Here is a 72,089-nt window from a genome sequence, read left to right as displayed (position 1 = left end):
TTTGGTTTTTATGGTACGATAAATTTTTTTTGTGGAAAAAGGATTTGTGACTTTTTCTACCTAAAATATATATTTATTTCAACAGATGGTCTTAAAATCTACTTGTCTGTATTCTTATTAGTGATTTTTTGTGCTTTGCTACTTAAAATGTTGTCATCCTTGTTGTCATACAATAAAGAAATATCTAATATCATTTTTTCATATTAGGTTAATTTTTGGTAAATTATTTCCAAAATGAGTGTTTTTATCTCCCCCCCCCCCCATTTTTTTTAATGGGGTTATTCATCCTTCCTGCTGAGATTTTATAACATCCCCTTCCACCCATTAAAAATGTTTTGTGGTGGAGAGGGGGGGGGGAAAGGTTAATTTATCTTCTGTACTATTTTTTCAAAGATGCTTTCTAGCTCCCTTCCCTTCGGTCATTGCAGGGTGGGGAGAAGGGATGGGGGAGAAGAAATGGGGGGGGGAAGAAGTGGGAGATATATAAGGGAAAAAAGGATGGGGGAAGGGATGGGGAAGAAGGGATAAGGACTAGGAGGCCCATAATCAAATAATCCCACCCCTTAAAACGCCCTTATTTAAAATTAGTTTATATAATCACTTTGCTTTAGGGGGGGGCAAAATTTTACAAAATCTTCAAAATGCCCCCCCTTAGACAAAGTGCTTCGCACGCCACTGTTTGCACGTGGTGGTGGGTTTCATATTTAATCTTATTCATTCCTAAAGTTCTTCCTATTTACAATTGTTATATTAAGAGTTGGCATTTAAATCTAATCTTAAAGATTATTTAATGTATCTATTCTATTAGATGTGTGCTTATTTTTGTTTCAAAATTGTTCAATGAAATTATCATATTACACATTTATTCAATAAATATTTTGCATTCAACGCTTCTTTATTTTTAAAAGTATGCAATGTTTTGATGTTAGATTATATATTTAATAAAGATTGCAATTCCTTGAAGAAAATATCAATTCTAACAGCACTGAAAGTATATTAATTAAATATGATGATATTAAGTGTGAAAATGACTCACTAACCTATAAGTGAATTCTAGTTCACTATATGGATAATGAAAGTATTATTCATCTGAAGCAATTTGTTAGGTTCAAAGGTAGTTGTCCCTTAGTAAAAGTAGCCTGCAGAAAATACTTTGCTGTAAGACTGCCAACATTAGACACAATATCCAATATTAGATAATAATATATATATTTCCTACAAGCCGCGGCTACCTCTGGCCTGACGACATGCACCAAGCAGTGAAGGGGCTGGCTGATTGTGTACAATTAATATTTATATTTAGGGGGTAATCGCCAACAGCAAGGGAGTTACCACTTTTACAGATTAAGTAATCACATTTTTGTAAATGCAGGCATGTATAAAAAAATAAAGCATTAAAATGTTATTATTAATTAATATCAATGTGTCCTGTTGCTATCTTCTTTTTTTTGCAACTTAATTATTTTTTGGGACACCATCTATATATTGTCCAGTTACAATTCTTTTTTGTTTTATTTTTTTATTGTAACTTTATTTTTTTTGTGGACATTTATTTCGACTGAGGCACATGTCACCCCTCCTGTTGTTAATCCGCCGTCACCTCATCTCGAGGCGGTATAGGCCGCCGCCGGTGGTCTGGCGGTTTTTGACGGGACGTTAGGGAGGGGGTCAGTGGAAATATTTTACAATACAAAACATTATAAAAACGAAGGCATTCAAACTAAGGATAGGGCTGCAGCCATTCAAGGATACACACCAAAACCAAGAGACAACGCCTGCAGGATCCCGCCACGCACACACTTCACACTCCTACTGGATACTAGTTTTGTCAAAGGCTCGGCTGGTCCTGAGAGTCCCGCGGGGCTTCCCAAGAGCAGCCTAAACAAAGATTTTAAAACAAGGTTAACTCGACAAAGCAGCAACAAATCTTCCACCTATGCTTTTAAAAAAAGAAAGTTTTTATAAAATAAAATAATTAAATAAATACACCAAGCAGCTGTCAATCCTGTTTGTTTTTCAGTAAAAAGATTAAGAAAATTAAGAAAAATTTTAAAGTCTAAATATATTGTATGCAATAAGATTGCAAGGTAGAGCAGCTACACCACCGCACATCTAAAAAAAAAAAGTTTTCTAAAAAAAAGTTATTATAAAAGGATATTTATTAAAATACTACAAAAATAAAAGTTAACCGAAAATTTTTAAAAGATAATCAAGTTTAAGAGGTGATCAAACACCTTTCGTGAAAATTCATTTTCATTTTCTATACATTTTAAGTGGACAGAAAGTTGGTTGAATTTTCTGGGTAAATAGTAAAGGGGGGCGTTGAATATAAAGTTTCGATTATGAGTAATATGCTCAAAGTCATTTCGGTTTCTTCTATTATATGTATGGTTATTTGCTTGTAAAGTCCACTTATCTCTGAATATTTCTGGACATTTATTATGCTTGTACCTATACATAAAAATTAGACAATTATAATCGAGTAATTTTTGATAAGGCAATATTTTGTGTTTCTTAAATAAAGGGGCAGTATGTGCACGAAAGTCCTTGTTTTTGTCAATAATTCTAATACATAATTTTTGTAATTTAATAATAGGGTTTATAATATTTAATGGACAAGCAGTAAAAAGGATGATTCCATATTCTAGATGGGATTTTATATAAGAATGATATAATAATTTTAAATGGCAACAGTCAAGTATATTTTTCATCTGCTTTAATGTGAAAATGGAAATATTGAAAGGAAAATTTTTCATCAATAATCAAACCAAGATGGTCATTTCTAATAAATTGTTCCTCTAGGGAATATCTTTGTAGAGGTGTACTGTAAATTAAAATTTTTGTTTTGTTTGTATGAATTAATAGACGATTTGAGCTATACCAAGAGACAATTTTTGGAAAACAATTTCTAGTTATTTTAACAAGCTGCTCCAGATTGTCCGCTGCTAAAAAAGTTGAGAGTCGTCAGCAAATAGATCAACAATGGCAGGGGGGAAAAGAACAAGGTCATTGATCATTACCAAGAACAAAATTATACTAAGAATCGACCCTTGTAAAATACCAATAATTATATTTTTAATATTAGTGCTGAACTCCCCCCCAAAAAATACGCGTTGGCGTCTTTTGCTATATATAATAACTTTTCTCGTATTCATTCGAATCCGGTGGATAGGAACCAGTTCTCATCCATACGAAAAAACTATGTCTTGCATCGTATTATATCCAGCTTTCTACGAATATAGAAATGTACAATCATTAGATTAAAACCAGTTTTTTTAGCCGGCGCCTTCGGCACCTTGAGGCTAAAAAAACTAGTTTTAATCTCATAATTGTACTTTCTATATCCGCGGAAAGCCATTTATAATACGATGCGAGAAATAACTATTCTCATATTCATACGAATCCGGTGGACAGGAACCGGTTCTCATCCATACAAAAAAACTATGTCTAGCATCGTATAATATCCAGTTTTCTACGAATATAGAAATGTACAATCATAAGATTAAAACCAGTTTTTTTAGCCGGTGCCTCCGGCACCTCGGAGCTAAAAAAACTAGTTTTAATCTTATAATTGTACATTCTATATCCGCGGAAAGCCGTTTATAATACGATACGAGAAATAACTATTCTCGTATTCATTCGAATCCGGTGGATAGGAACTGGTTTTCATCCATACGAAAAAACTATGTCTAATGGTTTTGATAGAGTGGGGATTAAAGAAACTCCCCTGAAACAGTCCATTAAAGATAAAGACCCTCCCTTGTGGATAATAATTGTTTTACTTATTTTAAGCTTGTCTGGGAAAACACCACTTTCAATAGATAAATTATAAATTGAACTAAGGGGAGCACAAATACCTTCTGCGACACTGCTAATTAAAAACATTGAAAGTCCGTCGTTATCAGTGGACATTTTAGGCTTTATAGATTTAAAGTGGCTCTACAAAAATAGAATTTGGACAAGGGGTGGTAAAAATTCTCTAAATGATTGATTAGTAGTTGGAATATTTGGGGTTAGTTGTTCCCCAAGAGATGAAAAATAAGAGTTAAAACAGTTAGCTATATTTTTTTAACCCACTTATTCTCTCATTATTGACCTCAATGTACTCTACAGGATTTTGCTCTTTTTTTAGACCAATTACGCTTTTTATGCAATTCCACATTTTTTTAGAGTCAGAGCTGGCAGCTCTGATTCTAGAATGATAATCGTTTATTTTAGCTCTACGTACTGCACGATTATATTGGTTCCTATAATTTTTGTATCTTTCATGACTTTCTTGCGTTTTTTCTATATTTTTTAATCTAAATAGATAGTCTTTAAAATTTCTGCATCTAAGGAGTAAATCATTCATGTGGGGTTGTGGGGGCATATTTTTCCTATTTAATTTAATTTTTATAAGGGGACAATAAATATCATAAAGTTGCAGGAATTTGGAAATAAATAAGGAATATGCATTATTAACATCTGTTTGGCTGTGTACCTTGTCCCAGTTAGTTAGGCGCAAAGCTTCTCTAAAATTGTTTATGTTTTCTTCGCCCAATAATCTCTTTGAAAAAAAGGGGAGGGTGTTGTTTTTTTTTAATTTACTGGTGGAAAAAGAACTAACAAGGATTAGGTGGTCACTTATGTCAGAAATTAATATTTGGTTACAATTTATATTACTCAGACAGTTTTTTACTGCAATAAAATCAATTAAAGTATGGGAATATTGTGTAATTCTGGTAGCTTTATAGGTTAGGTTAAGAAACCCAGAAAATATGAATTGTTCAAAAAATGCACAAGAATTACTAGTTTTAATAATGCAGCTAAATAAATTTAAATTGTGATCTCCACACATAAATATAGGACAAGTAAAATTGTCTAATCTGTAAAGCAATTCAGAAAATCGGTCTAAAAATAGAGTTATCTCATTAGAGTTAACAAGTGAGTCATTATGTACATTGTTTATGTCCCGTGGGGGACGGTAAAAATTTATAGATATACAAGAAATTTTAAGGATTAGGCTTTCAAATATATTCTCTAAAAAAAGATCTGCAAAAATTTCTTCAGATGAAAAAATATCCTGGACGAGCGTAGCTACTCCACCCCCTCCCCTCCCTCTTCTAGAACGATAGTGCCACTTGAAGTTATTAAAAGAAAGTAGGTCAAAATTTGTGTTTTTTTGGAACCAAGACTCTTGAAAACAAACAATAGACGGCGCTACATTATTAGTTTTGTAATTGTCCAATAGATTTAGTATTTCAGATTTCTTTGATAAGTAGCTTTGACAATTCACAGACATGACAATAAAATCGTCTGCATTAATAGATTTTGTAGATTTTAGATTATTGGTAGAGGAGGATTCAGAATGATAGGTGCAAGAAATATTGTATTCTTCATCAAATTCAGAAAAGAAGTTAAAATATAAGTTAGAGCAAAGGTTTAGATTAGGATCGCTGTTCAACGTGTCTAGGCTAACCTGTTCTACCATAGCCAGATGTGTGTAAAAGTGTGTGACAGTGTGGACCCCGCATGGTTTCTCTCCGGGCTCGAGTGCTTTCTCCGTTCCCGACAGCAGGACCCACCTCAAACATTACAAAAAATGAGCAGAAGTAAAGACAAAAATGTATTTCTACTCTACTACTCCCGTCCTTAATATTTTGAAAGGTAGTAGATAAACGATTTTTTTTTTAGATAAGACACATAAGTACACGAATAGATAAAATCATTTTGTAAGAATATCATTTTTTTTATAAATTATTATATGTGTGTATACAACTAGAACAAAGACAATTATATCCAAACAAAGCAAATTTTTTATTAAATAAAATAAAATAAAAAGAGAATATGACATGTGAATATTTTTTTTAAAAAGAAGAACTCACTGATAAAATGTTCAGTGGTTATAAAAAAAAACCACAGAATAAAAAAGCTTTTAACCAATAGCTTATCTGTGTCTACGGCCGTGGCCGCGGCGGTTATTTTGAGGAGATTGTTGATGGTTGGTCTTCTTGGCACCTGGCTTTTCAGGGGGGCTCTGCACAGCTGGTCTCTTCTCCTGTCTGTTTGTCTGGGCTTCCATGATGGCTTCAGCAAGTGTGTTGGCTGCATCATTAATGTCAGCCTCCTCTGTAAGCAGCGGCATGGGTGACGACACTGCTTGGGGCAGCCGGTCGGGTGGTTTTAGCAGTGGTTGTGACAGTTTTGTTGGCTGGTAGATTTGTTTCAACACCAAAATCTTCTATGGTGACGTCATCAAATGGTTCCTCCTCATAAATCACGTAAGATCTCAGGGATGGGTGTCATGGGGAGGGTCATTGCCAGAAGGTCAGAAGCAATTGGATTTCGGATATCTATCCATTTATTTGTGTTCTTCAGCATGAATGCAACATTGAGTTTGCGTAATTTACACTTAAGAACAAGCGGGTGTCGATAAAGAGCATACATAACCTGGCCATTCAAAGTAGACAGAAGGTATGAGACTCTCATTGGTTTGTTGGGCACAAACTTGGCGGCGTCGGCAAATATTGCACTGACAGGAAGTGCCTTGGCTTGATCAGAGAGTTCTTTCAGTTTTTCATGATGATTGTACATAAATGAATACATTAATACTCTTGAATAAAATCTGAAGACATAGCTGGGTAACTCACCATTTTTAGTCACTCCTAATGGATGACTAAACTCTATGATGCTGTTCATATTGTCTGGAACATAGCTGAGGTTACCTTTTTCAAGTTCCTGTAGAAGAACTGGGCAAATCAGGAGCTCATAGATCAGAACATTATCAATTGGTCCGTTGTGAGAAGGCCGCTGGAAATTGACAACCTTGATGGAATGTAGTTTTTGTCTCTGTTCCCTCATAGAGAGCTGAAACAAATAATGATTATGCAGTTTTTTATCACATTTGCGATTGGTTTCAGCTTTAGCTACATGGACTTTATGTAATTATTCAGTAATTTTCTTTTTCAGTGAACTATTCTCAATTTAAACTATGGCCAATCTAGATTTCAAATCCGAGATTTGTGAGTAAACATCAGTTAGCGAGGCATTATTTTCATTGATCTTTTCTTCCAAATTATTGTGACGTACCTGTAAAGTGTTTTTATCAAAATCACTAATTGCTGTAGCGATGAGTTTGCTCATTTTAATCAAAGCTGAGTCTGTAAAATCACTTACAGTAGTTGTATCACTTGGTGTAGTTTTTGTACTACTTGGGTCAAGCCCAGCAGCTATGGTATCGTCAGACATTATTGATCAATGAGAGCGCTTGACGTGTATTGATAGTCAATGAGAAAATTGTCCGTATAGTTCACAACCAATGACTCTTGACGTAAATACAGTCAACCAATCGCTGAGTTCTAGCTTATACAACGTATATCAAAATGTTTTTGCCCAAGAGATATACGTATACTTCCCTTTCACGCCCAAAAGGGAAGGGGGTTGCCTAGGGGGAGGCGTGAAGAGGGGGTGTGTTCAGACTAAGGAGGAGGTAGAAATAACCAGATTTTACTCAACACATCTAGGGCAATGCTAGAGAGAAAAGGGTGTTGATCTGTCCGTAGTCCACTGAACACTGATGACTCAAAACATCAATAAAAACAAGAATGACAATGTTCATAAGTAGCAAAGCTCAAAAATTATGAATGGATATTGGGTAAAAATTTCAATAAAGCGGTTTCATACAAGAAACATTAATCTTGATAAATATGGGAATCAAGAAACCTTTAAAATCTTAAAAATCTAGGAAGCAATTAAGCACAGAAAAGGAGTCAAGAAAACCATGAAAACCTAAAAATCTAGGAATTAATCTAGCAACCCCAAGAATAGACAAATCTTAATAAAACTTATGGAAAATATGTAGAATGTAAAATTAAATATTCTCTAAAGCACTAAGCAAAATATGTGAAGTTACTGATATGCTATCTATATGACCATACTGATAATTTTGTGCTGATAATTTTGCTTCTAGCTGGTGAAATTTTCTAACAAAATTTCTTTTATTACTTTGAAAGATTTTCAACTTAAAATGTCATTTTGGAATTACAATTTTTAAGTTGGAGGCTTAATATTTAGAATGTTAAGTCTACTTATGAAATTCTTCCAGCAGTTAAAGCAATGTATTTCCTGCAGGCTTTAATTTTTGAGTTGTTTTAGGCTTTTCTCTAGCCCCTCCCCACCCTTTATGAATACATATTTCCTATATGCTATGGGCGTTTTCGCTTGTAAATTGGTTTGGATTGGAAGATTTTATCAAGAGAGAATGACAATATTTTGTGTTAAAATCACGAAACCTTTACATACAATTAAAGGGAGTGTGAACGTAAAAATTTCTCATCTGATTATCAAATCTTAACATTTTCTAAGCACATATCACTACACTGATCAACCAAAAACTTCCTATTAACAAAAATATATTTAACTTGTCATATATAGTTGAAACAATTTACTTACTGTTAACCCTTACAGATCAAGCCCCAATTCCCACCTTAATAGATTGGGGGGGGGCTCCAAGAGCCCCCCCCCCCTCTATCTCGGCTCCTGGTACAGATAAAGACGTAAAAAATTTTTCTGGTGGTTCATGTGTATTTTTAGAGAAAATTACGTTTTCTAATCATAGCAGTCAGACCGCTCCTTAGCCGCTTTTTAGCGGCCAGCCGCTAAATTTTAAAACAGCTGTAGAGCGGCCAATTTTGCAGCTAGGATGACCAAATTTTAGGACGAACTTTTATTTTTCATAACAAAAAAATTACTTTTTCTGATCATCGCCAAAAAACGGCAAATAACGGAAACCGCCATTTTCGGCGGTTATGGCGGTAAAACGGCGGTTGGCGGAGCAAAATAATATTTTTATCTGTTTATTATTGCTCAAGGATTTACCAAAAAAATATAAGTTTCTAGCTGTAATAGAAGCCACGATATTTATGATATATGTCTGTAGTAAAAGCCGGACAAAAATCGGTCATAAAGTCGGTCAGGGAGCGGTCAAACGGTCATAACACTACTTTTCTCAGAAGGTCATTGATATCTAAGTATTCACCAAAAAAAATTTAGGTCTCTACCTTATACACAAAAGTCATAATGTAGAAATTAAGATTTATTTAGAATTTTTTCTATTTTTTTTGCTACTCAACCGACTTTGACCGGACACCACGACCGACACAGACCAGATATCCTAATAAAATCAACTCTTGCCGACGTATAATTACTAAACTTAAAAAGTCATGAAGTTACAGCTCTCCATCTTACCTACAAAAAAAATGAGATTGAAAAACTAGAGGGGGGGGCTCCAGCCCCCCCCCCCCCCGATCTGTAAGGGTTAAGGATTTATTTTATGATATAAAATTGTCAATTAGTTTTTTTATAACGTAGTAATTAGGTAATAAAGACCTATTTTTTTGTATTATTGACAAAAAAATACCTCACTGTCTACAAAGGGTTGAATCTCATAGGTTATTTAAAATAATAATATCCTTTTTTATTGTGTTGGACAATAAATAACCCACTTTGGAGAATTAGTTTACACTTTTATTAGACTGTTTATAAAGAAATATTGCGTCTTTATTATTTACAAATTTGTGATAAAAGGTGGGCGAGAGATGGGCTATCTAAAGTTAATTGGATACTAATAAAAAACCTGTTTCTAGCTTTGTTCTTGTATTTGGTTTTCAATAAAAAAATATTGCTTATTTTATCAATTTCTCAATAACTATACATTGGTTTAAAGCAAGGATTATGTTAAAAGTCAGCTTAACCGTTAGGAAAAATCAAGAACTATGTGAAAAAGTTTAATTTTAGCTATAATGGGAGAAAAAAGCAATTTAATGCACATTTTATATAATACGGAAAATTTCTTCCTTTCCCTGTACCTTATAAAAATCTTCAGAAAAAGACGTTTATTAAGCAAACAAAAGCTTGTTTTGCTCTATCTGTGAGATATTATGAATGAGATAATGGTAAGATTTGATATTAAGGTGAAAAAAAATTTTGTTTACAGTCCCTTTAAAGTGATCACTAATTAATTTTTTCAAAATGCATATTCGTTTACCTTTTCTTATTTTTAAAGTAATTTTCATAGAATAATGCCTTAAAAGTTCAACTAAGTTAGAAAAAAATCAGTTTAAAAAGCCAAGATTATTTCCACTTGAAAATAAGGTTAAAATTTGAGCAACAATTAAAGGGAGTGTGAACGTAAAAATTTCTCATCTGATTATCAAATCTTAACATTTTCTAAGCACATTTCACTACACTGATCAACCAAAAACGTCCTATTAACAAAAATATTCAGGAATAAGGCCTTGATTTTATGGTATTTTGGGAGGGAAAAAGGAAAAAAACAGGGAAAATCTGAACGGTTTTGTTTCTTATAATATTTGTAGGGATATTTAACTTGTCATATATAGTTGAAACAATTTACTTACTGTTAAGGATTTATTTTATGATATAAAATTGCCAATTGGCTTTTTAATAACGTAGTAATTAGGTAATAAAGACTTATTTTAAATTCGTATTATTGACAAAAAAAATACCTCACTGTCTACAAAGGGTTGAATCTCATAGCTTATTTAAAATAATAATATCCTTTTTTATTGTGTTGGACAATAAATAACCCACTTTAGAGAATTAGTTTACACTTTTATCAGACTGTTTATAAAGAAGTATTCCATCTGCATTATTTACAAATTTGTAATTAAAGGTGGGTGAAAGATAGGCCATCTAAAGTTAATTGGATTCTAATAAAAAACCTGTTTCTAGCTTTGCTATTGTGTTTGGTTTTCAATAAAAAATATTACTTATTTTATCAATTTCACAGTAACTATACATTGGTTTAAATCAAGGATTATGTTAAACTGTTTTTAACCTATTTTTGAATGGGGGGTCAAAAATATACTAGGACACCTATAGAATCAGACTGCAGAGCCCAAATTTGAATTAAGTCCCCAATAAACTTTTTTGGGGGGATTTAAAAATTAATTTTCAGTGTTGCTGTAGTCATTTTGACCGGAGCAAAAGCTCTTTTTATACTTCAGGTAATAATGTGGCTTACAGAACATTTTTATATAATTCACTTTATATTGATACAATAAAAAAACATTACTCTGTTCATTGGAAATATTTTTTTTTCCAAAACAATTAATTTCATGGAAAAATCTAACATTTACAATAAAACAAATAATTCTCAAGTCTAACCAATAAGAAGTATTGTTTTATTTCAATTTTTTGCAATTCAAAAAAGAGTGTTTTCACAAAGTGACTTATTTCCAATGTAGTTAAATAATTTTTATTCAATTAAAATGAAAAGAATGAAAACCATACACATAAAAGATCATAAGGAAAAAGGATGAGAGCATGAATACTCACCCCTTTTTCTTTGTAACAATTGTTGGGGGAAGTATTAAAATAATTCGTCTGCTACTAAGTGAAACATCTAGCGGCTTTTTGCATTTTAATCATAACCTATACTATATATGTAAAAAAAAATAAAATATATTTATTATTATTCTATAATTTATTGGTTTTTAAAAATAAACTTATACGGAAAATAATTAAAATAAAGATTGATTTAGAATATTAAAAAACAAATAGACACTTGAGGTGCTGGTTTGGCAGGAAAGTATGCTACGCCTAGTTTAAAAATGAGAGGATAACTCTTTTAAGATTGAAAATTTATTTTTTTTCAAATTAGCCTAAATGTAATATTTAAATCTAATTAACATAATAAAACTTTTAAATGTTTACTAATAAAAAAATAATAGTTAAGCTCTAAGCCACCAGTTTCGCTAGTTCTTTACTTCAAAGACATACTTAAAATCTAAAGCTAAATATTAAATAAAAAATTTGAAAACTGAATAATCTTAATTAGTGAATAATCTGTAATGCTATCTACGTTTTTTCTAAGACAATACTCGTTTTTACAATATTTTTAACATTTTCAAGTGATCTTATTTAGCCCTCAGGGCTTGGCCCTTTAGTGACAAAAATCCAAAACAAGAAAAATACAGACAAAATAAAAATAGATGAATGCGATTGATATTCTAGTTCTATATCCAAAGCTAGATGGCACTGAAAAACTGACTATTATGATTTACAATCAAATGTTTATATTAATTTGGAAAAACGTTTATTTATTAAGAAATGAAATTTAGATAGACAGCAAAATAAATCTTATAGACTAATAATGTGTGTAATGATTAAAGTCAGTAGCAAAGTTATAAGAAATTAATAATCATAATTTTATATTTTTTTAAAAGGTTTTATCAAATGGATAATAATTCAAATTATTTCTATATCATCCTATAAAAATCAGATATATGCTTCAATAAGTTTGAATAATCTTATTTTATATCACATTTGTATATGTGACAAAAATTTATTTGTTGTATTGCATAAACATTTGTTGTCCTTTAACCCTTTACATCCATTTTTTATGTTTTTAAAATAAGTGATAGAACACAATCATGTTAATGTTAATTCATTGATATATTATAAAAAATTAACTTTTTATTGAATTTTTATAGTAAAATCATAAGGCCTAATTTTACTCTATACCAGAATACAATATTTATGAAGCAAAACACTCTAAAAGCTACGAATTTTACCCAAATAAAAAAAGACCTTTTGCTCTGGTCAAAATGACCACGGTAACAGTAAAAATTAATATTTAAATCCCCCCAAAAAAAGTTTATTTGGAACTTAATTCAAATTTAGGCTCTGCAGTCAAAAACAGTTTAAAAGTCAGCTTAACTGTTAGGAAAAATCAAGAACTATGTGAAAAATTTAATGCACATTTATATAGTCCGGAAAAATTCTTCCTTTCCCTTACCTTATAAAAATTGTCAGAAAAAGCCGTTTTTAAGCAAACAAAAGCACGTTTTGCTCTATCTGTGAGATATTATGAATGAGATAATGTTAAGATTTGAAATGTAATGAAAAAGTTTGGTTTACTTTATAAAATCATTAACCAAATACCAATGTGTTTATGCAGATATAGTGAAAAAAGAAAACTTTTTTTAAATCTCTAGAATCAATAACATTTGAGAATTCAATTGTTTAAAAACCAAAGATCTATTATACTTGCTATACACTTACAGAAAAAAATTTAGTCATTTTAATAAAATATTTTCATAAAAATGAGCAATCTTTTGCTCTCCCGATCATCGGAAACAAACCAAATTTTCCCAACAAAATTTACTATATTAAATCCCTAGATATCCAAAATATATTTTTAAAAGCGAAGCTTTTCTATAATTAGGGTCGGTCTGTCCGTCCGTACGTCATCCGTCCTTCCGAGATAGATAGCTTTTATTCATTAATTTAGGCTTGTTAGAATTGTCCTATCGATTTCAAACTTTGCATGGTGATTCCTGAAGTAGTTAGGTACGATTTAGAAAGCGTAGCAACTCTATAATCATTACCAAAATGTCCATACGTGCATTTTTAACGTGTTGATTTTTCTACTTTTTTAACAACAAATTTTTATGTGATTATCCGTTTGATCTGATTTTTGGTATATAGATTCCAGGGACAACAAAGAACAATATTTAAGCGAAGCAACTCTATAATCAAGTCCTAAAAATGTAAGTATGTCCATAAACATTATACTGTATCAAGCAGTTTTTCAACAAATTTACTTACAATTTTGCTTTGACTCTTATACTTTTATTTTCTGATTATTCAGTTCAGACACTAAACAAATGTTAATGTCCGTTTGTCCTACTGGTTCAGTGCTTCGCTTTTATGGATGTTGTCATCCTTGTTTAATTAAAATTTTTATAAAGCCTAAAATTTATAATTTTGATAAATGTTTTTCACTTGTTTTTGACAAAACATTAATTTTAAAAGAAAATTGAGATATAAAATGAAAATCAAGGGCCCTAGGTTTATTTACATTATAAACCATATGGGCGTTTGTTATTGTTTGTATTTGTACAAACTGATTACACACGCGTAAGTCTAAAAATAAAATTGCTTAAAACTGCCCCTGGGCCTGTGTTAAACTTACCTTCAAAGGAGAACTTAAAATCTTAAAATAGGTTTAATAAAAATTTATTAGCTTTCAAAAAAAAAAAGCTTTTTCTTATTTAGTAGGATTATTATAATATAAATAGATGATTGTATGCAATGTATTCTTTTACCACGGCTTCTAAGTAGATTAAATTTTCTAAATAAGAGTATTTTAGAGTGATCTTGATAAATCAACGTCTTCTTTCCAAAAATGCGCATTTAATCCTCGGGAACGGCAAAAAACGTAAAAATTTCGCTTTTGGTGGTGAATAACGGCAAAATGGTTCGGTTTTTGCATGAAAAATATATGAAAAGTTCTACATAAATGAAGAAATAGTCTATGGCCCTAAAACGACTACTTCCCCCCAAAAAGGGGCAAAAACCATCATTTTTTAAAAACATGCACAGGGTGTCCCAAAAGTGTAAAAATTTGTAAAATAGGCAAATATTATTGTTATTAGTCAAAATCTGTATCTATATGGCAGTTTTAAGTAACTTAAAAATAGAAGAAAAAAAAATTTTAAATAGGAAAATATTGATCTGGTTAGCAAACACTATGGCCAAACATACTAAGACACATATTAGAGTAATTTTTAAAAAAAATAGCCAATTTGGACCAAGTTTTAACTCCAAAATACACTTTTTTTGGACTCCCTGTAAAATAAGAGTTTTGGCCAAAATAGCATTATGTGCGCTTTTTATATGAATAAACGATCATTTTGGTGTATAAAATGTATAGGTTGGATGTAAGATTGATGAAATAATTAATTTTTAAAATTGTGAAAAAATTGTTACCTACCTCCATAGATAGCTAGATATCTAGACATCCAGGGACTCTGAAACTTTTTTTTGGCCATCCAGCATCCTTGAATCACCCAACAGACCAAAATATAGAGTATTAACAAAATCGGAGAGGTAGTGCAGAAAAGTGGTACACTTGGCAAATAATGCACCCTGTATATTATAAAGCTCTGCCAGGCGATGAAAATGAGATATTAGACACTATCTAGCTCCAAAAATGAATCTTCTAGAGCAATAGTTAGTTTTGCATTTTTGGTGACTCCATTTTGAAATTTGATTTAGAGAGAGAAAAATTAAAAAGCATACTTCTGTTTATCTCAGAGGCAAATTAATGGTACCAATGTATTCGCAAATTTCTTATCTATAGTTCAAGACACTTTTAAGTCCATTTTTTTGGCTTTGAGTAAACGTCTAATAAGATTGAATTTATATTTTCTTACCAGTTTTATTTTAATATGATATATTATATATGTAGAATTTATTTACTATTTTGTTGTAATTTCAATCGTTTTTAATACAATTGTTTTATCAAATTTTTCTTTATTATTTATGACAATTTAGAAAACATAGAAACTTAATAGTTACCAGAAAATCCGTGCATCAATTTATAACATGCTCATACTTACATAGTAGCTGCGCTAATATCCTATAAATAGTAGTATAGTTTTTAAAAGTGAAGCTTTTCTATAATTAGGGTTGGTCCGTCCGTCCGAGATAGATAGCTTTTATTCGTTAATTCAGGCATGTTAGAATTGTCCTATCGATTTCAAACTTTGCATGATAATTCCTGTAGTAGTTAGGTACGATCTAGATAGCCTAGCAACTCTATAATCATTACAAGAATGTCCGTACGTCTATTTTAAACATACTGATTTTTCTACTTTTTTAACAACAAATTTTTATGTGATCTAATTATCCGTTTGATCTGATTTTTGGTAAATAGATTCTAGGTACAACAAAGAACAATATTTAAGCGAACCAACTCTATAATCAAGCCCTAAAAATGTAAGTATGTCCATAAACATTATCCTGTATCAAGCAGTTTTTCAACAAATTTATACTTACAATTTTGCTTCAACTCTTACACATTTATATTCTGATTATTCAGTTCTGACACTATACAAGTGTTAATGTCTGTTTGTCCTACCGTTTCAGAGCTTTGCTTTTATGGATGTTGTCATCCTTGTTGTATATAGCTGAAGAATTTGGTAACTGATCTAATTGAGTCCTACATTTTAGGGAGGATTTATAAAGGTCCTGGAATGCTTTTATGTTGTTTTTTTTATCATAAAATCTTAAGATGGTTTTATGTTATTTTTCTACACTAGTTACTAAAACTAATATTTTTTTGGTAAATTAATTGCTACCAAATTCTTGATCTTGATAATCATAGGCTTTTAGTAAAGTATTGTAATGAGGATGGTGCATTTGAATTAAAATTAATCTAAAAATAAATAAATTTCAAATAAAAGTTGCACCATCAGAAATTATCAGTTTATCTGGAAATATCTGGATTTTCAACCTTAAAGTGTCACTACTATAAATTTGAATTAATTGCCTATTGTCCCCTAACTTCCTCCCTGGATATAACTTCATCGCCTACAAAAAAAAATTATAAGCTTATTTTTGGCAGAAACTTAGATTGCCAGTATCTAATGATATTTTACAATAAAAAAACACCTATTTTCATAGTTGAAATCATTCAAAAAAAAGTCAGTTTATCTTTGTGTTGTACTGAGAGTACAATAGTGTGAGATTTCCAGCTTTTAGTATTTCCAGTCAACTAAACCCTGAACCACTTCAATATGCAATCTACATTTTCCTGAATATTTTGTCTATGGTAGTCCCTAAGTGTACAGCTTTACAGTACATTGTTTCTATTTGTTAACGCAACACGTATGATAAAAGAAAAAGATTCCTTTAAAGTAAAATGCTTATATATCAATCAAAAACTATATTTTTGGGATTTTTTTTAATGGTCCACTGAATTATGTAAATCCAAAGAAAATCAATTGGAAAAAGTTATTTTGCACTTTTCTCCTTTTCAAAGATTGACTCTGATAAAATAACAATTTTTAAAGGGATTTATAAGAATTAATTTCTATGAAAAACAGTATAAGGTATAAATTAATGAATTTAAAAAAAAATATTAGAAAAAAAGATATTTGACCCTTATCACTATAGAGCTATAGAGGATAGCTGCTGACCCCCAGTCTACTGGATGTAGCTTATTACATGTTAAAAATAAAAATTACCCTCAAAAGTACACAAAAATGTGTTTAAATGTTTTTAAAAAATTCATTTTAAAATCTTGATTTTGAGGATGATGACCTTTCAGATGCTCCTCTCGGTGGTAATGGTGAGCCAAATGTTATCTAAGTTATCTAATCAAAGAAAAACAATTTACATATACCTAAAATGTCATTCCAAAATGAAACTGTAGGCCCTAAATTTGAGGTATTGGGTCTTTGTCAGTCTTTAAGCAGCTAAAGCTATTAGTATTCAAATTATAAGTACAAATAGTACTTTCATTATATTGTGTTTATTATTTTTAAAGATTAAAAGAGAAATATTATAAAATAAAACAAAAAGTTTTCTTTGAAATATAAGCCAAAATAAAATAAACATTACAAATGTATTTTTAAATACATTTTAATAAAATAAACTGTTATTAAAAAATCAAATTGTTTAGAATATTTATTTTATAAAATGTGAGATGTAAGGGCTTGATTCACAGTTGATTGTTAGTTTGGAAATAGTAATCTACTTCTTATTCAATGTAATCAAACAAGTTGTAATCTTTAGAGAAAAATTTTATTTTAGATTGCTTTTCAAAATAGTGACATTATTTCCTATATAAGTGTAGTATTATTCTCCTTTAAAGGAACCCTGCAAGAAATACCGCGCTTTAACTGCTTAAAGCCTGCCACGAGTAGACCCAATACCCAAAATTTGAAGCCTCCAGCTTCAATAACAAAAAAGTTCCAGACATTTCAAAATGATTCTTTTAGTACAATGGAAACTTTAAAAGATTTTCAATGTACTAAAAGAAAATTTCAATATTAAATTACGCCGTCTGGAAGCAAAATTAAAAGCTTATCTTTGTCAGAATTTTAGACTGCCAGTAACTGATAACATTATTGCAATAAAACGCCCCTTTTTATAGTCAAAATGTCTTTTAAAAATTCGGTTTGTATTGCGTTTGGAAAGCGTAAAATCATAGCGGGAAAAAATTAAACTAATGAAAGTAATACAGATGCTCAGCTGTGATTGGTTGTTCAGCAGACTTAGCGTACACTCAGGCTTCTGATTGGCTGGAAATCCTAGAGGCTGGCATTCTCACGCTACAGTACTCTCAATACAATGCAATATAAACTGAATTTTTTTGAATGATTTTGACTATAAAGAAGAGTGTTTTTATTGGATAAACGTTATCAGTTACTGGTATCCTAAGTTTCTGCCAAAAATAAGCTTATAATTTGCTTTCTAGGCGACGCATTTTGATAATGAAAATTCTATTATTAGCAATCAAAAAACTTTCAAAATTTTCATAGTACTAAAAATGTGATTTTGAAATGTCTATAACTTTTTTGTTTTTGAAGCTGGAGGCTTCAAATTTTGGATATTGGGTCTACTCTTGGCAGTCTTTCAGCAGTTGAAGCGGTATATTTCTTGCATGGTTCCTTTAATGTAATGCATAAAAAAGTATGTATATTGTTCCTTAAAATTTAATATTTTTACATTTTTTATAAAATTTTTTTAAAAATAAATCACCTATGCAACTCCATCCTCTAATGAAAATTGATTCATGCATTTAGAAAAATTAAAAATGAGATTGTTTTCTCTTCTGCTTATTATTCACTTATTTGATCATATTCAGTTGGTGAGAATTTTTGAGGGACAAGTTTAGTTTAGAAATAATTACTATAAAAGTGCTAGTGCTTTGTGAAAGAACAAATGACATTAAATTAATAAGAAATAAAAGTTTAAGCTTATTAAAATAAATATATTGCTTTAAAAAAATTTCTAATTATATATTTTAAGGTTTTTGATTGTAAATAAATGGAAATGAATGTAGAAATTTAAATTACAAAATATTAAAAAATATTTGCTTAGAATTTACTGATTTTGATAAAAAAAGTTAATTTTTCATTTCATTCATTTTATTAGGTTCCCCAAAGAGATTTAATTTTTGACAGGTAAATATATCTATATTTATATAAGCCTCATTCCATTTCTCATGTAAATAGATGTTATCTTATATAATATACTAGCGGCTTCGCCCCTAGCCTCTAGGGGCTTTGCCCCAAGAGGTGATAAAAAAAAAATTATGGCGAAAATCAAAGGACCATGGAAATCTCCTCCAAAAAAAAAAAAAAAATTGGGGGAAGATTTTTTGGTTTTTTGGGGGGGTTGGGGGTGTCCCACCCCCCAAGAAAATAGCTTTAAACCACCACAGGACCAATAGGTAGATACCCTGAAGAGTAGAATCCGATCGGTTCAATGGTTACCGAGATCTTAAGGGACAGACAGACAGACAGACATCGTTCTACTTTGTATTATAGATATATTCTTCCACCTCTTGAAACAAAAAAGTTAGCAAAACAAATAAAGAAATATAAACATTTTTTTAGGAATATTGTTAAAAGCAGCAATATCTGAAGAATGTTTTTGTGTGTAGGGAGGGGGGTAAATACCTACTTTAGGGGTATAATTTTTTTGTGGGAGTGGTAAAATAAAAATATTTTCTAACATTTTTAAGGGTTTCTACAGCAGTCCAAAAGTTGTTTGGGGGGTAACCATACCTTTAACTCCCCCCCCCCCTTTGGACACATTCCTGGTGACATATACACCTATTAAAATCATTTATGAGGTCATTAGTATAGTAAGCTTTCTATATTGAAAGATTTATGGGACTTTTGGACAAAAATTACAAGATGTCCTTTATTTTAGGAAATTTGAACACTTAAAATTTGTTTTCTTATTACCCAGATATATAGTTGGATAACACCAAAAAGAATCTTAAGACATTTTTTGTCCAATAAACCAAAGCTTGCTCTAATACACATAAAAAATTTTAAAATATTTATATTTGGCAAAATCCCAAATCTAAACAATTATAAAGTGAAATTTTTGCCACTAGGAGTCTTATACTAATATTTTAATTATTTTATTGAAAATCTATGTTTATTGTTTGATTGTCTGTTAAGAATTTTAAAACATTTGTTAGTTAAAGAAAATTAATTCTTGCTTTTAAAACTTTTTTGAATTAATGTGCCAAAATTTGTGTTGAGCAATTTTGTATGTGACCTTAGAATGTGTACAAAACTTTAATTCTTACCTTTCTGTAATTAAAACATAGTGCTTTCATGCATAGCATTTCCATGCAAATAATATCACTTTTGATATCCTAGTCTTCTTTATATTTTTTTTTAATGTTTAGACTGCCTTGGAGTTCTGTGGAAGATGAAAATAATCCCAGCGAGTAATATTTGACAAAATGATCCACTTTATAAACCAGCAAGATATCTTTTCTAGTCAAAAAAGAATGCATAAAGAAAATATTTTATCTTTATGCCAAAAACTACCACCCGTAGATCTTATTTATGCAATTTAGGAATTATAGGCATTTTAAAATTTTTTAAGAGGATTGAAGAACTTAATACCAAAAACTAATATCTATCATTTGCATATAAAAGCAGTCTGTAAGTCGAAACTCAGCCTGAAAGAGAACAAAGAAATATGTAAATACTTACTTTTGACTTCCTGACAAACAAAGGTTTTATAATGTTACAATTAGATTGCATATTACATGAAATAAAACAATTTAAAAATGCAAAGAAACCTTTTTTCATCAAGAAAAGTTATATTAAATTTTTTTAGTTCAAAATTAGAATTTATATGAAGAAATTAAACTTTTCAAATACTTTTCACTTACAAATTTTTAAAAAAAAAAGTAAGTTTATTTAGTTGTAAATTGCACATGAGAATTTTCTTAAGAATGTTCCCAAAATAAAAGAAATTAATTGTATGAAAAGTGGATCATGTTTGCAAATATTTTTTCACAGGAATATTTCAATTCATAAAAGTTTTTTTAAGTTCTTAAAGTTAAATTTTCCTAAAGTTTTAAAATTAAAAAAAAAATTAATATAATACAACAAATTTAAGTAAACTACAAGGTGTCCGTCAGAAACTGTTTTTAATTGCTTATTACTCCCTTAATATCTGATCTATCTTGTGGGATATCTATCTATTTTATGGGATAATGATGAAAAATCCATAAAATAAATAGGAAAAAATCTACGAGGTAGTACATAAGAGGTTGATTTTATTGAATTTAGACTAACCAAGCATAAAATATTTGCTTCGTGAACTTTAGAATGAGTTGTGGGACAAATGGCTGGTCGCTCAGACTTGCTAAGCATACCAATAGAACAGGCTTGACATGACAAACGAAAAATTCTCAATATTGAAAAATCTGAGGTGTAATACAAGTGAGCAAAATGTAAAAATATTCTTTTTTTGCAAGATGCCTTTTAACTGAAGGTTTTAATTCCATGTGGGGGGGATGGGTAAATATTCTTTTTTTTGCAAGGTGCCTTTTAGCTGAAGGGATGGGAATGAAGAGATGGGGGATATAGATGAGGGATAGGGAAGGATGGGGATAGGGATGGGGGATAGGGATGAGGAATATGGATGTGGGAAGGGATGGGGGAAGGGATAGGGGAAGGGAAGAAGGGATAAGGATTAAAAGGACCACCCCCTTAAAAAGTCCTTATTAAAAATAGGTAAATATAATCAAAATGCCCCCCCCCCCCCCTAAAGAAAAGTTCCCCCTGTGGGCACTTTGATTTAGGGGGGAGGGCAAATGTTCAAAATACCCCCCCCCCCCCAGACAACGTGATTTGCATGCCACTGCATGCACCAGCTGCTTTAAAAGTTAACTATTTTTCTTGTGGATTAGTCTTATATTCACTAAAATCAGGCTGTTATGTTGAACTTGTAGATTTTTTTCTGTTATCTTAGCGGATTTTTCATCGCTATTCCATAAAATGGTCAATAGTAGGCTGCCAAATACTTTTATTTTACTAAGATAGCTCAAATATTAAGAAAGTAATAAGCGTTTAAAAAAAAACAGTTTCCAACGTACACCCTGTATAAGTAAATGTGTACATTATGATTAGGAAACGTAAGTGAGTGAACCTAGCCCCCATACAATAGATATTCCCCGCCAAATCACAATTTGAACACACATCCCTCAAAATCAAGGTATTTTTTTAACATCTGTATGTTTGCCTTAATAAAAATATAAATTTTTCTTAAATTGTTTACCCAATAGTGTCACTGGATTATTCCTCAACTAAATTCCTATTGGTTGATCTATTATGTATCTGTATCTTTTGTCTCTATTGTTAATGGTATGAGTATATTTTAAACCTAACCCTTACCTCTTTCCTTTATCCAGTCAAATGGTTACCAGATTTTTACCTGATACAATAAAAATTATAAGAAAAGGATTGAGTATGAAAACAATAATTGAATTTTAAATGAACACAGTTGTTCATGTACATGTGAGAAATATGAAACTGTTAAGCAAGGAAGAAATGTTGGATATTGTAATGAAAACACTGTAAGTTTCAAATTATTTTATTACATACAAGAAATACACTGATCTAGCTGCTGAAAAACGGCCACTAGTAGACCCAATACCCTGAATTTGAAGCCTGCAGCTTCAATAAACAAAAAGTTATACTAAAATGACATTTTAGGACCATGAAAATTTTGAAAGTTTTTCATAACTCGTGTTAAAAATTTTAATATCAAATTATGTCAGATAGAAGCAAAATTATGAGCTTATTTTTAGTAGCTAAGCTACTTTACAATTTGAAAGGTACGTCTGTATGTCTGTCCGTATGTATTGTCTGAAATACTTTGGAGGTAACGTGATTTTCTCGGCTCCTATAAAAGATAGAAGGCTGAAACTTCTTGTCAACATTCCATCAATATGGAGCATAAATAAAGGAAGAAATACAAGAAATGCAAGAAATACAACGCTTTAAATGTTGAAAGACTGCCACAAGTAGATCCCATATCTCAAATTTGAAGCCTTCAGCTTCAATAATATAAAAGTTCTAGGCATTTCAAAAGACATATTATTACAATGAAAATTTGGAAAAATTTCCATTGCTCATAATAGAAATTACAATATTAAATCACGTTGCCTAGACACAACATTATAACCTTACCTTTGTCAGAAACTTAAGTTGCCGGTAACTGATGACATTTTTACAGTAAAAACACCACATTTCATAGTCAAAATCTCTGGAAAAATTTAGGTTTATATTTCATTTGTAAGTATAAAATCACAGCGACACCAATGAAACTAAAACTGGCTCAGCTGTAATTGATTGTTTAGCTGCTTGCTTTCTGATTGATAGAAATACTACAGTACTTGGTACAACGCAAGTCAAACTTAATTTTTCTTAATGATTTTGACTAGAAAAATGGGTATTTTTATTGTAAAAATATAATTAATTACTGGCAACCCAAATTTATGACGAAAATAAGCTTATAATTTTTTTTCTCATATTCATTCAAATCCGGTGGATTGTTGTTGTTGAAATAATTTATTCGTTTTACAGAAAAAATCATACATTATTAGATAATGTATGGCACGGGCTATTCTATATACCTCCATTGTATATCCAGCAGCTAGACCCGGCCCATCCGGTGCGTATCCAGGGGAGCACGTTCTCTATCTTGAGGGGAGATGTATTGCTCCAGCTTACCTGCCAGCGTAATAAGTACGTGGTAAGGGAGAGCAATGAATGCTGGGACAAGGTGCCGGTGGAGCCCACAGGATTTGTAGATGCCGTGACAAAGGTGTATAGCGGTCACGCCACCAAGATTCCCTGCTCCTCCACCTACTCCCTAACTGTACACGCCAAGGAAGGGTGGATAGAGCTAACTCCAGCCCCTAAGAAGAGGCCGCCCCCGCTGGATACACCCAAACAACTGCTGACCGAGCCCTTGGATGACTTTAGCTCGGGAGGGTTGTATTCCCAGGCTGAGCTGAATGATTGGCAGCAGCTACTGTCGTTTCCGGCGTATAAGGCCGCCATGCTGACCGGCCTGTCTTATGGCTCTTGCATCCAGCAGGGAAGCTGTTCAGCCACCGGAGACCATGGCATAGTTTCCTATAATATTGACCGACTGGCGGAGGAAGGGGAGGAAACCCTGGATGTCTGGGCTGGATTTAGACAAGCCATTCACGAGTGGGGAGATGGCGCAGCCATACTGTGTTTGTTGCTGTTGATTCTCAAGCTACTGGGAGACTTAACCATCATCTCCCTGGCAGCAGCACAAGGAGGTGTACGTGCCGCCCTGAATGCGATGTCGCAAGTATTCCTGTATCACCCAACCTTGTATCGCAAGGCCTTGGCCAGGGCCAGGGCCAACCATGCCAAGTCCCAAGACTTTTCAGTGGACTGGGATGCCATTCCTATTGGCCGGGAAGCAGCCGAGGAAATGGTGTCTATGAAGTCAGCTGATAGTGGGAATGACCGCCTAGGCAAGCCTGGGCCGCACTCTGGAAATGTAAACGGAAATCCCCGCGGCCCCTCGGGAGGCCAGGCTGCCGCCCAGACAGTCAACCTTGTAGCCAGTGCTCCAGCCGCTGCCACAGCCAACCAGAACGCCCCGTTGCTGACCGGCCCCGCAGCGGCCGCGCCCCATGGTGGCCTGACACCCGCTGGCACCGAGCTACGTGTCCAACAAAAGCCAGCCTCTACCTTCTACCCCACGTTGGGGGCCCATCAACTCTAACAAGCACCACTAGGATTCCATTGAATTGTTAACCCTTGTAAATAACAGTCCCATAATGAGCAGGCCGAAGGCCTCAACCACTGTCGGAAGTCTGGTGGGGAAAAAAAAAAAAACCCCAGCCTTCCGAGGGGAGAGTTGTGGTATTCGGCGACCCTGAGCCATGTTATGTGGCAACCCTGACCTTGGTTCGGAGAAGGGCCGAGGGCCCTCCCCCGAGTACCAGGGAAGGGGTCGGCCTGACCCCTCCCTATGCTTTAAAATTAATGATAGATTTTGACAGCCGTATTATGGCTAAGCTGCATTGTTTGGTTCCCCCACCCCTTTCCAGGGATGGGGGATCATTGTTGCCCATTTTGATTAATGAATGTATATATAGTTATTTTGATTTTGCTCTAGTATTATTTATTCCAATCTGTGTATTTATTATTTGTTGTATTATAAAGTAGTAACCTTTAGACCCTGAATAAAGTAACATCTGAATAGACTTTGTTTGTTATTTAGTGATAGCTAGAGAAGCCCACCTTCTCTATAATTATACGTGTCCACGTCTGTTCGCACTGCCGTAGTCATTTGAACTTGGGTAACGGCCATTTAACCGAGGCGGTTACCACAAATAGAACCAAATATGACTAAACATAACCTGACCTGAAGTGATAAACAAATTTAAGAAAAACTACCCTTTATTTTCAATTTATTTATTTTAAATAAGAGGTGGGATTACTGTGATTAACCAACAATTTTAGGGAAACAATGCCAAATGGCAATATTTGATTTTAATTGTAGCATTAAAAGTAATACTTTTCAATTACCTCATATAGGGAAGCAAATGTCCATGTCAATCTAACGTCAGGTCCAATGAGCAAGGATTACTATGGGGAGCCAGATCTGTCAAAACACCTTGGTTAAGTAATACAACATAGTGCAGCACGGCTAACGATTTAAGAGAACACTATTTGGGTAGTAGATTAGTTAATTGCAATTTTTATTTGCATTGGAGATATTCTGCAAAATTACGACATTCTTACAGCTATAACATTGATTAACACCATCATTTAAATTTACAATTTATAAATAATCCTTTTCTTAATTTACAGAATGACAGAGAAGGGGTTTGGTGCTTTGTTTTAAGTACATCACCGTGTTCTGATAAAACAAAAACAAGTCATAGAAATAATGCAGATCCAAAAAAATATTATTATCGATCTTATCAGGAAATTTATGTTATTTACAAAACACAAGTGCACATATTCTCACACAAAACACTTTAGCAAACTAAAGAGTAAAATCAATTAACCATTAGCCCTTGAAGATCAGGCCCTCTGCAATTACGCCAACCTTTTCTATCCCATCTTCTATTATAGCTAGAGGTATAAAAATTGCTAAAATTGTGGTTTCTTTTTGCATAAGAACTTTCAGACTATAGAACAATCAATAAAGTATTTTTTCTTTAATCCCTCTAAAAAAACCTTTCTTTTAAATCCCCTTTTAACTTAAAACTTATAATGACCATAAAAATTGTACTTCTTATACTATAATGACAATATGTTTGCATGATAAAATTTTGTGACTTTTCAAAAATTTTAATTCTTTTGGATCACACAATTCTAGCGGCCATAGGAACCATCCAAATCAAAACAAATTTTTTAAAAATATAAATTTAAAGAATAATAAATCACATTCGTTTTGCCTTTTTTTTTGCTACAAACTCAAAGTAACATTGATAATATACCTACTAATGTGTTTTAAAAGAAAATTAATAGAAATTTTAGGAAATGTTTATTTTCTATATATCTAATATATGTATATTTTTCAATTTCTATAGGACCACTAGCAAATATTTTCCTACAGATTTTCCGCCATCTGATGTGACGCCCCCTAGACTAGGGTTTATATATTTTAGGGTTTAATGAGCCTGGCTTTTTTTCATACTAAATAACAGGCATTATCAGGCATGTGTTGCTCCAAAAAGATGTTATGAGTAAGTATGTTTTTTTTATTTATTAGATAATACAGACAGAATTTCAAATAGAATGCTGTTTTTTTGTTTCCTGCAGATTCCTTTACATCAGAGACAAAATTAACTGGAATATTATAGAACGCACGAAATATTTTGTAATGCCTAAAAACCATCCTAAATTGTTAAACATAAAAAAAATTCATTCAAAAAAAATTCATTTAGTCATTAAATAATACTAAATAATTTTTTTTCGTTTTGACTTTAGCAACGCCATCAACTTTAACACATTGAAGAGGAGATACTAATTTTGTTCTAAAACGCACAATTTTTAGAGTCAAAAAATGATATATACCTTAATCTCTTCCTTTAAACTTGCTTGACAATCGTAAACCTTTAAATCAACACATTTATTAATGAGTAGGAGTACAGCTCTTCACAAGTCATTTTTACCTGGAGGTCGATTGTGGAAAAACCATGGCCTAATATCAATTTTTTTCATAAATGGAATAGTCTATTCTTGAGTAAACTATGGTATCAATGCTAGATTTTGGCTACGTTATTCTAATCAGTTCTAATCTGTTTCCAAAAATCTAGCTTACTTTCTTTGCACTTCTTTGTACTTGTTTTTTTTTGTCAAAATGATAAAATGTTTTAACAAATAGTCTTAAATATATGAGGTAATATAAATAGAAAAGGATATCCAGGGAGGATGGCTAAATCTTCCCTTATTACCTCTTGGCAGATAAACTATCCCTAGTGAAGCTACTTTAAAATTAATTTTGTTTAAACCATAGGGTGTGTTTTAGTTAATATTGAGAAAATATATCAACATTAACGAAAAACTGTTGAGCTGCAAAATTGTTGTAATATTTATTAATAGCCACAGCCAGCGGCTGGTAGCTTGCAGCCCAACAGTTTTTTGTTACTGTTGATATATTTTCTCATAATTAACCAAAACAAACCCCCCCCAAAAAAACAATATTACATGTTCAATTTTACAAGTTTTGCTGAATAATTGCACCAGTGGTCAGCCGCCAAACCGCCAAATTAAAAGTTTTGTAGAATATTTCTAGACTGAACCATAGTATTATAATTCAGAGCTCTATCTTGTATATAGGCCGTAGAGTGCACTGTTACCGTAAAAGTGTACAACCACCTTCCCCCTTATTTAAGTTTAATAAAGACTAAGAGTCATTCTAAATGTTTTTAATTATAAATCCACTTATAAATATTGAATTTTGACACTATACTGTTAAATAAAAAAAAGGTTCACAACATCCATAAGTAGCAAAGCACAAGATCTATTGTGAAATAGACAAACGGACAAAGCGAATTATAGAGCTGATTATCTGTTATCACAAGAAAGAAAAGAAAGAGCAGTCTGACTGCTACGGATGTTTTATACTTAATTATGCTCAATATTTATGTGAATAGCTACTAGAATTTTCAGCCTTCTATCTTTTACAGGAACTGAGAAAATAACGTTTCTCCCCCCCTCCATTTTGTCTCTAACAGACGGACTGACAGACGGACATTTCGAATTTTAGAGTAGCTTTGCTACTAAAAAAATAATACATTGAGAAAATCAGTTGTGAATAATATAAGCAGCTTAAAAGCAGTCCGACTGTTATGGATGTTTTATATTTAATTATGCTCCATATTGATTGAATGTTTACAAGAAGTTTCAGCCTTCTATCTTTTATAGGAGCTCAGAAAATGATGTTTCCCCCTTTTTGTCTCTAAAAGAAGGACGGACATTTTGAATTATAGAGTAGCTTCACTACTAAAAAAATAATACATTGTTAAATTTTATTCAATAAATACCTTATATTAAACATATAGAGCTGTGAAGCATATCATGGATGCTTATATTCATCACAATCATTGGATCTTCGTTTAGGAACGCCTAAACAGCTATTTGTTAAATCATTTTATCTCATAATTAACTAAAACACACCCTATGGTTTAACTGTACAGTTGTTTTCATGCATAATGTATTTTTATGTGTGCCATTTATGTAGGTTTAACAGGAAGGGATAGTTCATCTGCCAAGAGGTAATAAGGGAAGATTTAGCCATCCTCCCTGGATATCCTTTTCATTTTATATCATCTCATATATTTAAGACTATTTGTTAAAACAATTTATCATTTTGTCAAAAAAACAAGTACAAAGAAGTGCAAAGAAAGAAAGCTAGATTTTTGGAAACAGATTAATCAGTTATAGAACTAGTTAGAATAACATAGCCAATCTAGAATTGATACCATAATTTACTCAAGTATAGACTATTCAATTTATGAAAAAAATTGATATTAGGCAGGGGTTTTTCCACAATCGACCTCCAGGTAAAAATGACTTGTGAAGAGCTGTACTACTACACATTAATAAATGAGTTGATTTAAAGGTTTTCGATTGTCAAGCAAGTCTAAAGGAAAAGTTTAAGGTACAAAACTCATGTCAACTCTGGAAATTGTTCAAATGAGAACAAAAATACAGTTTTAACATTTTTGTGATGGAAGCCATGACTTCATCTAATTCTATAGGGAAAATAAAAAAATATCTTTCTATTGTTAGAAAAAATATTTTTTTTCAACGCAGAATCAGTTCTTAATGTATTTTTTACAATTTATGATAGTTCTTAGGCTTTTTCTGTTCATGCGTGATTTTTTTGAAACTATATAAGTGCTCATCAATGAGTTTATACTATATACCCTTTATTTCAATTGGTTTGTTAGTGATGCAATCCGAAACATTTGACAAAGATATATTTTTAATAAAACTTAGAGAGAAAGAGTTGGTTACCTATAAAAAGAGTAAATTTGGAGATTTTAAAAATGAAAGCCATAAAAAAACAGGAATTAAAGAATCAGACAAAAATATCTTTTAAAGCTAACAATTTATATGAATATAGAACAGAGGAAGAGAGCGCTGCTGATAAGCTTCCAAGAATGTTAGCTCATGATCAAGATATAGAGAGAGTAAGAATGCATTTTTCCATTAAAAGTAAACGGAAATTATTGAAATAATCATTTATTATGTAATGGCAAGAGGTTATAAACTGCTATCAATTGTTTTTATAGCTAACCTATATGTTATCATATTATATGAGAAATTTTGGGAAGGGGGGTTTGTTGAAAAAATTACTGTAAAATTGCTTTGTTTAGGACAAAGAAGTTTCAGCTTAATGAAATAAAAATATTTTATCAGATAAAAGAATAAATAGAAAGTTACTAAATTTGGGCAGTTATTTTATCATTGCATTTGCATAAAGAGTCAGCTATAAGTGGTTAAAGCATATGTAGGATTATTGCAATGAATTGTATTTAAATAAAAAATAAACTATATATTTTAAATATTATTAGGTTCCCCAAAGAGATTTAGTTGTCGATAGGTAAGTATATCTATGTTTTCATAAAGTGTTCACGAAGCTGGGAAAAAGTTGATATATGTCACTGATTAATGTTTTTTAAGAGTACTATTTTGAGAATTAAGTCTTAAATACTTCCCATTTAAAAATAAATCAAACTTTAAAAAAACGAATTTATTCCCTTGAAAACATCGTTGTATTTTGAGTTTTATTATACATATCTTAAAACCTATCAAAATCGACAAATAACAATCTTTTTGTTGAAGTTTACTTGCAAATTTAGAGTAGAATAAATTCTTTTGTTACATACATATTAAACTAACCAAAAAAGTTTGTAATTTCTTTTTACGGGGAGATTAAATGATTTTTAACGATAATCGAAAAGATATTACCAAATATGGGTATAAGGTCAGCTGATTTATAGTTGTCGATTGTGTAACATAGCACCCTCATCCTATCTCAATATTTACTACTTGCTAAAAAAGCTTCAACATACTGCAGAGCTAAAAATACGATTAGGCCCCCACATAATTGGGGGATTTTACCATAGATTGAGAAAGTTTTTAGCTATTATGGTTTATTATTTTGGGGTAAAATTCTTGCTTAGATTATATTTGATTAATTAACTAAAATCTATAAAAGATATTTAAAAGAAACAATCTTTGAAACATGAATTAATTTGCTATAAGCGTTTTCTAAGTATATACAGCCAGGTTAAATCAAATACACACACACACAAACATACATAGGACTCCACAGAACTTGATTGTTTAATACTTCAAAACATGGAATAAGATAAAGAGCACACAAATTATATTCTTTTAATATTAATCTGTTATTCATGGATGTACATTAATTAAAGCAAGGCTTTTATCTTAATCCTAAACACAATGTAAAGATGGTTCCTGAGGTAATAAATCAAGTCAGTTAGCAATAAACCTATACAAAAATTGAAATAAAATAACATGTTTTTTCAGTTATGGGAATAAAATTATTTACTTTTTATAGCTATTGAAATTTTCCCGTACTGGTCCAAACTTACAACTTAAAATACACTGAAGGGACTGCGACTTTTACAATATTCAGTAATGTTTGGTTTCTATACTTCAACTTAACAAAATCCGTTGGTACCATTTGTACCACAAAAGATACGGAGGGTGGACGGAGAATGGAAAAGGGAAACATGAATGGCCAATGTAAGTGAATGAGTGTGTGTGTGTGTGTATAATGACAGATATTTAATTAAATTCGACACATTACGAGATTATTTTACGATGATAAAATGCTTTTTTTTATGTAAATACTATAGAAAGACTGCTATATTTTATGCTGAATATGTGCAGCAAATGATATTTGTTTATTCTATTTAAACATTTTGATTCTTAAATATCATGCTTTCTACAGATTTAAACAATTTTTCTTTTGTCACTATACCTGCATAAACAAAGGGAGTGGGGACAAAACACCTAATTTAAAAATGCCTAACTAAAAATGCCTAACTAAAAACACCTAAGTTTAAAAATACCTAATGTTAAAAACACCTACGTTAAAAACACCTAATTTAAAAACACCTAATTTATAAATGCCTAATTTAAAAACGCCTAACTAAAAATGCCTAACTAAAAATACCTAATTTTAAAAATGTCTAATTTTAAAAATGCCTAATTTAAAAATACCTAATTCTAAACTATCTAAACGCCTAATTTAGAAATGCCTAATTCTAGAATATATAATTTTTTCACTAAATACCTAAAATTTTGATAACATTAATAAAATTGGCTAATGATTCTTGCTGAAGGAGCTCGATAATCGATGAACCAATATGATTCATCTTTACAATGAAGCTTCTCATAGGTCATGGGAATGTTTATAACGCTTTTGGGGAGGTTACCAACACCTTCCAATAAGAAATTGCCCTTTGAAAAAATCCTCCCCCCCCCCCATTTTTTTTATATTTCTGCAATCGTTCTTTATAAAAATATAATTAAAATGGGGGATGGTCAACTACCACCCCCCAAAAAATCAACCTACTCTTATCTTTCCCTCTATTACCCCTGACTGACCATCCCCTTGACGAGTTTGTAAAGCGACGCTACGGCTACTTAGGTTAGGTTAGGGAAGAAACCAATAAAAAATAAAAATTTATTTGTTTTCTTTGTCCTTCAACCTTTGATTTTACTAATAATTTTATTTCTCACGTGAGGTGCCACAGCTTATACCAACAATGAAATTAATTCGGAAAAAGAAAATCACGAAACCTATATGTGTTTTTCAGCTGTTGTTGGGGGCAACACATCGTAAAATTGACAACCTCTCCATTGCCCCCAAATATTATTTCATATTTATTTCGCTTGTTGGTTATACCTTATACCTGGAGGTGCCACAAACTAATCATTTGACAACAGTTTTAAGATATGCTTAAAGTTAGGTTTTTTTAAATTAGGTATTTTAAAATTAGGTATTTTTAAACTTAGGTTTTTATAGTTAGGTATTTATAAAATTAGGCATTTTTAAAATTAGGTGTTTTGTCACATTAGGCATTTTTAAAATTAGACATTTTTAAATTAGACATTTTTAAATTAGGTATTTATAAATTAGGTGTTTTGTCACATTAGACATTTATAAAATTAGGCATTTTTAAATTAGGTATTTCTAAATTAGGTGTTTTGTCCCCACTCCTAAACAAAGCGGTATTTGGTTAATGATTTTATAAAATAAACCAAACTTTTTCATTACATTTTAGAGAAAGTTCAAAGATAAATATTAATAGAGATATATTACAAAAATATTTTCTAAGTATAAATTTTTTTGTTTTTATCTGCAAGCGAAGAAATAACTTATTTTCTCTTAGTTTAATTGATGCTCAGATTTTAACATTATTTTCATGTAGAAATACTCTCCGCATTTTAAACTGATTTTTTTCTAACTTAACTGAACTTTTAAGGCATAATTCTTTGAAAATTACTTAAAATATAAAAAAAGGTAAACGAAAATGCATTTTGAAAAATTAAATTCGCGATCACTATAAGCCTCATTCAATATATTGATCATTTAAATAGGTATTCTGAGTTAGAGGTGAGCTTATGCAATATACATATATTCTTCCAACTTCTATCTTAAAATACAAAATGGTTATCAAAAATAAAGAAATATAAACATTATTTTAGCAACATTGTTAAAAACAAATTTAGAAATCTGTTAACTATACTATTTTTTGCAAAACCAATACTTAAATTTAGTGCGATAATGACAGTAAACCATAGTTTTGCAAATGGTCCGGTATAAATGAGTAATATAAAAGATAAGTTGTAGATATTAATTATATTATCTTATAATATATGTTGATTCTGGTACCAAGTACTTATGGTGCAAGCCAAGGATGTTCAAGTTTTTTTTAAAAATTTGGTAGGGGGAGGGGGCATAAAATAACTCAAATCTGTTAGTGTTGGTATTTGCACCCCCTTTAATCTGTTGAGGGGGTAATTAATCATGTTTAAACTGTTTTTAACCTGTTATGAAAGGTATATTAAACTGTTTTTAAACTATTTTTGAAAAAGGGGTCATAAATATACTAGGACACCTATAGAATCAGACTGCAGAGCCCAAATTCGAATTAAGTCCCCAATAAACTTTTTTTGGGGGATTTAAAAATTAATTTTTACTGTTGCTCTGGTCATTTTGACCAGATCAAAAGGTCTTTTTTTACTTCCTGTAATATTGTAACTTAGTGAACAATTTTATATAATTCACTTTATACTGATACAATAAAAAAAACATTACTCTGTTCAATGGAAATAATTTTTTTTCTAAAACAATAAATTCCATTGAAAAATCTGACATAATACAATAAAAACATAATGCTGAATTTAAACCAATAAGAAATCTTCTTTCATTTCAGTTCTTTATAATTTCTGAAAGAGTGTTTTCACAAAGTGACTTATTTCAAACGTAGTTAAATAATTTTATAATAATAAAAATGAAAAGAATGAAAACCCTACTCATAAAAGATACATACTTTTTAAAAATATTTTTAAAAATATGTTTAAATAATCTTATTTTATATCATACTAGCGGTTTTGCCCCTAGCCTCTAGGGACTTTGCCCCAAGAGGTGATCAAAAAAAATTTTGGCAAAATTCGTAAAAGGACCAAGGAAATCTTTATCAAAAAAAAAAAAAGGACCAAGGAAATCTCCTGCAAAAAAAAAAAGAAAAAAAATAAAAAATAGAAAGAAAAAAAAAGAAAAAAAAGAAAAGAAAAAAAAATTGGGGGGGAATTTTTCATTTTTGGGGGGGTTGGGGGTGTCCCACCCACAAGAAAATAGCTTAAAACCACCACAGGACCAATAGGTATATGCCCTGAAGAGTAGAATCCAATCGGTTCAGTGGTTACCAAGATCTTAAGCTTCAGACGGACGGACGGATGGACGGACAGACGGACATTGTACTTTGTATTATAGATTTTATATGTGACAAAAATAAATTTGTTGTATTGCTTAAACATTTGTTGTCATCTTAATTTATTCAACCCTTTACAGCCAATTTTTATGTGTTTTAATGTATAACAGACATGAAACATTTTTATGTTAATTCATTGATATATTTTATAGAATTAATTTATAATTAGTATTGATAGATAAAATAAAAAGATCTAACTTTACTGTATACTAGCATACAATATTTACAAAGCAAGACACTCTAAAAGCTGAGTATTTTACCTACAAAGGGAAGAAACATCACGATTCAGTAAAAATTATTTAATCCATAGTAAAAAATAACCTTTAAAATCCTAATAAAAATTGATGTGGGCAATTGTTCTCATTTTTGGCTTTGCAGTATGATTCTACAGGTGTCAAAGTATATTTTTGATATACCTTTCAAAAATAGTTTAAAAACAGTTTAAGAATATACCATGACACCTGTAGAATCAAACTGCAGAGCTAAAAATACAAACGGGTCCCCAAATAACTTTTATGAGGGATTTTAAAGTTTATTTTTTACTATAGGTTGAGAAAGTTTTTACAGATAATTAGGGTTTTTATACAGGGTGTTTTTTTTTAATAAGACAAAAATATTACTTGATTTAACCCACTTGCCATTGACACAAGTTAATGTTCTATATCTTAATTTCTTCATTGGGTTGGGGAGTTTTGTATAAGAAATAAATACTTGGAGATTTTCAACAAATTATGCCTTAAAAACCGGTTTTTCAGAAGTACCTATTTTTGGAAGATTTTTGGATCATGATAAATTTAAAGGGTGTGCAAAAATGCATACTTTTTAAAAATTTAAATTGCGCAGCTTGTGTTAATAGTAGAAAAATGTTATGCACACCGTTAGAATCGTCATAAACTCAGGTTTTTAGATATTAAAGAACTATTCATGTACCACGCATAGTTCAGGAGCTACGAGGTAAAATGTCCCAACTGACTTAAAACTTTTCAACCTTTCTCACGTTTTCCAACGTAGCTTCTATACTACAAATAGCATAAGTATGAAACATATATTTCCAAAAACTAGAGTTTATGACGATTCTAAAGGTATGCATAGCATTTTTCTACTATTAACACAAGCTGCGCAATTTGATTTTTAAAAATGTATGCATTTTTGCACACCCTTTAAATTTGTCATGATCCAAAAATCTTCCAAAAATAGGTACTTTGGAAAAACTGGTTTTTAAGGCATAATTTGATGAAAATCTCCAAGTATTTATTTCTTATACAAAACTCCCCAACCCAATGAAGAAATTAAGATATAGATCATTAACTTCTGTCAATGGCAAGTGGGTTAAATTAGGTAATATTTTTGTCTTATTAAAAAAAACACCCTGTAGTTTGGGGTAAAATTTTTGCTGACATAGCATTTTTCTTCATAATATGATTAAAACATAATGCTATTTGTCACAGCATTCCAAACAAAGCTGACTTTTCAATTAGGACGCATCAGACGTCCAGGTTATAATGATACTTGGTCAAGAATCAGGTGAATTACAAAACAGTTTATACATGAGTTTTTATTGAAACCATAAAAAACGTTGAAGATTCTGTAACAAAAAAGTTACAAATTTTGTACAGTTTAATAACTATCATATATAAAGTATCAAAATGCTTGTTAATATTCGTTTTGAAAAATCTAAATTGCATTCACTACCACTTTTGTATTGTTCAAATAAATCTAAAAAGTAAAATTCTTTGGTATATCCAAACTCTGATGTGTAACAAAAATAAAAAATGACTATATACATTTTTCAAAAAATGGCTCTTTACTTATACTACGCTTGAATAAGCATTTTCTAATATTTGGTTGGGTTAAAAAAGATAAATTTTACACACATACCTGTTTTGCACAAAACATAACATTTTTCTCAAAAAGGAATCCTTCCAATTATCTCAACAAAATTCATACAAACAATATGAATTACCAATACACTAGTAGAAAAAATGGCTCTTTTCATTGATATATTGTAAAAAAATTCATTTTTAATGAGTTTTGAAATCAAAGTTTTGAGATGAAATCAAAAGACCTAATTTTACTCTATCCTAGAGTATAATATTTATAAGGCAAAAGACTAAAAGATGAGAATTTTACCCAAAAAAACCTAATTATATGTAAAAACTTTCTCAATCTACAGGTGTCAGAGTATATTTTTGATATACCTTTAAAATAGATTTTAAAAATTAAAAAAATACCAACCTAATAATTAAGTTTCATATTTTTATGAAGTACTATGAAATATACATGAAAACAAATAAATTAACTCAAAATTGTCTCATGAAAACACCCGCAGAAAAAAAGATTTTGATATCACTGATATTTTTTATTGAGTTGAGTTATCTATTTTATGGAAGCTTTACAATGATGTCAGAAAATTATTTATCACCCCTTTACCCACCCCCCTTGGATGTTATGGTGACAGATATGCCTATTAAAGAGATCACGAATTAGTTTTTTCAGAATTCATTTTTATTTACCTTTCCTTATTTTTTAAGGAATTTTCGTACAATAATTTCTTAAAAGCTCCAAGAAGTAAGAAAAAAATTTGAATAAAATGCCAAGTTCAATTCCACACGAAGTTAACGTTAAAATTTTAGCAACAATTAAACTATAAGAAAAAAAGCCATTTCTTCGCTTGCAGATAAAAACAAAAAAATCAATACTTAGGAAATAATTTTGTAATAAACCTCTATTAATATTTGTCTTTAAACTTTCTTTAAAATGTAATGAAAAAGTTTGGATTATTTTATAAAATTTCGGTATGTTTGAGTCGTTATGAAGACAAAAGAAAAATTGATTAAATCTCTATAAAGAATAATATTTAAGAATTAAATTGTTTAAAAAGTGAAAGTATATTATATTTGCTACACACTTTTAGCGAAAGATTCAGTCATTTTACTAAAATATTTCCATAAAAATTAACATTCTTTTTTTTAAGTCAATGAAAGATTAGTAATAATCCACACACACACACATTGACACACCCCAATTATCTACACACACACACTACGTAGCCTAACATTCACACACAAGCACACACGCACACACCCACACACGCACACACCCACACACGCACACACCCACACACACTCATTCTGCCTAAAACGCCCACGTATCTACACACACACACCCACGCACACACCCGCACACTCATTCTGCCTAAAACGCCCACTCTCCTACGTATCTACACACACATGCACACACCTACACACTCATTCTGCCTAAAACGCCCACTCCCCTAGGTAGAGTTAGGTAGAAAATATGATGACGGGTAAGAAATATCCGAAAATAAAATGACGCAAAATTTATACACTTTACGCAAATTTCTGATCTCTATTTTCACGTTTCATTAAAGGGCGAATATAGGTTCGATATGATATGAGCTTATATGAAAGGTGCCATTTCATACTTTTAGAATATCTATGCCAAATCTAAAAATTCAAAAAAATCCTTAAGCAGATTTTGCAATTTTCTGTTTCAATTGAACATATGATAAATGAGATTGACGACAAACGGTTTATTTTAGCCCTTTACAAGACTTTTTTTTGACTATTTTGCTTAAGTTTGATTGACTATTACAATGGCACGCATCTTAAATGATAATTTAAATGTTTATTATTTTAGATTATATACTCTTTAATTCAATTTTTAAAAAGCGTAGAAATAATTTGCGTAAAAGTGCGCCAAAAGTTTTGACTAGGGTAAATAATACGTCTTAAAGTTTATTTTCTGTACAAAGATCATTGGTTCATTCTGGAAAATATAAAAACCCTGATGTACGCAATTTTAACACACACACACACGAACCTTAAAAAAACAGGGATTTGAAATCATTCTTCCTCCAAGAAAATTTTATCAATTATTTTTTTTTACTTTTTACATTATTTGATGTTTTTTTAAACTTTTAAATATTTTACTTTATATAATTTGTATTAAGGTAGAAGATGGGTATATTTACCCCTGATTAATTGGTTTCCACGTTATTACGACTATCCTTTAACGAAAGCTTTTTAATTCAACCTTGCTACGAAGCCTTGTGTGATGCTAGGGTAATTGAGTTCTTAGGGAACCACACTTATTACATAATATTATCTTGAGTTAGAAAGGTTTTAAGCTATAAACAGACTTATACAATTAGATATGTCAATATCTTTAAGTTATTTATAATCTATATAATGGCACCTTTGAAATAAGCTCATATTATATCAAACCTATATTCGCCCTTTAAAAATGCAACATATAATTCGTGATCAAACACCTAATTGAAAAAAATGCAAGACATAGCTTTTATTTTAAGATAGACTAGGGGCAACGCCCCCTAGAAACCTCTAGGTGTTATTAAGGTGGCAGGGGGATAATTCAACCGCCCTTCTACTTTTTAATTTGAGTTTTAATAAGAAATATTATAAAAAAAATTTGGGGGGGGGATTTTAATTTGGGAAGGTGGAGCTATGCTCTCCCAAAAGAGTACAAAATTTTCCCCGTTCCTAAAAAGATCTTAATTGCAAAGTAAAACCAAACAGATATAAATTTTAAAAAAAAATTTATAAAAAAGAATTGGCACATTTGTATGTAATTGTACACCTATATATTCTCCAGATTTATCCAGAAAGAAGGGAAACGAAAAAGAGAAGGGGTTTGAAGATATCTGAAAATAGTTATGAACTCCAACTTCTTCCATCTGAAAATATTACCTCTTTTGTAAACTATATTTAGAGAGAGAGAGAGAGAGAGAGAGAGAGAGAGAGAGAGAGAGAGAGAGAGAGAAGGAGAGAGAGAGAGAGAGAGATGGAGAGAGAGACAGATAGATAGATAGAGAGAGAGAGAGAGATGGAGAGAGAGGATGATAGATAGATAGAGAGAGAGAGGTAATAAAATGTCGTGCCGGTAAAAAACATTTTATTTTTTGAACTATGACTATTTTTTTTTTTGCATTTTTTATCATTAAAATGATAATCATGTTGTGTTACTTTTAAAGGGCGAATATAGGTTGGATATGATATGAGCTTATATCAAAGGTGCAAGTATATACATTATGAATAACTCAAGCAAATAAAGATATTCCATTGGATAAGGCCGTTATAGCTAAAAACCTAGCCAATTGGGCTAATTTGTGACGTCAGAGGAGTGGTTCCCTAACATATTCAAATACCCATATTCACAACAGGATGCGTGTAGAGTTTGCCTAAATACTGTTGTTATTTTGCAGTACAAATAAATGAGAAAAAGGTTTCGGGAATTAATCAGGGGTAAATATACCCTCCTTCTACCTTCATACAAATTATATAAAGTAAAATATTTAAAAGTTAAAAAAACATCAAATAATGTAAAAAGTAAAATAAAAAATAATCAATAAAATTTTCTTGGAGGAAGAATGATTTCAAATCCCTGTTTTTTGTGGCCGTGTGTGTGTGTGTGTTGAAAATGCGTAATCAGGGATGTTTATACCATCATGAATTAATCAAAGATCTCTGTACAGAAAATAAACTTTAAGACGTATTATTTACCCTAGTCAATAGTCCTGACGCCCTTCTACGCAAATTATTTTTATGCTTTTTAAAAATTAAATAAACTAGTATATAATCTAAAATAATAAACATTTAAATTATCTTTTAAGGTGCGTGCCAATGTAATAGTCAATCAAACTTAAGCAAAATAGTAAAAAAAAAGTCTTGTAAAGGGCTAAAATAAACGGTTTGTCGTCAATCTGATTTATCATATGTTCAATTGAAACAGAAAATTGCAAAATCTACTTAAGGATTTTTTTGAATTTTTAAATTTGGCATGGATATTCTAAAAGTATGAAATGGCACCTTTCATATAAGCTCATATCATATCGAACCTATATTCGCCCTTTAAATGACATTAAAAAAAATACACAATGCTTTATCTATTTTGAATACAATTCCCTATAAAACACTGGAATTGTTCGTATTTAATGCATTTATTATTCAGTTTTCATAATAATGATAGGCGCGGTATCGTTCTGTTTAGAAAATTTAAAAATTCTTTTTCATCTAATTAAATATTTGTTATTTTTTTAGGCATTATTTTTAAAGATTTATCTTCAATTGTCAGTTATCTACTTATATATATAACGTTATTTGCAAATTCACAGCCACTTTAACAGCATTTTGAGGTCATTAGTAAACTTCCTAATCCTAGATTAAAAGAGTTACTGGATTTTTGGACAAAAAAAGTATATGGTGTCCTTTATTTTTGGTATTTATCATTGAAAATAGCTTTAACTAAAGACGTTAAAATAATTCTTACTGGTGCTATGTCTGATGTGTGACATAAATAGTTAGAGTAGGACGAAAATCAGGTGCAACTCATTACCAGCCACAGTTAAAACTTCTCAGACAAAGGTTGTGCAAAGTATGTTCAAAGATGAGGTAGAGAGGACATGTAACCAAAGTCACCACTTCCTGTCATAATCCTTATTCGAAAATAACAAACATTGTATTGCTAATAATCTGTGATTATTATTACTTAGATATATAGTTGGACAATACTAGAAAGAACCTTAGAATTTTTTTGTCTCTTTAAACCAAAGCCTTCTCTAAATATAGGTTTAAAATGTGTACAAAACTGTAATTCTTACCTTTCTGTATATACAGACAATTTATGTAAGCTTTGTTTACTCTTTGATTTTGTAGTCTTCTTTATATATTTTTTAATGTTTTAGACTGCCTTGGAGTTCTGTAGAAGATATACATAATCCCAGCGAGTAATATTTGACAAAATGATCCACTTTATTAAACTGTTTTTAACCTTGAAAGGTATATCCTAAATATACCCTGATACCTGTAGAATATTATTGCAGAATTGAAAATGAGAATAAAAGCTCTCATCAATTTATATTAGGATTTTAAACTTTATTTTCTTATTTTTATTAAGCAAATTTGTCTACATTTTTATGTGTCTTTTCTTTTTGTGTAAAATTCTTGCTTATAGAGCTTTTTTCTTCATAATATGATAAAAATGTAATAATTCTTCTTCTATATGAAAATGATAAGAATTAGAATATTGACTTTATGCAACCTTTAATGAGTTTTGATGAAATCAAAAGACCTAATTTTACTCTATACTAGAGTACAATATTTATGAAGCTAGACAATCCTTGCTATGATTTCAGTGATATGTATAAGTTAGGGTGAACTGTTTGGCACTTTTGATGTAAGTAAATGATAATAAAAAAATCCATAGAATGAGATAATTAGTTCAGAAAAATTGAAGAAAATAGTTTTCATACTTAATTAACGTTTATAAACTTTTCTTCAAGAAGTTTAGATAAGATACTTTTATAAGTTGTCTTTGATTTTGTCAGGGATAAAAATTTAACTTTAGATTAAAAATTACAACATATTTTTGTAAATACTAAAAAGTAAAAATTGCACCTTTATCAATCATTATACTTTTAAAATGTGAAAAAAAAACCTGAATATTTTATCGTGAAAATTGTGTTATGAATTGTTTTTTTTATAAAAAGGCTGCTAGAATAAAAGAAAATAAATACTGAGAGCATTTGTTGGGTCTTTTATGTAAGTGACTTTCAGAGTCGCTCTTTTTGCAACATTAATTCAATGCAGTAGTCTGTAGCTGTAGTCTTGGTGTACTTAATATCTAGACAGCCAATGATTGTTTAAAGAATTGTTTTTTTATATCTTCTGATGAAAACAGAATTAATGTTATATTTATAAATAGTATACCCCAAAGAAATGGCTTTTCTTCCCGATCATATGTTGTGTGGGATTTAAGATGAAATATTTTGTTATTGTGTCATTATAATTTTCATTAAAAAAAGCTTTAATTATCTTATGCATTTTAATTTGTATATTGATTAAAATGAAAAATAATAAAGATTTATATTATAGTTAATAGTCAGAATATAAAAGAAAAACCCAGAAACAGTAAATGCACCCTTTCTTATATCAATGTTGGGGAAATTTTCTCAAAAAAATTAAAAAAAAAACAATATAAGACAAAATGAATTATTTTTAATATAGGTACAAAAAGATTCAATGAGTTTAGGAAGTTTTTTATTTAATATTTAGGTCAGTTAAGCCCTTATTAAATAGAATACAGTGTAAAAATAAGTTCTTGTTTTTATTTCAAGTCATTTAAATTGCATTTTTATACCTTTTAATGATTTATTTTTCAAAACATCACTTTATACAATATTATTTATTTATATCAAAATGTATTTAAATTTTATAAACATTTTGTTTAAAAAGTAGAAAATTGGTATTCTTAAGAATATCAAATATGATATTTTTAAATTTTCATCATTTAATGAAATTTGCAACTCATTATTAAAGAAAAAATTTAAATCTTTCAAATTTAAATATTTTTTACTTTGAATCCTGAAGATTATATATTAATGCTAACAAAAAAATTACCTTCCCAAAAAAAACCTAAAATAATTAAAATTTACATATGTAGTAAAAAAATGTTTAGGCTTAATTTTAAGTATTTATTGATATTTTTTTATAAAATTGATTTTATTTAAAATTTAAAAACTCTACTTAAGAAGTGGTGCAAAAAAAATTTGCAAACATTTGCAATTTTTTTCAGATACAATTGCAATTTTTTTCAGATACAATTGCAAAGTCATTTTTGCCTAACACTTAATTAAACAAATAATTTAAAATCCTGATAAAAATCAATGTAAGCTTTTATTCTCATTTTTAATTCTGCAGTATTATTCTACAAGTGTCATAGTGTATTTTTGATATAACTTTTAAAAATGGGTTTACAACTGTTTAAATTGTTATATATCTTGTTTATTCAGAAAGGATCCATAAAGCAAATATTCTAATGTCTATCATTTTCATATACAAGCAAAATAAATAAATTCTGTTTGTCAAAAGGATCAACTGCTAGAAAGAACCTAAATTATTAAAATCCAATACTTTTGACTTCCCCACACACTAAAGTAAATAAAGAATATAATTGTAGATTGCATGTATATTTTAGCAAAGGATTTACATGAAATAAAAACAATTAAAATTACAAAACCTATTTATATCATAAAAAAAATTTAAATTTAAACTAAGAGTGGTAAAGTAAACTTTTAAACTAACATTTTCAATTTACATCATCCGTAAAATTTATCAATTTAGCATTTAATGTCATTTTCTATGTATATTTTCTACAATATTTTCTTCATTGTTGATCCATTTGTAAAGAGCATTGTTTACAAATAACATCTTCAATAATAGAAAGACCAAACCATTGACGTGTAACATGAAAATAAAATATCAAAAGTGTCTCACTTACCAATTTGCTTTAAAATAAGTTTACTAAGCTGTAAATTGTACATGAGACTTATCTTAAGAATGTAATAAAAATTAATAAAAAAAAAATAGTTGAAAAACAAAGTGGATCATGTTTGCAAATATTTTTTTCACAGGAATAATTCAATTTATATTCTGAAATTAAAAAAAAAAAAATTGAAATCTAATAGAACAAAATTAATATTATATCCCCCCCCCCCCTTCATATTATGGCTTCATTCCCATCATAATGTAGCATAGACAGTTAAGATCTGTCCAGTAAAAAAAAGAATTTCGATTTACTCAAAAATAGATGACTGTCTGTGAGGATTTCGCTGAGTTAACAACATGGTATCATAAATTAACTTTGGCTCAGTCAGTTCATCCAATTAAAGTAATTTGTTTTTAAATTTTGTTTGCTATGATAAATGTTTAAAGTTTACTGTATACTGGGCATTTAATCTTTAATAAACATAGTCTATTCAAATCCATCCAAATTATGTATATTTATTAGCTTCACTAACTATATGAATGTTATTATCCTTGTTAAATTTTATAAAACATTTATTCATTATTTACATTCTTCCAGTTGTCTCTGTAATTCCTAAGGTCCATTAGATCCTAAAATAGCTAATTATGATACTTTTTATAGCCGCTATAAAAGATAGATGGCTGTAAATTCCCAGGCCATGTTAGAGAAAAGTGTTTGCAAATTTGTAAAGATTTTACGGCTTCATTTACTCTATAGCACATTCTATTTGACTGTTCTTACTGCTGAGTAACTTTTTTAGTGTTAAATCTTCTCTATTATTAGCAATTTCAAGGGAGAGAGGAAACCTGAATTTCTCTTCTGCTATTATTGATTGACAACTTAAATTTTAAAAGATAATTCCCTATATTGATCTATAAATTTTTATTTAGAAAATTTGCTGCTTATAGCCGACTTTTGATTGAGAAAAAATCAAAACAATATGTCTTTCATACAAAATTATTTACCCAATAGTGTTGCTGCATTATTCCTGAACTATATTCCTATTGGTTGATCCAGAGCATGTCTGTATCAATAACTCTATTGTTAAATGCATGACTTTAATTGTAAACAGGTTTAAAATAATTGAATTTTCAATGAAACAGTTGCTCATGTACATGTGAGAAATTTGAAACTGTTGTGTTTGGAAAAACTCTTGGATATTGTAATAAAGACACTGTAAGTTTAAGATTATTTATTACATTTTTCTAACCCTTCTTGAACAGACATAGGAAATTCATCAAATTGTCCTTCCACACTAAGAATAGGATGATGAACACAAAAGTACTTGTCAAGCATTAACTCAACCCCCAAACTAATTATTTTTCTAATTAAGGGAAGATGGGGCTTATCAGAACCAATAATAACCAAACATAGCTTAATAAATAAAAAATACCCTGTTCCCATTATTTTGAATAAATTTATTTAAATGAGAGGGTGGGTTGCTGTGTTTAACCAACAATTTAAGGGAAACAATACCAAAGGGCTATCTTACCATAAAATATTTGATTTTAAGTGTAGCATTACCAGGGATACTTATTAATTACCTCATACAGAATAGCTAAAGTCCATGAAACTCTTAACATCAGGGATAATTAAAGGGGAGCCAAATCCCAACATCAATAACTCTATTATTGTATTATTAGCATTAATTGTTAGATTTATTTGTCTATTTGCATTGTGCAGCACTTCTAACAAATTTCAGTGAAAATTAATTGGGTAGTAGATTTGTTGATTGCAAATTTCAATTGCATTAGCGAGATTTCATAAAATTACATCAATAGCATTCTTAAAGCTACATTGATTAATACCATAATTTAAATTCACAATGTATGTATATTCCTTTTCTTAATTTATAGAGTGAAAGAAGGGGGGTATGGTGCTTTGTTCTAAGTACATCAAACTGTTTTGATAAAAGAAGAACAGAGCATAAGAATAATGAAGATCCAAAAAAATTTTGGTATCAATCTTATCAGGAAATTTATGTTATTTACAAAACAAGTGCTCATATTCATACACAAAACCCTTTAGCAAACTAAAGAGTAAAATCAATTAACCATTAGCCCTTGAAGATCAGGCCCTGTACGATTATGCCAACCCTTTCTATACCTTCTTTTATAGAGCTTTAGAGGTATAAAAATTGCTGTAAGGATTTAACTGATTGGTTGGTTAGCCTCCAGAGGACGTCACATGTATCTGCCAAAAACATATATTTTGCATCTTATAATGAAGTTTATCAGGGGGTTCCTTCATCGAGCTTGAGAAATCTAGCAGCCTGTTTAGGCTTTGTCCATAAAGATAAAACTGTTAGGGTTGTGGGGTCGTCAGGGCAGTTAAAAAGATGTGCCGTATCATGAGGTCTGTAGCTACAGTTGGGGCACTTATCTTCAACTGTATTGTCAAGTCTGGTTAGGTAGGAATTTAGTCTTCTACTGTAGCCAGATCTCAATTGAGAGAGTTGAGATCTGACAAGTCTGCTTAGTTTCAGTTCTTCTTTGTTAACTTCAGGGGGGGCCCGTCCCAAAACATTGTTTTGGGGAAGGTTGTCAAGCGTGTTTTTGACTTCTTGTTGTCGAGATGGAGCGTGTACGACGTGCAACTACCTGGGGATCAACACCAGCAGATCAGCCAGCAAAGTCCATCAACCTACTCCTCACAGAGGAACATGTATTCTGCCATGGATTTAACTGATGCAATAGCATGGTATCTTGAATTCAAGGAAGCCTTCAAGAAATACCACACTTTAACTGCTGAATGACTGCCAGAAGTAGACCCATTACCCCAAAAGTGTAGCCTTCAGCTTCAATAAAAAAAAAGTTCTAGGCATTTAAAAATTTATGTACAATGAAAATTTTAAAAGATTTTCATTGCTCATGTTAGAAATTTTAAAATTAAACTACGTGGGCTAGAATAGTTATTTATCATATTTTCGTAATATTGTGAATGCTAGAAAGGATATTAAAATTATTTCAACAATTTTGGTCATGTGATCAAAATTTGAATTTTCCTTCTACTATTGCCCCCTCTGGGGGCGAAGTAGGTGGAAATTTAAATTTTTGTCACTTGACCTTAATATTGGTGAAATAATTTTGAATGACCTTTCTTGTATAAGCAATATTAATAAAATATGATACTTAATTTTGTCTCATTCTCTATCTTTTTCTTAAATTCAAAAAAGTCTATAAAAAAATTTACATCATCTAAGGGTGAACAATAAATATCTCTGTCTATTTTTCTCTATATTTCTTCCCCCTCCCCCCTCCCTCACTTTTCTGTCTATTTCCTTCTCTCTCTCCTCCTCTTTTGTACGTTTATTTATACAATAGAGATAACCTAGAGACAGCACAAGAGAATTTTGTTTACATTATGTATCAGCTATAAATTGTTGAATATCTTAGGTTAAAGCTTTCCTTGGGTGAAATATTTGAAGAAAATATTTCTTCCATCATATAATGTGAAGCGTATGACACAACATATAATAAGTTAGTTATAAATAATTTAATTTCTTATAATAAAGTTATCTTTCTAAAAATTATATCATTGCAAAATTTAGTTGCAAATAATGTTGCCTATAGACTGTACTTCATATACAACAAAAAGTGAACAAAGGTTTCTTTTTAAGAAAAAATGGGGTCAGATTGACCATCAATGTCTAATGTTTATACCCACATCAAATATTAAATTATAATAATGTAAAGTAGAGTGGATCAATTTTGGACATTGAATTTGTAATCAACATCTACAGTTTAAACGTCATATAAGAAACGTAAATATAAAAAATTGATTTTGTCCTTGAGGGGAAATGGGGGGAAGGTGTTTCCATGCATTAAAAATTTTAGAAGTTTATTCTGGAGGTGCAACTTTTTTTCTTTCAAAGTATTGCTTTATGCATCTTTTTGAATTTGTCTTGTTGATTAATATAAGAATATCAAATTGGTTTTAAAAAATATTCATCCAAGCATGAAAAATCTTAAATTAAATGTAAATTCTCTTGGTTTTTAAATTTATTTATGGATTTTTCTTGCTAGGATCAATAGTTTTAAAAAAAGATTTTTTATTCTTATTCTACTCTTCAAGACAAAATTGGGAAGGTGCATAAAGCTATACTTTGAAAGAAAAATAATTGCCTCCCCCCCCCCCAAAAAAAAAAATTTCTCCCCACAAGTGTCTTTCTAAAAGTTTACATACATTAGCGAGCCTCCCTATTATTCAAAATATTTTCTTTTCATTTTTTGGTCTCTTATATGATGTTCAGACAGAAAGTGTATGTAGCACATTTAAAATTAGAAAATCATTAAAAATCAAGCCACTCTAATGTACAGCATTTATTTCTTCAATTCCACAGTACAAAATTATTCCTGTATTTAAATTTAACATATCATATAGGAAAAAATATTCTTGTATTTAAAATTAAAAATCATGTTGGAATTTTTTTTACAATTTTTTAATTTTTTAATAATGTACAGCAAATTATTTCCTTTTTATCTCATGTTTTGAAATTGATAAGATAGTTAGAATAAATTACAGAAATAATGAAAGATTTAAAGAAGAGAGCGTCAGGGGGGGGGGGGTCGAGGGGGGGTTTCCCCCCTCAGGAGAGGGGGGGTTGAGGGGGGTCTCCCCCCTCAGAAAAAGCTTGGGCTTAAATCTTCAACAAAAAAAGAAAACAAAATTATTTTAAAAATTTCTTTTTTATGTTAAATATTATTATTTTTGTGACACTTGATTTTGAATGACAAAAAATGTTGAAATAAATATTACCCACTGTATGAAATGTTAAATTAGAAATCAATAATGATGTTGGAAAATTTATTCTCATTTTATACTCTGAAAAAAGGAATTGACAAAAAATAATAATTTTTATTCCAAACTTTTAAAACAGCATGCCTATTTCTTATTGGTTGACACTCGAATTAAAATAAAATAATGAATATTATTTCAAGACCAGAAATAAATTTGAAATAAATAATTTTCTTTCCTTTATATTTTTTATTCCAAAATGCCAAGAATTAATTTTGAAATAAAATAATTTTCTTTCCAATTTTTTTATTCCTTTTTCTTATTGGACGTCATTTTGTGTCCAATGAGAGACTAGTGTTTAAATATTTTAAAGCTTATTACAGCATTTATTTTGAATATGATAATCGCAACATTCTCACATTAAATGTGATAAACAAATTTAAAAGATTATTTTTATCATAAATTTAGGTTGCCAGTAATTAATTATATTTTAACAATAAAAATACCCATTTTTATAGTCAAAATCATTAAAAAAAATAAGTTTAACTTGCATTGTACTGAGAGTACTGTAGTATTTCCAGCCTATCAGAAGGCTGAATCAGCTCAACAGCCAATCACAGCTGAGTTTGCATTAGTTTCAATTGTTTCTGCTATTATTTTTTGTTTACAAACGCAATTTAAACCGATTTTTTTTTCAGAGATTTTGACTATGTAAAATGTAATCAGTTACTGACAATCTAAGTTTCTGACAAAGAACAGGTTTTAATTTTGTGTCTAGGCGACATAACTTAATATTGTTTTTTTTCTAATATGAGCAATGGAAATCTTTCAAAAGTTTCATTGTAAATAAAATGTAATTTTGAAATGCCTAGAACTTTTTTGTTATTGAAGCTGAAGGCTTCAAATTTATGGTATAGGGTCTACTTTTGGCAGTCTTTCAGCAGTCAAAGCGAGGTATTTCTTGCAAGCTTCCATTAACTTTGTCTTAGTCAGTTCATTCAGTTGTAGTGATTTGTTTTTCTCAGCTGCTATTAAAGACAGATAATTAAAGTTTACTGTATATATTTCTATGTATATTGGGCATTTAATCTTTAATCCACCTAGTCCATTTATTCAAATTATGTATATTTATTAGCTTCACGAACTATATGGATGTTATCATCCTTGTTAAATCTTATATAAAATTGATTCATTTTTTACATGCTTCCACTTGTCTCTGTAATTCCAAAGGTTAATTAGATCCTGAAATAGCAAATCATAATATTTTTCTTACCTGCTATGAACAATATATGCCTGGAAATTCTCAGAAAGAATTTATTTTCCAAGGAATTTTTAGAGATAAGTGTTTGCAATTTTGTAAAGATTTTATGGCTACATTTGCTTTATAGCACATTCTATTTGACTGTTTTAGTGCTGAGTAACCTTTTTAGTGTTAAATCTTCTCTATTATTGGCAATTTCAGCCTGTCTGTATGTAAGAAAATCATTGGGGGGAAAACCTGAATTTCTATTCTGCTAATATTGAACAACAACTTAAATTTTAAAATATGATTCCCTATATTGATCTATTGAAACTAATTGATCTATGAATTTTAATTTAGAAAATTTGCTGCTTATAGTCGGATTTTGTTGTAAAAATCAAAACAATATTGTCTTTCATACAAAATTATTTACCCAATAGTGTTGCTGCATTATTCCTGACTTATATTCCTATTGGTTGATCCAGAGCATTACTGTATCATTATCTCTATTGTTAAAGACATGACTATATTTGTAAACAGCCTTTACCTCTTTCCTTTATTCAGTCAAATGGTTACCTGATAAGAAAAATAAAAAATGGTAATAATTGAATTTTCAATGAAACAGTTGTTCATGTATATGTGAGAAATTTGAAACTGTTGTGTTTGGAAATACTGTTGGATATTGTAATAACGTCACTGTAAGTTTAAATTTTTTTCATTACATTTTCCTAACCCTTCTTGGACAGACATTTCATCAAATTGTCCTTTCACACTAAAAATAGGATTATTAACACAAAAGTGCTTGTCAAGCAATCAACCCTACCCCAAACTTCACTACTAACAAATTTCAGTGAAAATTATTTGGGTAGTAGATTTGTTAATTGTTAATTTAAATTAGTGAGATTCCCCAAAACACATCAATAGCATTCTTAAAGCTACATTGATTATTACAATCATTTAAATTCAGAATTTATGTATAAACCTTTTCTTAATTTATAGAGTGAAAGTAAAGGGGTTTGGTGCTATGTTCTAAGTACATCAAACTGTTATGATAAGGAAGTAACATGGCAAAAAAATAGTGAAGATCCAAACCCCCCAAAACATTATTATAGATCTTATGAGGAAATTATTGTTATTTACACAACAAGTGCTTATATTAATATAGTGGGACAGCAAAATCCAGTGGACATGTACAGAAAAATCAAACTTTTTTAACATTTCTAAATTTCATATCAATCTGCTGCCGTTTTCCTGCTGACTACTGGATGCAGCTGACAGCAACCAAATATATTTTTATGTTTTGAGATTTCTCTTATCAAATTTAAGTAAAGATAAACATTTTCTGAAAAAAAAGATTAGAGCCTCAAAACATTAGGTAATTACAGCCATTTAGAATTTTTGAGTAAAATAAGCACATTAAAAAAACGTTATAAAATAAAAGGGTGAACAGGAGGTGAAAAATTTCTTTGACTCACTTATAGTCAGAAATTCATTATCAAACAGAGGAAAACTTACCCCTCTAGATCTAATAGAAGCTGAGATAATAGGGCATTCAACAATGCAGATTCCCACTTTCCTGGATTCTCTCCTTCACTACAGGCCCTGCCAGCTCTACACACATTCTCCTAGCCACATGATAACAATATATTAGTTAATAAGATAAATTCTGCTTCATGAATAGTAATTATTTGTACGCCCCCTAGAACAGAGTTTAATATTTCCAGTTACACTATTTTTCTATCCGCCTGGTTTATTTCATAGTAAATAACAGGCATTGTCAGGCATGTGTTGCTCCAAGAAGATGTTATGAGTAAGTATTTAATTTTTATTCAGACAAAAGAAATAAAGTTTTTAAAAGCAATACAGTATTTCAAATAGAATACTGATTTTTTTCCTGCAGATTCCTTTCAATCAATGAGTATATACTGAATAACCTTTTCAATTGGTTTGTTAATGATGCAATCAGAGACAATTGACAAATACACATATATATATTTATTATAACTTGGAGAGAAAGAGATGGTTACATACAAAAAGAGTAAAGTTGATTTTTAATATAAGAATGCTTTGAAATAAGCAGGGATAAAGAAATCAGACAAAATATATCTTATAAAGCTAACATTTGGTTTGAAAATAGAACAGAGGAAGAGAGTGCTGCTGATAAGCTTCCGAGAATGTTAGCTCATGATCAAGATTTGGGAAGAGTAAGAATGCATTTTTCTATTGATAAATCATAGGGAATATTAAAATAACCATTTGTTTTTTACTGGCAACAGTTCCAAACTGATCTTTCAGATTATCTTCATTACACAAAAACATTCAAAGGTTCACTACTATAACTTACCTATCTTGTTTTATGCACTTCATGCATCTATCCTTTTTTACTAGTCTAAAATTATTTCTTATCAACATGATCCTAAGTATGAATATTTTTTTTAGTTATTTCATTTAATTAAATATTAAGGCTGCTGGTGGAGAGGATATTGCAGCACCTGAGGAACCTACATATGATGCTAATAAAAAACATGTTGCAGTTGACATAACAATGCATTTTAAGGTAGTTTTTAAGTTTAAGAATAATTGACTTTGCATTACATCTTTAGAATTATTATGATTTTTGTATCAAAAGATATCATCAAAATCCATATTAGTTATGTTAATTAAAGCATTTTATAGGGAAATAGTATCTAATTAAATTGTTTATTTCTAAAGAATCACATGTCTCCAAATGGTGATGTATCAACAGCTCTAGGCACAGGTTCACTTAAAATTTATTTTTTGATTAATCATAATCATTAATCTTAAAAATAAATTTATATTTCTTTTATACTTTATAGAATGATTTGGACCAGAAAGTGCTGGCTCAAAAGAGGTCTTTTCATGACTAGAACCCATGTACAGAACATATAAATGCAACAGTCTAAAAGAGACAAAAAAGAAACAAAAAAAGTTACCAGTTTTTTTTATTATCAAAATATTTTTTTTTGTTGGTTATCATACTTAATCTTAGTAAAATTTTCATATTTAATCTTAGTGGTGGGTATCATTCCAAGTTTTGAATGTTTTATCATTCTTGTTTCAATCATATTTAATCTATGTTTTCCTGTTTTAACACTCTTAGAGATGGATCCAATATTTAATCTTATTCATTTTTTTATCATATCCCAATTTCATTTTGGTAACAAATTTGATTTTCGTCTAATTTTGAAATTTAATCGTATTTGCACTTGGTGGTGGGTTTCATATTTAATCTTATTTGCACTTGGTGGTGGGTTTCATATATAATCTTATTTGCACTTGGTGGTGGGTTTCATATTTAATCTTATTAGCACTTGGTGGTGGGTTTCATATTTAATCATATTTGCACTTGGTGGAGGGTTTCATATTTAATCTTATTTGCACTTGGTGATGGGTTTCATATTTAATCATATTTGCACTTGGTGGAGGGTTTCATACTTCATCTTATTTACACTTGGTGGTGGGTTTCATATTTAATCTTAATTTGCACTTGGTGGTGGATTTCATATTTAATCTTATTTATTCCTAGTGTTCTTCCTATTTACAATTTTTATATTAAGAGTTGGCATTTAAATCTAATCTTAATTCTTAAAGGTTATTTAATGTATCTATTCTATTAGCTGTGTGCTTATTTTTGTTTCAAAATTGTTCAATGAAATTATATATTACACATTTATTCAATAAATATTTCACATTCAACGCTTCTTTATTTTTAAAAGTATGCAAAGTTTTGATGTCAGATTATATATTTAATAAAGATTGCAATTCCTTGAAGAAAATATCAATTCTAACAGCACTCAATGTATTATAATTGTATATGATGTTATTAAGTGTGAAAATTACTCACTAACCTATAAGTGAATTCTAGTTCACTATATGGATAATGAAAGTATTATTCATCTGAAGCAATGTGTTAGGTTCAAAGGTTGTTGTCCCTTAGTAAAAGTAGCCTGAAGAAAATACTTTGCTGTTAGACTGCCACAATTAGACACAATATCCAATCTTAGATGACTCAAACATCAATAAAAACAAGGATGACAACATCCATAAGTAGTGAAGCTCAAAAAAATTATGAATGGATATTGGGTAAAAATTACTATAAAGCGGTTTCATACAAGAAACATTAATCTTGATAAAATATGGGAATCAAGAAACCTTTAAAATCTCACAAAATCTGAAAAATCTAGGAATCAATTAAGCACTGCAATTAATAGACTAATCTTAACGAAACTTGATGGAATTATGTAGAATATGAGCATATATTTCAATATATTTTCAACCCCTGATAATGTCAGCCATCAATCCAGAAAAGGAATCAAGAAAACCATGAAAACCTAAAAATCTAGGAATCAATCTAGCAACCCCAAGAATAGACAAATCTTAACAAAACTTATGGAAAATATGTAGAATGTAAAATTAAATATTCCCTAAAGCACTAAGCAAAATATGTAAAGTTACTGATATGCTATCTATATGACCATACTAAGTGCTGATAATTTTGCTTCTAGCTGGTGAAATATTCTAACAAAATTTCTTTTATTACTTTGAAAGATTTTCAACTTAAAATGTCATTTTGGAATTATAATTTTAAGTTGGAGGCTTAATATTTAGAATGTTAAGTCTACTTATGAAATTCTTCCAGCAGTTAAAGCAGTGTATTTCCTGCAGGCTTTAAATATTCAGATGGTTTTAGACTATTTTTTTAGCCCCTCCCATACACATTTACATATTGCCTACATTTTGTGGGCGTTGCCGCTAGTATACTATAATCAAATGACTGGCTAAGGTAGACGGGTCCAGTTGTTGGATAAGGACGGACTTATCAAGAGAGAATGCCATTTTTTGTGTGTTAAAAATCACGAAACCTTTACATACAATTAACTTTATGTATAACAAAAAATTAAATATCTATATTCAATGATGGAGAAGTGATTGTTTCTCTGCACATGAAATTTAACTGGATTTTGGATGGCTGTTGTTTAAGGGATTTACTTCTCCTTCCTCTCGTAACCCCCACAGACCCCCCCCCCAAATTCCCCTTACAAAAGGTTAAAAGAAGAAGATTCTACTCAGAATAAAATTCAGGGTGCTACACAAAAGCGATTGTCCGATGGGGAGTGGTAACTGTCAGGGAGGGAGGTGACATTTGTTCTTTACACTTGTACCCAAAGTTTTTATCATAATATTTTCTTATTCGTTGGCTTAACAACTTTGGGGGCTTTTGATGAATTTTGATTGGTCGGATTGTTAATTCGAGTGTCCAAACTTTTCATTGTAATCTACAGAAGGGGTTATTTTGTTATCATCGTTTGGGAAGTAAATCAATTAAACGGCCATTGTCTTATCCCTGTAGACCCCTGATAACCTTCACACATGATAACAAGGATAATTATTGATCAAATTCACAAGTAGCGGAGCAGTTTAATAAAGAACTTGCAAGTCGATTTTTGATAGATATTGATAACAGGCGCAACTCATACCATGCATAGTTAGAACTTCTCAGACAAAGGTTGTGCAATCAAAGAGTTTGTTGTCCGATGTGTCTTATTTAACTTAATACCTCAGGTGTTTTGACGGAAAAGGAGAGATTTGGCTCTCCTTAGTTAGGTAATGCTCTGCAGACAGACATACATAAGAACCAATTTATAGAGTAGCTGAGCTACCAATCATAATTTTGTTATTATATTATACACAGTGACCAATACAATGAGATTAAGAACATTTAATTATCAATTAAAATCTAATAACTTGACATTGCTGGTTAATAAGTCAGATTATTCATTTCTCGTATTCATTCAAATCCGGTGGATAGGAACCGGTTCTCATCCATACGAAAAAAACTATGTCTAGCATCGTATTATATCCAGCTTTCTACGAATATAAAAATGTACAATCATAAGATTAAAACCGTTTTTTTTGCCCCTAGGTGCCGAAGGCACGGGCTAAAAACTGGTTTTAATCTTATAATTGTACATTTTATATCCGCGGAAATCCGTTTATAATACGTTAAAAGAAATAATTATTATATTATTGAAGGGGTGAGCTACAGAAATTAATCATTTGGGAACAGATGAGTGAAGGTAGGGATATCTAGAATAACTAGATAATAGAGATGACCTATAGACATACTGTCTAAATTGGCCGATAGGAAAAAACAATAGGTATATTTAAGGCATGTTATTCGTTGACACATATTACAGACCTTGATGCGTGAGGGCATATTTTTTTAGTAGCAAAGCTACTCTATAATTTACTTTGTTCGTCCGTCCGTAACGCTATGGGGGAAATGGCATTTACTCAGCCCCTATAAAAGATAGAATTCTATAACTTTTTGACAACATTTCCATCATGGAGGAGCACAATTATAGGCGGTCGAACTGCTTTTTAGCAGGTTTTAGGCTATTTTCATATTTTTCCCCATATCTTTGGTGTTCCGATTTTTAAAATTTTTTTAATTAAAGATATCAAAATTAAATTTCCCGTCGTTTGAAGAAAACAACAATGACGGTCGGACAACCTTTTTGTAGATTTTTGGCTATTTTTATTTTCTATTCTTGATTTTAATAAATACACTTAAATTTTTTTGTACATATTCCCATCCACAATTTTTTGTGCTTCGCTACTTATGGATGTTGTCATCCTTGTTTTCATTTCGTTCGCATTATGAGTCTGCCATAAATTGTCGCATATCTTATGATAAAGCTTTTCTTGGGTAAATTAATTCGTGTAAAGATTTTTCCTTGGTATAACGTTAAGCATAAAACAATAAGTTAGTTATGATTAGTTCAATTTCTTATAATAAAGTTAGGTTTCTAAAAAACTATCATTGTTGCCCATACCGTGTATCCTAATATTAAAAGGAGTAAGCTTTTTTGTCTGTAGCGAAGGATCTCGCTAACCGCTGAACCGATACAGTCCTCCTTTACAGTGAAGCTTCTTATAGGTTTCGGGATGGTTTTAGGCTATTTATTTTTTATAAAAGTACGGGTAGGTAGGTTTTAGGCTATTTTACTGCCCTTATTTTATTCCTTAGATATAAAGCCCCTAGATGCTATGGGCGCAGCCGCTAGTGTAACAAAAAGTAAACAAAGAATGCAAAAATCTTTTTCGGGTTTAACGTAAAACGGAGTAAGATGGACCATCTAGATATATTATATCTATTTAAAGTAGGGTTGGAAATCCATCCTTTTTTTTTGACCGGATTAGAATTATTACAAAAATCCGCCCAAAAATGAAACAAATTAATCCGTGGATTCGGATTCTAAATCTGCGTTTTTTTTATATTTTCACAGTAGCTTTTCTCCTATTTCTAGACCCTAAAGCGGCCATTTTCTAAACCTTACTCAACCTAACCTATTTTAAAATAAGCATGAAAAACAAGTGAAATACCTATTCGAACCAAAAAAAACTCAAGACGCTAATTTTAGCCTAACAAATAACAATCCGAATCCGCTATTACAATAACGGATTCCGAAATTGTCCAAAAATTAGACGGATTCCGGATTGCCAACCCGAATTTAAAGATTGTAGAGTTGCTACGCATTCTAAAACATACTAACTGTTATAAGAATCATCAGGCAAATTTTGAAATCGATTAATAGTTAATTCTCGCATCGTATTATAAACGGCTTTCCGCGGATATAGAATGTACAATTATGAGATTAAAACTAGTTTTTTTTAAATCAATGAAAAGAGCTAGCGATTATAGAATAATTATAGAAAAGCTTTGCTGTAAAAAAATATCTTTTTTTTGGTTACAACAAATATATTTTCGGATTTGTACAAAAGAGTAAAAAAATAATAATACAATATCAAAATATTAATAATGCCATCAAAATATCATAAGCTTAGCAAATATTATCAAATATTCGGCTTATGAAAGACTACATGGTAAAAAATAAGTAAAGGCACTACAGATTTCCAGTTATTTTAAATACATTATTTTTAATAAAAATGCATATAAAAATAGTAAAAATAAGACTGTTTATAATAAAATTTTCAGCAAGGTTTTAAAACCAGTCTTCATTTTGTTCATAACAATGATTATAAAAGTATAAAAAAATTGGTGAGGTATTCTGATTTCAAATATGTTTAAAATGTTACTTTATTTTACGATAAAACAGAGCTTAAACCATTATAATAAATATTTTGAAAATAACCAAAACAGAATTTATGAAATGTTTGAAACTTGAATGTAAGAAATACATCCTGGCTTTATAATAGATTCAAATAATTGGAATAACATAAAAAAAACTTATGAGTATTTCAAGTATCCACCAAAATTTTGTTAATTTTAATGATTTTTTTTCATATATAAATTTTGATATTTTTGAAGGGTTTGGGTTATAGGTACTTCAGGGGAGGGGTTTGCACCCTTCAAAACACTCTATTGGGGCTTAACGCCAAGAGATGGCTCTGTGATGCAACCAATTTACACCTTCCCAAGAATTTTACCCTTCCCTAGATTTGGTTGACTTCCCCCCCATTCAAAATCATCCCATCTCTTTTCCTCACGCTTGCGTTATTTGATCTATGGTGGTTTCTTTCATTTTTTCTTTACATAAGAATCACAGTTATGTTAACAATAAATAAACGAAAACGTATTGTGATATTAACGTAAATATTAGATCTTGGAAACCACTATAGGCCTACACGCAATTGCCTAGGCCTTCTTTGCAATAGGCTTGAAAATCCGGCTTGAGGGATCGGTTTTAAAACAAACTTTTCAAGTACTTTAGTATTTTTTTACATGAAAAAAAATCAATTGTACCTATAATTGGCTGTACATGAATACCTTTCTTTTCGAAGATTTTTGAAGAGTTTTTGGTGTAGTTAAAAAATAGTTTTTGAAGATTTTGTTGGCAACCCCGGATTAAAAAAAAGAATGGTGGTTGATTTTAAACAAAAGCGAAACAATCAAAGCCTAGATAAAATTTTCAGAACTGAATTGGCTAAATCATTCACTGATTAAGGCCAAATCAACTGTTAAAATGGATGACTAAAACAATAAATGTTATTATTTAAACTCTGATTTATTGTAAAAAAAAAGTCAAGAAATGCATGATAATAAAATATAATCTAGAGCTAATGCCGTTAACTTTCTTACTTTTTGCCCTCATATTAACTTTAAAAAAATGGAAAAACTTGTTCAATTTACAAAAAAAATACAGGGCAAAAGTGTTTAAACTAGAATCAAAGCTCTCCTTGTATTAAGAGTACATTTTGTACCCTGAGAGGGTACATTTCATAATGTACAATCAGTACATCCAACTGTCCAATAAGGATAGAAATATTTAACATCAAATAGGAGAGGAAATGGTAGGTAACTAAATCTTTAAAATGTACGATAGAACAACATGTATACCTAATTAAAGGAATAGAATTAGAAAAGGATAAAAACAGGAATTTTTTTATATCAACAAATATAATAAAAGAATGCTTATCATTGCAATGTTTTAAATAAGGAATAGAGAATAAAAAAAATAAGTCTTTGGTCAATAAAAACACTTTTTATGGATAAAAAAAGTTTTATATTGGGATATTTTTTTGATTAGATGATGACTAGAGAAAAATGGGATAACGTTGGGTTCTAAAATTGTTTGATTCTGAAGTATCACAGCAAAACAGAAGTAGCTTAAAACCTGTTACTGATCTGTTACAATGCTAAAATGAACAACTATGAAACCTAGCTCATGAAAATGCCAATCAATTAATGAACCTTAAGACAAGATTCTTAATAAAACGGCTAAAACATTGAAATGATAAACATTGATTTTTAAAAAAATGAACATGGCAATAAAAATGGTCATGATATAAATGAGAATTTGCTAAAAGTTAAAATATAATTAAGTAGCCACAATGATAGAGAGTGAAGGCGAAAAAATTCAGTAACAATAATGAAAATTCTTATTAAAACCCAGGGATTAAAAGGGATAAGACAATGGCCGATAATTTGATGTACATCACCAATGAGAATACACAAAATTACCCATTCTGCAAATTACAATTAGTGGTTGAATAAAACGTTTGGACTCTTAACCTAATGAACGAACCAATCAAAATTTAATAAACGTCCCCAGTGCTGTTGAGTCAACGAGAAAGAAAATATTATTTTAAAACTTTAGGGACTATTGTAATAAAAACAGCCTAATAATGTCCCCCCCCCCCCCCTGGTTCTAAATTCAGAATTTATATAATTGTTCCTTAATCATTTACACTATACATGAATATTTATATATATATACACTTTAGTTACATATTTACACAACTGAGTGAATTTTCGGTTTCAATTAGGTCCGTACTTTCAGACTAGTAACTTTTTTTAAGGTTACTTTTAATAACACTTTTTCTCAAAGAATGAATTTATATTTTAGTTTTGTCACTTTTTTACAAGTTTTTTATTCTGTTTTATATTAACTATGTTATTGAACTAGAATCTTTTTCACTTTTGTATTTCACTAGATTATTATTCTAATTTCATTATTTAGATTATTTCTATGATAGATGGTTCTAAATTATGGAATTATTACAGTTGGGATTTAGCCCAAACTGTTTTATGTTATTGTGACTGTTATAATCATTAGAAACCATCTTTATATATCATCAACAAACTTCTTCAATTTTACTATCACTAACAAAACATTCTTCATATTTAAGATAATTCTTCATACTACGTGGCAGGGTCAGTTCATCAATACTCTTATCCTGTTCCGCCTTCTCCTTAGTGACGGTGGCCAGGGACTGGCGGATACGCAGCCGTGCCATGGACATAAGGCTGACCGGGCCCGGGTCCAGTGAGGCCAGATAGCGCATGGTGATCTCGCAGTGGCCCCACACCGCGCTCACTATGATGTGCAGCTTCTTGCCCTTGAGGCCGGTGTGGGCCACCCCCAGGTAGGTACCCTCCACGATGAAAGACAGGGTGCCCTCCTCCATGTCCAGAACCATTATGAACTTGTCAGGAACCTGCAAGATAAAAGCAATAAGAATACTTTTGATCCTCAGATTCAATGGATTTATTATTACTTAGATCTTACACTAGAATATCATGTACTCTAATAAAGTAAAACTTAATACTGGCTAAAAAAAACAACACCTATACCTCATCCCTTACCCTTTCCTCCTACTGGATGAACGAACTGACCAATAAGAATTGTCCATGCTTGCAACTTAAATTGACGACAATTTTTCTATCTTATTAAAATATCCACATATATTCTTTATCATCTGTTTATCCATCAAAAACATGAGGATACTAACATTTTTCTACACTTAATGTCAAGAAAATTGTTGATAAGATAATCATACAACATTGTTTACCTGGAAAGTTTCATCAGGTGCGAGACAGGCCGGATATGTAACTCCAGGCCTGTTGCTGCTGTCATGATACGCCTTATTCCTCCCGAGATCCCATCCCCAGGTCTGATCATTATTTCCAATCAACGACTGATAGCCCACACTGTGCAGCGGAGCCGCCAGTGTAGCGAGTCCCACTACGGCATGAGTTCCACGCTGTTGCGACGGCCAGTTCAGTTCGAATACGTGCAGGCCGCGTTCATAGCCGACACGGCTGCGGATACAATCTGTCGACTGGGCCACAGGATGGCGGTGTAGGGTCAACGGATCGTCTTCTTTTACATAAATATTAAGGCTGCGATCATCGGGATTCCAGCTGTTGGCCTCCATGACGGCGCGTGGGGACAGCGGCTGATCCATGGCCAGCTGCAGCCGCTGGGACATGACCAGTTTTGTGACGGGCACTTGGCTGCTGGGCATCGGACATAACTTGTTCCCAAGAAGGCCACCTCCAGGCGAAAGGATCTCCTGCAAAAGAAACATTTTATAAATTGAAACTTATTCTAGAAAATAACAAACAAAAATAAATGATAAAATGAAATGCTTCAAAATGAAAATGATAGGTACTTTGGCACTTTGTTTATTTATGACTAAATGTGTATAAAACTAAATATACTTCCTGTGGATTTTCTTATCATATTATATCAAATAATCCTTTTGTGACCATTTAACAGAGTCAACAAAGGATATAAATCAATGAAAGGTATCCTTATAATAACTCAATGTTAGGTCAATTTTAGGACTAAGTAGTGTCATAAGTAGGTTTATGTATAAATTGAAAATATGGGGGGGGGGGGGGGGGTGAGTTTTTCGTTGCCCGCAGGTTTAGAGCACTGAAGGTAATTGCCCTTTTGAGTTGGGCATTAGGAACAAAAAAACACATGACATTACCCTCCGATCTTATTTTGAATTATATTTGCTCATTATACAATTTAAGAAAAGCACCGAGAATTAATTTATCTTCCATCCATAACCCTGTAACCTACCTGGTTGCTATTCTGTACGCCACGACTGTTATTGCTTCTGCGCACTCTTTGGTCTGCTCTGTTACGCTCTGCCTGCCGACGGTCAGACAGCGCCCGTGGCTCTCCATACGGCGGGGAGCGGCTGCTCTTCGCCCGACGTTCAGTTCGACTTTTGGAAGATCTACGATAAAGATATAAATTAATTGATTGATTGGCCAAAGTTTCTAAGAGTTAGTTAGGACCTAATACTCCTGGAGTATGATGAGACACTTTTGAGATGTTGTTACATGGACCTGTAACAAGCTTTACTGTAAAGGAGAACCATATTGGTCCAGTGGTTAGCGAAATTAAAATTACAGACAGAAACACTGTCCTTAGGTTACTATAAAAAAAATCGCTTATGGCCAGCAATTGCACAAAAAATAGCATAAAATAAGGTTTACTTTAAATGTCTTCAGTATGATAGTGTTAGAACAGGCAAAAACTAAATAAAATAGTGATTTATATACAATACCTATATTCCGAGGGGTTGGATGCGTCCCTGGCATCTCTGTAGCGAATATTATATATAATTCTTCCCTTGTATCTCTTTCTGCCGCGAAGCTTTCCCTCAAACTTGAAGCTTTCGTATATCACAATTTCATTTGGCCGCAAATGACCCTAAAAACAAGAAAAATTAATATTCTTATCAAAATCCCAGGGGTGTATATTCTACATGGGATCCCCTGCTCAAGGGGGGGGGGGGAAATAAAAAATAAGTGGTTGGAGGGGAAAAAAATGTAAAAATTAATAAAACTGAAAACATTTTTTCCATTTCCCCCCCTCCTTGGTGAAAAAAATGTGTGGTAAGAGGGATAAAATAAATAAAATAAGAGTTCTTTAAATATTTTTCCATTTTCCCCCCTACTTGGTAAGAAAAAACTAGGGGGGGGAAAAAAATAAAAAATTTTGTAGCAGGGGAAAAAAAATAAATCTTATGCAGAATATACACCCCTGCAAAATCCTTATACCTATAAAAGTAACAGGATCTGTATTTAGATATACGTTATCGATAACTGCTGAACCGATATTTTTCTTTTTAAAAATAATATTGAGAGGGGGTCAATTCACCCCCTCCCCCTTATCATCTTCAAATACCTCTAGAGGCCTCTAGACGCAAATAATAATACTACAGCAATAGGCTGTTTTTGTAAAAGATCAGAGAATTTAGAAAACAGCTAGACCGATTGCATTTTTAAATTTTCGAACTCTGTATTAAAGAAGAATAAAAAGTTTTATTTCCTACGATTCTATTCGATTTAAGTCTTTAATGTTTGGAATTCTATACCTGGCAACCCACAGGACAATGTACAGTACATCTATGCCTCTCATCTACATAGTCACGCGCCGTTCCTGAACATTTTAATAACTATGAATATCAAATAGAGTTGTTATATATATCTATTTTATCTAATGATTTTGTTAAAAATAGACTGGTAATACTTTATCGCATCGTGTCATAGACAGCTTTCCGCGGATATTAAAATCAAAAATGAAAAATAAAGATTTGAAACCAGTTTTGTTCGCCCGGGCATCATTTTTTATTTTAATATTTGCGAAAAATTGTCTGGAATACGATGCTACACATGATTTTTCAGTATGTCTGAGAAGCAGTTCAATTTTAGCGGATACTTATTGGTTTTTAAGCTATACTGGGAAATGGATTGTACAATAGTTTGTGGACTTTGGAGTGACCTTATTGCACAACCTTGGTCTAAAGTAACTGCCGCTAAAAGTGGAATAACGCATAAATAATACGATGTTAATTTAGAGAACTGTCAGACTAAATATCGTGCAATCAAAGGGTTGTTTGTCTGTGGATATGTTCCCTACCTGTGTGATCAAGTCCATGAATCATATCAGTCTCATCAATGTCAGGAAGATCTTCTTCTTCAAGTATTTGGATGTCCAGGTTCTCTTCACCTGCAACAAAAAGTTTGTTGTTGTCTTCACTAAATTTATTCTAATCGATATTACTTAGATGTTGCACCAGATTTTCATGCGCTCTAATGAAGTAATACTTTTAGCTGGCTAAAATAACGACACCACCTATCCACCCCCTCTACATCATCCCCGCCCCTCCAACTAATTGAATGAACTGACCAACTGATGTCCATATTATCAACCTAAATTTTCAATATACTTGAATCGAATAACAGATAACCTTAGGTATTCAGTACTTGTAATTATAAAGGGTCAAATAAATTTTACCTTTTAGTTGTGCCTCAAGATCAGCTTCACCCCCCTCCCCCACATGAATATAGGCTACTCTGTCCCCAGGGGGGAGCTCCTCCTCCTCTTCCTCCCCCGAGCTGGAGGAACTCTCCTCCACCACACCCCCAACTCCACTTGCCCCCCATCTCTCCTCCCCGCTAGCTGTCACGTGACTTCCTCTGCGCCAATGAGAATCGTTCTTCCACTCGGAAGCAGAAGTTGACCGACCGCCTGCGGAAGCACGAGATGATGACTCATGACCGTGCGAAGAAACCGCCGGTATTCTCGACCTGCTGCTGCTACCGCTACTACCACTTGAACTGGAGCTGCCGCCGCTTGTTCTAGTTAAAGACTCGGAGGCCGGATTGACTGAAATGGAGGCGGACAGGCGTTCACTGCGTCCTCCACCTCCATGGTGGTGTGAGTAATGGCTGCTGCGCCCTGACCCACTGTGGCGCTGCTGGGGATGTGAAAGCCCTCCGGGACTCCTCACCCATGTACCTGAAATATTTAAAATATTTTATCTTTATGTTTTAATAATATTAAACATTAAGTTTATTTGTAAAGAATGTGTTATTTAGTACAATTTTGTGTTAATAGCTCTATTTAATTATGAAAGTATTTTGGATTAAGGATGGAAAGAAAACGAAGTAGTGGGCTTCGTCGTATTTTCACAGTGTCTTTTGATAGGATAGGTAATGTTAATGATTGCCCCGCTTGGTTAAGAAATGGCCTCCAGGGTTAGAGCCCCTCACGTCACAGGGGCTAGGAATAAGAGAAAAGCTAGTGTGAAAATACGACTTTGTTTTCTTTCCATGATCATTTTTTAAATTTTCTTAATATACCTTGAGAAACTGATTTCCAATGTCCATCTCTGTGCACGGGCGGGTGAGGCAAATTGCCAGTTGTTGCGGCCGCCACCGATGGCGTTGGCACATCCGCGGTCACGACCATGGCCGCGCTGCTGGCCGCAGCCGCGGCCGTTGAAAGAAGCGGTGAGGTTGAAGAAATGCGGGTGGATGAAGTGTGATTGTGGTGGTGCATGCTTGTTGAGTTGGTTAATGGACTAGTTGACCGCGCACGCTTTCGCGGATTTTCCTGCTCCCGCCCGGTCAAAGGCTCCCCACTTGGACGCTTGTTGTGGCCTGTTGCGGCTGTAGCTTGGGCGGTAGCTGCTGATTGATGCTGATGCCTATCTGGCATCTTTGTCATAGCCTCTGCGGCGACCAGATGACCGGCGGCCGCTGCGAGACGCTTTTGTTTCTCTTTTGTGGTTGTGTGAATGAACTGCTTTGTGGCGGCTAGTGCCTGCTCAATTTGTTGTTTTTGTTGTTGTTGTGCACTGTCAGCTGACTGCTGGATAACATTAAGACTAGATGATGAAGATAAAGGCAAGCGCCTAAAAATTAATATCTTAAATTAACTTTTTATAAAATGCTTTATTTTCTCTTCAAATATTTTAACTTTTAAAGACTTTAATTCAATCAAAACTTTTCATATTAGAAAGTTACAGAGAGAGGGGACAATAGGCTGTTTGTTACACTTCAGTTTTATAATAAAGGTTTATTATTCGTTGGCTTAACAACTTTGGAGACTTTTCACTTCAGTATATTTTGATAGGTTGATTCATGAAGTTAAGTGATCAAACTTTTCAACCACTAACTTTAATCTACAGAGATAATTTTGTGTTTTCTCACTGGGGATGTACATCAATTTATCAGCCATTGTCTTATCACTGTGACTTCAGATCCCTGAGAAACGAACTAAAACTTGAAAACAGACATCCTGCAAGGTTTAAAAGCAATGAGACAATATTAACATTATAAATTAGCTTTAAGTAGACATGAAAGAAACCTAAATACAAAAAAGCTTCGCTATTAGGGTTACAATTAATCTAAAAACAGAATGAAATGTAAGTTTTTATGGTAAGTAAAAAGTTAATTTAAGAATCCTATGCCTTTGATTGACTGAATCTTCAGCCTTTGTAATTTTGCAGGAGTCCTTGGGTGTAGTATAGGAGTCTTTGGGAGTACTATAGGTGTCTTTGGGTGTCTCTTGGTTGGCCTCGTGTGGAGTAACAACACCTACACTGTTCTCATGTTCTCCTGATTGTTTTTTTTTTATGTCATTCACATATTCGTTTTAAATCTATATTCATAAATAAAAGTATCTGTATGATATTAGATGAAAAAGCAGCTTCCCTCAAAGCGTACAATCGAGCAAAGAACCCCCCCCCCCCCCCCTCCAAACCCAATTATTTAGAAAGAAATGAAAAGTGGGGATAAATTTCGTGTTTTAATTTGGTTTAGGATATTTTGGTTAAAAAAGTAGCCTTGCAGAGTTAGAAACCCACGTAGGGGTGAACACTAACCCCCCTACCGTATTCATATTTACTTTAAAAATAAAAAAGGGAGGTTCAATGCTCGCTAGTTACTTTGAGTGAAAAAACCTATGAAAAGGACAGTTAACTGTAGTCGAGTAACAAGAACAATCCGTTACAAATCAACTGACAAACCGACCCTTATTGAAGAAATGTCGCTTTCAGATAATATACAGCTCTGCTACTGTATAACATTAGAATATGTGAATGGTTAGTCTGCCTGGTTGTAAAGGGCCGCTGCTCCCGCTTCTGGTTCGAACCATCCTAGTTCATTCTGCGAGCTTCAGATATTCAAATTTATCACAAAATCATTTTTTTATTCTGAAAAAAAAACAGGATTATAAGTTTTTGTACAATTTTGAATAACATTTTATTAATAACTATTTATCTGCTCAGCCCGCAACATTTATAAGCTCTATATAGGGGTAGGAAAATGTAGAAAATAGCCTAAAACCATCCTGGGACCCATGTAAACCTTCCCTACAATAGATAACCCATTCGATTCAGTAATTTTTGAAATCTTGAGCTTCAGACTAAAAACCCCATTACTTTACATTATAAGATATAATCACAAAACCAATACTACATGAATTAAATTCAAAAAGTGTACCTAATCATTACCGAAACACCTCTGCACAATTGTAGAACTACTACCCAACTACTAACATTTAATCATAAATACTTCAGTTTAGTGATTATATAAATTATGTAAAATTAATGACTTAAGTTGGCTATATAACATGTAGGTATAGGACTATTGTAAATTGTAATAAGTAAGTACAGATAAATCAACCTTCTAGAATCATACACATACACATACCCACAAAGGACTGGTTTTCTGTTGGTTGTTAAGTGTGAGTCTTTGTTTGTGTGTGTGTGTGTATAAGTGTTTAACAACACATAAAGAAATGCATGATGTATTGTTAGAAGCGAAGCTTCTCTAAAATTTGCTGTGTCTATGTAAAAATATATGGATCTATTTTTTATAATTTTTAGGCTTCTTTTTAATTCTCAAACTTAATTAAAATTAATGACATTTTTGCCCTTGAATTATAGGCAAAGGGTTCGAAACCCTGCTTTATGTACAACCTACCCTCTAACGTTAACTAATAATATATACATACAAATGACTGTTAAGTGTTTAAGTCTTTGTGTGTGTGTGTGTATTATAACACACCAAGGTCAATCACACATGATGTGTGTGTGTGTGTAGAGGGGGGTGTTCTAAAGAGGGGAGGGGTAGTCAAGTTTAATAACGGGACCACTATGCGATGTGTTAGAACTCAGACATATACATGTTGAATAGGGATATAGATAATTAAAATCTATTAAAACATTATTCTTACACTAAGAGTCAGATATTTGTATTTGAAATACTCATTTGGATGCTTTATACCTTCACTTATATTAATAACTAATAATAGTATAATAGAAATAGAGATTTTTTATTTTTATGATTAAAAAATTAGAACATTTAAATCAAAATACAAGTCTAAGTTAAAGGAGTTATAAAAAGTTTTGATTCCATATTGAATATTTTGTAAAGTCTCTATTAAATTCATTAATAACTATGTTCTACTATTAGTTTTTTTCTAAAACTATCCCAATCTACTAATTCTTTGTATAAAATGCTTCAATATAGGTTCATATGAGGGAAGGGGGGAGTTTTTTTTTATCTAATACATTCGAGGGATGTTTTGTTTTGTATACAATATGGGGAGGAGAAAAGAAGGGGGGGGGGGGGGCAGGGACAAATATGATTCTTTGTTTACGGTTTACAATGAAAATATCACTACAAAAAAAGCAAAAATCTGTCTTTTTCATCTTAAAATTTGACAAATAAATACAAATACCGTTCAATTTGCTTCTGTTTACTTTAAAATAATATGTGCCACCAAATAATGTATTAAAAGTGTAAAGAAACAAAAAATGGATTCTTAAAAATGCTTTAAGTTTAAAAAAGCATCACAAGAATGATATAAAAAAAACATAACAGTATTCTCACAATAAAGTAACAGGATGTCTGTACAGAAGGATCTCGCTAACCGCTGAACCGATATGGTTCTCCTTTACAGGGTAGCTTCTCATAAGTTTATAAATATTAATATACTAAAAGTAATCAGATTTTAGACAAGTTTAAACTATTTTTCTAAACTCTAATGTCATAAAATAAGACGGACAACAACCAAAAAAGTAGAGAGAAGCTTCGCTTCTCTAAAATAAAGGTTAACAGTGTATTCCAATTAAGATTGAGTCTAACACAACAGGGTGCCATTATGTTAAGTTAGTCCAAAAACTTGATATTTAAATGTTATCTTTTAGAACAATTCTTAAGTTGATTACGTAGGTAGTTCTAGTAGATTGGAGCAATATTCAAACAAGCAATAAATAACTGATACATTAAGCATTATAAAACCCTTTAAGATTTTCATATTTCTTTTAACATTTTAGCTCATATTAAAACATTTACTGTATAGGTATAAACAATACTTATAACAGCAATTTAACTTTTTAAAGAAAAAAAAAATCAACAAAAAGTTATTTTTCCATGGAAAAGTCAATAAACTGCCGTGGAACAGCACAAAAAGTGGATTTTAAAAACCGCACCTTTCAAACCTACTTGGCATTTACTGAATGGGTTCTAAGATTGTTTGACATCTTAACGTTACAAGACAATTTCTGGCTTTGCTAGATTAATAGTGGGCTGTCATCCTACTAGCAATAAATGCAAAGTTAAAGAACTTTTTATATTTTTGGGTATACCAACATTAGGCTGTTTTAAATCTAAATTAATCTTGGAGTAAAAAAGGACAAAATCATTTAGTTTAAAAGTCCATTGATTCCATATAAAACATTTCAATTTGCAAAAAGGAATATTGTGTTCACATGTAGCACAGCATTGACAAGTTCTCCATTTTATGGAAGCTTCAGACAAGTCCAAGGTTTTAGGTTATTTTAATGAAGTCTTTAAATGGTTTTATGCTATTTTCTAAATTCTGCTCTTCCCTAACCTTCCAGATTCTAAAGTGCAGGCGCTAGTTTTACATCAAGTAAGAAAGATTAAATCAAAGTTTTAAAATCTTCAAAATATTTCAATTTTACTAGGTATTTAAATCATTAAAACCTGCTTAGCAAGTTAGCTCATTAAAAATAATGAGCATTCTTTAATTGTTGTTAGAATAGCTTAATAAGTTTCAATTCCAATTTATAGAACTAATAAATATTAAGTGGTTTAGTTTATAAATAGATAGAACTATTTGAAACTCCAGTAGAACACCTGTCATAGAAATGATTGTCCATTGAATAATAAGACATGGAGAATGAGATAAAACCCATTGAGCTGTTTATTACACTAGTCCTCAAAGTTTAATCATAACGTTTTCTAATTCATTGGCTTAACAACTTTGGGAACTTTAATTGAATTTGAATTGGTTGGGTTATCAAGTTGAGTGTCCAAACGTTTCAACTACAATTGTAATCTATTCTACTATTGTGCATCATCATTTGGGATGTAAATCAATATATCGGCCATTGTCTTATCCCTTGGTTGTGTTCATTCCTGTACATCATAGAAATATTGTTAACACAACAACAAAACAAGTCATAAAAATGTGGGCTTTATGGCTTTACCAAAGGCTTTGCCACTGCATATATAAATATTCCTAATTGGTACCTCCATACAAAGTTATGAGTCAACGGGCGCCGCCTTTATTTAAATCACAACAAAAACAAGGATGACGACATCCATAAATAAATAAAATGCAGCTAAACAGATCACTAACAGGTTGTCTGTCGCTGTCTTTAGTTTCAGATCTTGTTAACCACTGGACCGACATGGTTCTCATTAACAGTCAAGCTTTCTTTGAGTCCAGGGAATGTTTTTAACTAATTTGGGAAATACCCTAAGAAAATTGGCCCCTGGAAAAAAACACTACCAATTATATTTTACTATTACCTACCTTATAAAACTAAAATGGTAACTAAAGTATTCTCATACTGACTGACTGTCAAAGTAAAAAATGAGAAGCTACGCCACGTAAAATAAAGGTGCAGTAAAAAAAGAGAGAAAAAAAAGACTTTCTTGGGTGTGTTGAGAAAAATAAGAGGGTGTTATTATATGGGGTACAAAGCCTTATTTATTTATAACCTGTACTTAAATCTATTAAGGTTTGAATCTTATGGATTTTGTCATGCTTGTTTCATTATCTAACAATATTATAATAAAATACCTATAAAGAAAATAATAAGCTTTAATCATCTAACAAAGATTTTAAAACAAAGAATCATGTATAAAAAGGCCTTAAGTTATAAATATAAAATCTTAATTAATTGTTACTGTTTTTTTTACTTCATTGACACCATATCAAAGGGGGGGGGGGGGCGGGGGGTAGGTTGTGCTAAAATTCCGTAAAACCTCCCCCTGATTTAGAAGAACAGCTACTCTATAGCTAAGGCATTTTATTTTCATGGACTTTAATTTCAAAACACAAATTGTTGAAAATTATTTTATATACCTACCTACTCAATAAACTTTAAAAAATTAATTAAAAAGTATGTATGTATTGTATACAGCTTCCTAGATAATACATATTTTCAAAACACTTGTGTATTATTAACGCTTAACCTAACATCAATAGCTAATAAATAATTTTAGTAAATTAAGAATTTAATTCCTTAAAATTAAATTATTTCTTAAATCAAAACTGCATAAAATAAATATAAGGTATGCTTAAAATGATATAAAAAGAGTAAGAATTTACTTCAATTTTATGGAGCTGTGGTTTCCTAGCTTCAATTAGATTTAAATTGGATTTAAGGGCCTTTTTATTGCCTACTATGACAATAGAAATTAAGCCCTATAGACTCTGCTACTTAGATGTGATACTAGCGTTATTTTGTCTTCACAAATGGCTGAAAACACAACAGCTATAACAAGAGCCTTTGTTTTGCACTCTTTTATGCTTAGAGGAGGAAACTTGAGGAGAGTTCTTAGCAATCCAAGAGGAATCCTTATATAAAATTAACAAGATGTCTGTACCGTAGGATTTCGCTTACAGCTAGACCTTTGTTCCCCTTTACAATGTAGCTTCTCATAAGTCCTGGGAAGGTTGATAACCTTATTGGGCAGGATAACACCACCCTCCCAGGAGAAAATCGCTACAGATTAATGCCCCCTAATTTTGTTTAAATTTTTGTATTTAACATGAAATTGAAAATGGGGAGTGTGTCAACTAACTTTACCCAACTATAAGGCCCCCTAGAGGCCACGAGGCAAATTTAGCTCGCTGTTTCATTAACTCTACTAAAGTGAAGTCCCCTAACCTAGCGCAATGAGAGAGGTATTTCGTTGCTCTTATTGCAAGGCAATAAGTCATCTTTATTGCATTAGACATGAATCTAGCTCCGTTTCTA

At 31.2% G+C, this 72,089-nt stretch overlaps 2 protein-coding genes and 2 long non-coding RNA genes across 4 annotated transcripts; 3 read left to right on the top strand and 1 right to left on the bottom strand.

Moving 5' to 3' along the window:
* Positions 1–18,548: 18,548 nt before the first annotated feature.
* On the top strand, positions 18,549–25,821 carry LOC145324100 (uncharacterized). Its single transcript, XR_013881183.1, has 5 exons — positions 18,549–18,664; positions 18,952–18,980; positions 20,225–20,266; positions 22,339–22,411; positions 25,701–25,821. It is a non-coding gene; the product is annotated as an uncharacterized LOC145324100 (long non-coding RNA).
* Positions 25,822–26,554: 733 nt separating this feature from the next.
* On the top strand, positions 26,555–51,317 carry LOC145324779 (uncharacterized). The gene is made up of 6 exons (XM_080167412.1): positions 26,555–26,584; positions 29,473–29,539; positions 29,924–29,952; positions 41,109–41,150; positions 50,332–50,404; positions 50,706–51,317. Exons 2-6 carry the CDS (start codon positions 29,510–29,512, stop codon positions 50,919–50,921), a joined length of 390 nt encoding a protein of 129 aa, XP_080023538.1. The 5' UTR covers positions 26,555–26,584; positions 29,473–29,509; the 3' UTR covers positions 50,922–51,317.
* Positions 51,318–51,447: 130 nt separating this feature from the next.
* LOC145324780 (uncharacterized) lies at positions 51,448–53,423 on the top strand. The gene is made up of 5 exons (XR_013881322.1): positions 51,448–51,516; positions 51,844–51,910; positions 52,171–52,263; positions 52,419–52,464; positions 52,544–53,423. It is a non-coding gene; the product is annotated as an uncharacterized LOC145324780 (long non-coding RNA).
* A 6,746-nt stretch (positions 53,424–60,169) lies between these two features.
* Positions 60,170–67,020, bottom strand: LOC145324776 (uncharacterized). The gene is made up of 10 exons (XM_080167411.1): positions 66,898–67,020; positions 66,255–66,402; positions 65,143–65,696; positions 64,295–64,798; positions 63,917–64,006; positions 63,372–63,436; positions 62,559–62,704; positions 62,066–62,225; positions 61,044–61,547; positions 60,170–60,689 (listed from the first exon to the last, which is right to left on the bottom strand). Exons 1-10 carry the CDS (start codon positions 66,938–66,940, stop codon positions 60,327–60,329), a joined length of 2,577 nt encoding a protein of 858 aa, XP_080023537.1. The 5' UTR covers positions 66,941–67,020; the 3' UTR covers positions 60,170–60,326.
* Positions 67,021–72,089: the final 5,069 nt, after the last annotated feature.

This window comes from Acartia tonsa, chromosome 7 (genome assembly GCF_053477335.1).
Source record: "Acartia tonsa isolate MP-2025a chromosome 7, ASM5347733v1, whole genome shotgun sequence".
Classification (NCBI taxonomy): domain Eukaryota; kingdom Metazoa; phylum Arthropoda; class Copepoda; order Calanoida; family Acartiidae; genus Acartia; species Acartia tonsa.
Note: the sequence above shows the minus strand (reverse complement) of the source record. Positions and strands in the feature narration are given on the sequence as shown.

What these genes read in the sequence shown, in the direction of transcription:
- LOC145324779 (XM_080167412.1), top strand. Translation starts at nt 29,510, where the DNA reads ATGTTAGCTCATGATCAAGATATAGAGAGA. An exon ending in GATATACATAATCCCAGCGA is followed by an intron (nt 41,151 to 50,331) that starts GTAATATTTGAC and finishes TCAATGAAACAG; the next exon opens with TTGTTCATGTATATGTGAGA. An exon ending in GATATTGTAATAACGTCACT is followed by an intron (nt 50,405 to 50,705) that starts GTAAGTTTAAAT and finishes CTTAATTTATAG; the next exon opens with AGTGAAAGTAAAGGGGTTTG.
- LOC145324776 (XM_080167411.1), bottom strand. Translation starts at nt 66,940, where the DNA reads ATGGTTCGAACCAGAAGCGGGAGCAGCGGCCCTTTACAACCAG. An exon ending in ATTGTCCTGTGGGTTGCCAG is followed by an intron (nt 62,705 to 63,371) that starts GTATAGAATTCC and finishes TCTTGTTTTTAG; the next exon opens with GGTCATTTGCGGCCAAATGA. An exon ending in GCGTACAGAATAGCAACCAG is followed by an intron (nt 61,548 to 62,065) that starts GTAGGTTACAGG and finishes TTTCTTTTGCAG; the next exon opens with GAGATCCTTTCGCCTGGAGG.